The 61267-nt window shown below is 38.8% G+C and overlaps 5 protein-coding genes across 9 annotated transcripts; 2 read left to right on the plus strand and 3 right to left on the minus strand.

The window, feature by feature from the left end:
• Window positions 1-656: 656 nt before the first annotated feature.
• On the minus strand, window positions 657-6857 carry ube2na (ubiquitin-conjugating enzyme E2Na). Its single transcript, XM_029434403.1, has 4 exons — window positions 6719-6857; window positions 1704-1950; window positions 1169-1309; window positions 657-865 (listed from the first exon to the last, which is right to left on the minus strand). Exons 1-4 carry the CDS (start codon window positions 6746-6748, stop codon window positions 819-821), a joined length of 465 nt encoding a protein of 154 aa, XP_029290263.1. The 5' UTR covers window positions 6749-6857; the 3' UTR covers window positions 657-818.
• Window positions 6858-7982: 1125 nt separating this feature from the next.
• On the plus strand, window positions 7983-11476 carry c1qtnf13 (C1q and TNF related 13). The gene is made up of 2 exons (XM_029434333.1): window positions 7983-8113; window positions 9805-11476. Exons 1-2 carry the CDS (start codon window positions 8071-8073, stop codon window positions 10875-10877), a joined length of 1116 nt encoding a protein of 371 aa, XP_029290193.1. The 5' UTR covers window positions 7983-8070; the 3' UTR covers window positions 10878-11476.
• A 1281-nt stretch (window positions 11477-12757) lies between these two features.
• On the minus strand, window positions 12758-23782 carry nr1h4 (nuclear receptor subfamily 1, group H, member 4). 2 transcript variants are annotated; one of them, XM_029434355.1, is made up of 9 exons: window positions 23686-23782; window positions 20922-21296; window positions 17713-17853; window positions 16459-16601; window positions 16270-16368; window positions 15509-15608; window positions 15226-15372; window positions 13106-13219; window positions 12758-12996 (listed from the first exon to the last, which is right to left on the minus strand). In XM_029434355.1, exons 1-9 carry the CDS (start codon window positions 23780-23782, stop codon window positions 12758-12760), a joined length of 1455 nt encoding a protein of 484 aa, XP_029290215.1. The 2 variants fall into 2 exon arrangements, with proteins under 2 accessions (XP_029290215.1, XP_029290216.1); XM_029434356.1 differs by lacking the exon at window positions 23686-23782 and adding an exon at window positions 22329-22359.
• A 3930-nt stretch (window positions 23783-27712) lies between these two features.
• slc17a8 (solute carrier family 17 member 8) lies at window positions 27713-39667 on the minus strand. Of its 3 annotated transcripts, none has more exons than XM_029434156.1 (12): window positions 39552-39667; window positions 36843-37098; window positions 35443-35561; window positions 34146-34260; window positions 33817-33904; window positions 33024-33110; window positions 31865-31998; window positions 31012-31161; window positions 30758-30890; window positions 30020-30130; window positions 29492-29619; window positions 27713-29033 (listed from the first exon to the last, which is right to left on the minus strand). In XM_029434156.1, exons 1-12 carry the CDS (start codon window positions 39650-39652, stop codon window positions 28704-28706), a joined length of 1752 nt encoding a protein of 583 aa, XP_029290016.1. In that variant the 5' UTR covers window positions 39653-39667; the 3' UTR covers window positions 27713-28703. The 3 variants fall into 3 exon arrangements, with proteins under 3 accessions (XP_029290016.1, XP_029290015.1, XP_029290018.1); XM_029434155.1 differs by having other exon boundaries at window positions 31856-31998; XM_029434158.1 differs by lacking the exon at window positions 31012-31161.
• Window positions 39668-43854: 4187 nt separating this feature from the next.
• On the plus strand, window positions 43855-59284 carry bmal2 (basic helix-loop-helix ARNT like 2). Of its 2 annotated transcripts, none has more exons than XM_029434428.1 (17): window positions 43855-44205; window positions 49933-50059; window positions 50163-50222; window positions 50328-50369; window positions 50528-50685; window positions 51776-51855; window positions 52076-52168; window positions 53134-53251; window positions 53521-53670; window positions 54593-54836; window positions 55106-55212; window positions 56036-56186; window positions 56296-56366; window positions 56489-56600; window positions 56741-56831; window positions 57708-57807; window positions 57926-59284. In XM_029434428.1, exons 1-17 carry the CDS (start codon window positions 44148-44150, stop codon window positions 58081-58083), a joined length of 1920 nt encoding a protein of 639 aa, XP_029290288.1. In that variant the 5' UTR covers window positions 43855-44147; the 3' UTR covers window positions 58084-59284. The 2 variants fall into 2 exon arrangements, with proteins under 2 accessions (XP_029290288.1, XP_029290287.1); XM_029434427.1 differs by having other exon boundaries at window positions 44148-44205; window positions 49930-50059.
• Window positions 59285-61267: the final 1983 nt, after the last annotated feature.

Raw genomic sequence — 61267 nt, forward strand, 5'->3', positions numbered from 1 at the left:
TACGGAGGGAAAGCAGAATAGTTAGTATGGCAAAAGTAAGAAATATTCACATATAAAAAGACTAGATATGGTAATAAAACATGTTAAAACTAAGGAAAGATCCACAATGTCCTTCCTAACCCTCCACACTCTCCCACGCCATCCACAAGCCAACAGTTTACACTGAGAGCGGTTGAAAAGGTTAATGTGACAGTGGCAGGCTCAGTTAGTTTTTAGTCATTATTTTGTATATAGTGCAGCCAGATGTAACTTAAAGAAGAAGCAGGGCTACGATAGATTATGCGTCCTGCTGGGCCATCTGCACAGCACGAAGGTCTGGTCGGTGAGTGTTGTCTACATACAGTGGGGGCTAGTAGTAGTAGTTAGCTGCTTTTAAAAAAACAAAAATGCAACACGATGAAACAAAGTTAAAATAAAAGTAAAAATGATACAATATTGACCACATCTCGGCCCATTCCACTGCTCCAGGGGCCCCAACCCCCTCCCAAAAATGATTGTGTGACATAGGACACCCTTTCCCCCCCCTAAACGTGCTTGTCAAAGCAGCAGTTGGCAAAAGCTTGGCGAAAGCCAGGTGAGTAGATGGTAAACCTCTGCCCATGCATTCTAACAGTAGTAAGTAAGGACAAAGACGAGTAATTTCATTACTAGTGTTGTTCCTTTACAATATATTCACGTTTATTTTGCAATATATATATTTATATATATATATATATATATTTAAGACTGTGTCCTTTAAATGTAAATAAAGTAGGAAGAGGCAGAACATGAGGAGTTGTGTTCACACTTGATTTCCACTTGTTGGGCTGCTCTACACTTCATTTCATTTCATTTCTTCCAGCATAAAGTCTGGTCCATGACTTGGCTGCAAAGTGGAAAAAAACAAATATGAACATGAGTCACATACATTTGAACAATAAGGCTTTTTTAATTTATTCTTTTATAGACAGCCTGTGTTAAGACATGTTTATCGTAATGACCCTACCTACTACAATATCAAACACAAAAATCCACCTCAAAATGGAAGGTAAATCGTACATGTTTGTACCCGTGTATTTATGCAGGATATTCCTATGATCCGAATGAGGGGGAAAGGGAGCACTAAGCAAGAGCTACATGAAAAGTGTAATAAACCCTTCTTTGAACGCAGCCAGATCATAGATCTCACCTGTTTCTATGGCTTCAACTTCATTGGACTTCCACTTCTCTGCAACGTCATTTGCAAGAGGATCATCAGGGTTGGGTGCACTTAGTAATGCCTGGATTGATAGCAACACTGTGCGAATCTGCAGAGCTGGTGACCATTTATCTGAAAAAATTAAACACAGGGATTAATGAGAATAAAATTGAAACCAAGAAAAGCAGAGTGACAATAGAGTGTTTAAAGCTGCAGGAGCAATGAAGAGACGGTGCTGATATGCAGTAGACGTGGCACAAAGCTCCAGTTAGGGAGCACAAATGTAAGAGGCCCTTGATCCTTTGAGCAAGATGAAATTGCCAAATCCCTCACTTCATTCACAGGCCAAACATCAGAGGACAGAATACATACAGGCTTTTCCTACAGTAACAAGCCTGACACATACAGAACATGGAAAAAGAAACATTTTCTGTCAGTTGAAAACATGTCCTTTAAGGTAAAGCCCAACGTAAAGCACACACAGCTAGCCAAGCATAAACTGTGACATTACAGAGTATTGACTTACCTTTCAAAATGTCTAGACATATTCTCCCCAACTTGTCTACATTGGGATGATATATTTTGGTCATGAAGCGTACTTTAGGAGCCGCCATGGGATATTCTTCTGGTAAAAAGAGCTCCAGTTTAAATGTGCCGCCCTCAAAAGGTGAGTCCTGAGGTCCAGAAATGACCACATGAAAGTAGCGGGCGTTGCCTTCATCTGGCTCTGCCCTGATGCCTGGGACAGGCTCTGCAATCAAACGTTGAGTTTCCTGGTACAGAAAAAGTAAGAAAGAAATTAACTTAAATAATATTACACTACCATAATCATTTCATGCAGAGATGTGTGTGCAAGGAGGAATGCTTCTTAACTCTATATTTTAGTAGAGGGATGCAACTCCTAGTGTTAAAGTAGGACAGGGGCACGAAGACATGATTGCACAAGGTGAAACAACGTGAAAATAGTTTGAGGTTTAAAAGAGTTGCAACTTAGTTTCTCTGAAACGCTTTGCAGATAGTGTCCTACTCAATTTGCAGTGTAGGCAGTTGTAATGGAAATTGTCATATGTCCATGTTAAATTCTTATTGTTTAATAGTTAGTTCAATGAACTTCTGTCTCGCCCTGCATGTCTGTGACTTTATTTGCATTCCAACCCTATTCTCCCCGTGCCTCCTTTCAGATGGGCAAAGTCTTCTTTAGCTCCACGCGTCAAACTCGATCATTGTATCTTAGCTAGACTGAAGGTCATCGTAACAAACAGAATGTCTACAGTTGTATTCTTGTAGCTATCTAACACCTGCCACTGTCTGAATCCTCCACCCCCTCCCTTCTCTACTCACTGACTTTTTGGGTCAACTGTGTAAATCTTGCACCCCTCCTTCTCCTGACTGTCTGTAAAATACATGAACACAGTTTGATCGGGGTTCTTCCTCACCCAGACTGCTTGCACTCTGTACAAGTGTTGAACCTTCTTTGCGCAAATAAATATTCCAAAGAATATTTCAAGAATCTTCATTTCAGTATTCTAGACTTCACTGGTCATTTGTATAAAGACTTAATTCAAACTTTCCACCACACAGTTGTTACCGATACTGGATCAGCAACTTTTCCTGCAGGATATTCCGCCGTTGAATCAGGCTTTCACCGCCTGAAAGGTCGTGCGCGCATCTGCGTTTCTAGAACAGCCAATATAATCCTCTCCCTTTGAAATAACCCGTTATTGGCCAATGTTTTCAGTCATCGGCTAGATTTTTTAATTTCTGAAATCAGAGCCAAGAAGAGGTGCAGCAGTGTAGTTTCCTCTCAGGCTACTTGTGCTACAATATGCTGGAATGTTATTATCGCATTTGTGCCCAAACCTGCCAGATTTAGGTGAAACATCTTTAGGGTTTCTTATTTTATATTAGTAAAATATATAAACATATTTAATAAAGCCATTGCCTGCACCTGAGAGTTGCAAAACAAGTTGTGAGTCACTATTATTCTCACTCCAGAGATGGCTTGCTTGGCTTTTATCCATTAACACAGAAGGGAGGGTGGCTTTGACTGCAGTATTGGCTAAATGCTGAATCTCTGTGCACTATGCAACAGTTTTTTTGAGGTGACACTGACTCAGCAGACTATTACTTTCATTCTCATCAGCCACTGCAGCAAGGCTTCTCTCAACTCAGTGGCAGCCAAGTGACCTACAGAACACACCTTTACTGTGAAAGAGGAGCAGGTATCTGATATGTCTTGTGGTGTGCATGAAACAACACGAGTGACACACCTGATAGATGCGTTCAACAACAGCAGCGTGATACCGGAAGTACAATGGAATTAGACGTCATAGCAGTGGTATGTTGTTATACAACGGCTATGAACCATTTAGATTGCTTAATTTGAGCTAGTGTTTTATGATCTCCATTCTCCAAACTGTAATGATACTCCTTCTTATTTTCCCCAATCTAAAAACACAGTTTTGTGCCTGTTTGAAACGTAGCCGTGTGTAATAAATTCATCACGCCTGAAAACAACAGATGAACTATGGATGAAACAAAAACATCAAATAAAGCTGTTCCAACAACCGCCACTCTTGTTTTTGGCGTTCCTTTCCTGAATGCAACTGGGAGTGGGATTCCTGAAATGTTTCAGATAACCCACAGACAAAACCATGCAGTGAAAACACAGACGGGAGAGGGGCTCCCAGTCCCAGTCACACGCTCTGAGGGCTCAAGGGCTCCGTCCGCTAAGTACTGTTCCCAGCACTTCCACCTTTTCCCACCAACACTAGTCTGCGGTCTGCTGACTTACCCACCTGTGCATCCTTCTTTTAAACACCATCCATGTTCCTATTAGGGCTCGGCAATATAGCCAAAATATTCTAGCCAGATATAGGCCATTTCACATCTCCATAATGATATATATGACTATATAACATGTTTCCTGGTAATTCAATAAAAACATCGACTATATGAAATAACAACGTGGTGGCATCTAGTTTTGTATACTCCTGTGTGAATTAGATACTTGACAAATGAAAAGTATTTTGTCATTTAATTAAGAACTTTAGTGCAAAAAGACCAACAGTTTCAAGTGAAATGACAGAGATAACAAAATTATATTAATTCTAGCTATATACACTGACTATGTGTACATGCATACGAACAGAGAGTAATCTCATTAAGACAATAGTTGGATTTTTCTACACTGAGGTATTCCCATAAGCAGAATTATTGGATTTAGACTTTATAAAATAGGTGAAGGCACGCAGGAATTAAACAATAAAGATGACTGAATGAGTGAGTGAGTGAATGAATGAATTCCTGCATACTGCTGTTGAAAAACAATTAATATTAACCAACATTTGGGTTCAAGTTGACCTTTCCACATATTCTTCACCATTATTCTGCAGAGATACCCCGTCCTGAACTGTATGCACTATTGTATTCTGGGGTAATGGAGCTTAAAAAGGTTGAAGGTTGCAAGTTGGAGTCCAGTTTGTTTATCCCATTGAACTCAGTGGTAATGTAAAGTGTGCTGTCAAAAACAAACGCGCAATCTTCAAACAAATTTTCCTCAAAATATTTCACATCAGATTTTCTGAGAAATTTGAGTTAGTATGTGCTCGTCTTTAATAAATTTAGACGACCTGATTGTGTATCATGATATCTCAAAAAATGACAATCATGACAAAATGACTCCTTAAAAGACGACAAATTATTATATTGGATTATTACACGGCCCAGGTCCTATGTTTTCTTAATAAAACTCAATACAGGCTAAGCACTAACCCTTTACAAATTATAAGCTGTAGGCTAATTCCAGTGAATATGGTTAATATACACAGAATGAATGTACCGGTAATTGCAAATCCACAAAATTACAGTGAGGTTACTGCAAAGGTTCCCCAAAGAAAAAGTGGCTTCTGTAAGGCATGTCTATTAAGAAACTGTAAAAATGAGGAATCAACTAAATAGTCGGTTGTCAAAAAGAAGACTGGTGAGCTTTTCTGTGTTTCATAAGATTTTAAATGACATATTTGGGGATTTGTGGCTGCTGGTCAGTGGAAGCAGTTTCAACACTTCACCCTGGTCTCTGGGAACTTAAAGGACCAGTGTGTAGGATGTAGGAGGATCTATTGGCAGAAATAGAATAGAATATTCCAAAATGATGAATAATGGTTTTACAAGTGTTTAATTACCTGAACATTTGAATTGTTGTGTTTGCATTCCCAGAGAATGAGCCCTGCATATCTACATAGGGTGTGGGTAGTCTTCCACGCAGTCCGCCATGTTGCAAACCAAACACTGGCTCAAAAGAGGGCCTTTCGCATTATTACATTACTTGAAGGCCACCGTAGTTCTCCGACACACTTGAAAAAGGAGGGGCCACTAAATCCTACACACTGAACCTTTACAGTTCTTGTTTTTGTAATGTTATAGACCAAACGATTAACACACACAGACAAGCAGTTTGCCAAGTATTCAGAGCTCCTCTCAAAACGTAGTCTGTATCGAAATGTCATAGAGAACAAAATGCAGCTAAATTATTGTTTTGATCATTACTGTTGGAACCATACAGTTTCACTGAATACAATGGCTGTCATGATGAAATGTACTCCTGTAATTTGCCTTTAAGTAGTGTAATTATGGATTTGCATTTGGGAGGTGCAGGAAATAAAACTATTCTTTCAAGCAGGAAGTCTCCTGACAGATGTCAACCGACAGTGAACACTGCATCATATTGTTCAAGGCAGGGGATCATGTAACTAACTTAATAGCATCTTTAGTATCTTATGTTGAGCAAACCATCTTTGGTTATATGGCCAACATCACCGACTGATTATGCCCCATAGAGTCAGGGGCAAAAGTCTGCACTGGAGATGATTTCTGTTCAAAGTATCAAACGTTTCAGCCATACTACTTTGTTAGGTAAATACTAGCTAACGTTAGCTTACCACATTTATGTATAATATAATGGTACTAACGTTTAACTGCTAGCTAGCTAATGACAAACTTAAGAACTTCACTAAATCAAAAGGCCAAACTGTGTCAAAGCAAAAGACTACAAGAGAAAAACATCCCATCTGAGCTAAATGCATGTATGCTTAAATGAAACCAGGCGAGTTTAAACTTGTTCCTGTTTTTTTATTTTTTATAAATCATACACAAAAACAAAGCAAACCAGCTAGCCGGAGTTAGCATGGTTAGCTTGTTAGCCAGAAATTCAGTCAGCACCACCATCTGAACAGTAGCAATTTGAGAACACTGTTGTGCTTGAAAAGTACATTTATAAAATATAATCCCGGCACACAGCACATTTATCCGCCATTTTCACAAAGCGTTTATGTATTTTTAACCCGTAGTGTCTCGGTGTAGGCTATTTTGGCACAGGAATTAAACGGAAGTTACTTTAGCAAACTAACATTAGCGAGCTGGATGCTAACGTTAGCACACAAAACCGTTAACCAGGCATCGGGAGTTTAGACAGTGTACTGTACAGTTTCGACCATGACAGAACAGTAACATATGAGGATGTTTAAAGTGGGAAATGATTACCTTAAGGATCCTGCGGGGCAGTCCTGCCATCTTGTCTTAAATGCGGGGTTTTAGCTCTCTGTGCCTCCTCTGTCGTTGGCATTGACAGCAAACACACGTCTTCCGGGTTCACTGCGTCATGACAGTGGATGTGGCTGATAGAGCAAGGCAGTAATTCATGTGATGTACATATATTATAGAAACATTTATCAATAAAAAGGATAAATATATACCAACAGATACATCAGATTAATCATCAGATATTGATTGGAAATCAATTTGGGCTTTAAAAAACAAATATTTGTCACAAAGTCAGAGAAACAGATTTAAGATTATACATTTAATTTAGCCTACCTAACAAACCCATTTCTAAATAAATATATTAATGACACTTTTTTGTGATATTGGCAGAGAAAACAATACATTTATTTTATGAATTTATTTCTGTGAAAGGTTTTCAAACTAATGTGGAATATGTATTTAAAATGCTGTGCAGGACGAAGATTAATTTAGAGAAAATGATATTGGCAGAAGTCATTTGTTAATTTTACATCTTCTCATTTGGAATACAACACTCTTTATAAATAATCTACATGGACATGGACAACAAACCATTTTAAAGTGAATTCTTCTTATTTAGACTTCATGGTTTTGTCAGACTTTGTATGAACCAAAGAAAGCATGAGAGCAGACTGTAACCGCTCACAAATTACAATAATATATCTACAATCATATAACATTAAACTAATGTTACAATCATTTATTCTTATTTGAATAATCAAAAAATATATTTTACAGCTAATATTTATTTCTGCCCAAGTATACTTAGACTATTACTGTGATAAATTAAGAATTTGAAAGAAATTGAATTTGAGTTGTCACTTAACCCTCAATCATTTCATTATAGTGCAGTTTATGCATTTCAGCACCTGAGAAGCAGAACTCTAAAATTACCTTGGCCACTGACATTAATATGGCAGTGCATTGTTTGGCAACTTCATTCATTTTCAACATGAACTTCTTCAGGACCATTTTTAAATCTAAATTGTCTGCTTGGTTTGTAATCAAACTTTTCTCTGATGTTGAAAAACCAAACATTGTGTCCCACAGCTACTCCATCTTTCTTAGCCAAAACAAAGTGGGAATTAGACCCAACACTTCCACAAACCAATAAGGCTGTAGGTACAACTGCATTTTCACTTTTCTGCACTGCAGGCTGAATGGGAGCTATAGATTGGAGGGGACTCGGAGCTCCTCCTCCTGACATGCCTGTATGGACAGAGGCTTTGTCCCTTTGGGTGCCAGGCCTGTTACATGGGCATTAGCAGTGCAGCAAACTAAGAGGAACTTTATTTAAAAATCTGTCTAAGAAGATGAAGTCCAGCATGCATCTTCTGTCCCAACATGGCCCAACAGGTTTGTTTGATATTTCTGTTGTTTACTCTTTAGATCATGGAGTCTGTGTGTAGACGCATAAGTGGACTAAGAATGTATGTATGATCTGTTTTTCATTTGTTTTAACAGGATTATACTAAATTATATTTGTCTCCTTTTTGTCATAACTATAGGTGATTCTCGGTTCTAGTTCATTGTATTCACACTCTGTTTGAATTATTGCTGCACAAAAATGGCTTCTTTTTAAATAAGATTATATTTTGTAACACTGTAGATTCTTCTGAAATGTTAAAAGGTTAGTCTTTTGCCAGCTCACTCATTTCCTGACACTGATCTTGACTTTTCCACCACAGTTTACTACTGAATAGCTATCAATAGTGTTTTGTAAAATATATATATTACAAGCAACAGGGCAAACTGCCAGGTGTAAAATCTTAGCATAGTTACTTCTCATGTTTGTAGCCTTATAGGTGCAAGGTTTCTGTTCATTTAGAGTGATCATGGAAGCTTATCAGACCAATCGGAGCTTGTGGGATTTCAAATTCATCTATTTCTTTATGTGTGTGCAAACATTATAAAATATGATAGTAATAATCTTAACCTTTTTAAAGATAGATAATCATTTTATATCTAAATCTGAATCTGATTATGGCATGCTCTCCAATTTACCTTTATCTCTAATAAAGGTAAAATGGCAGGATTTCAGGAATGTAAACAAATGAAGTCGCTTAAAAAATATTCAAAAAGCTACAATTTTGATAATATTCACATAGTGATAACTGATTTTCTGCAACTTATCTAAGTAATATCTTTTAGCATTCTGCCATGCCCCACCTAACCGATCCTCCAAAGTTTCCATTGTTCAACACACACAGGAGCAGATGAACCAGCACCTAATCTAGTCCCTTCTCTCAGTGCACAGAGAGAACAGACAATATCAGCCACATTACAGGGGCTGCTGCTCCCACAGAGCGCCTGATTTGAGTCGCAAGATCTATCTTGACAGGGCGTAGCCAGACTACCTTATCAACTTGGAGTATTTTATATAGAGGCATTATTGACTTAAGTCTCAAAAGTGTTTTTTGTTTTTTTCACTTTGATATTGAAGCAACATTGTAAGCCCTCATCACAGGTTATGAGTTGTGAGCGGTTCAACTAAACAGATTTTTAGTTCTTTTCGATTTGTTTGATTTCTATAATTCTTTAGACCTGAAATATATACATGTATAGTATTTTGCAAGATATAAAATATAGAAAATCCAGAGAGAAGAAAACTACTTTACTAAAATACTTTTTTTCACCTTATACTTAAAGGAAAAAAGCTATCTGGCTCTGTCTAAGAGTGAAAACATCTGCCTATCAACACCTGGCGGAAAGATATAAGAGATAGACAAGATATAACGCGTTGATTGATTGTTCTGGCATGCTGACTTTGATACCATTGGACAGGGCAAGGCTAGCTGTTTCCCCTTTTTTTCCAGTCTTTGTGCTGAGCTAAGCTGCTGGCTGTAAATATTTATTTTAAGGACAATCTTGTGAATTATCTTGGGATCTTTAGGGTTCCTGACCACCGCATGTTACAAAACTGGACTTTGACTTTGTACAGTAAAAACATCTCCAACATCTAACTCACTAATGTTTTCTTAATTTTCTTCTAATTATGTTTGCAATATGTAATTTCTTTCTTCTTCTTTTTTAATTGTTTTTTTTAGCTCAGTGGAGCGCACACTGCTACCTGGTATGTATATTCATCATGATTGCCTGCTCTAGAACAGCTTCACCCCTTCACGCCCCTCCAGTGACGACAGGTCTCCGCTCTGCTTTCTCTGCCACACGAACCAACAGCGTTGTGGGAGGCAAGCAGAAGGCGGTGATCTTCAACAGGCTCATGGTCAACATTGGAGGGGATTTCAACCCAGACACTGGTCACTTCCGGTGCCGCGTACCTGGGGCTTACTACTTCTCCTTCTCTGTGGGGAAATTTCCAAAGAAAATGCTTTCTGTGATACTGGTGAAGAATGGAGAGGAGGTGCAGGCTATAGCGTATGATGACTACCGCAAGAAAGGGAGGAAAGTTCAAAGCCAAAGCCTAATGATCAGTTTGAAGGAAATGGACACAGTGTGGCTGCTTTTACAGCAGAGTCCTCAATATGCTTTGTACAGCAATGCTGGCCCTTACATCAGCTTCTCTGGTTACCTTGTCTATCCTAACATATCCCCAACTGGCTACGTCAGCAACCATCTGTCCACATCAGGGCTGTCTTACCCAAACTGCCCCCCTCAAGCTGACCCGTTGGCCAGAGGTCACACATCAGAGCAACAGCGGTCTGCCTTCTCTGTGGCACGGACCTCCACACTCATGGGTCAGAATATGAGGCAGCAGGACAAGACACCTCTGACCTTTGATGTGGAATACGTCAACATTGGGGGACATTTCAACAAAACCTCAGGCCTGTTCACATGCCACTTCCCAGGTGCTTACTTCTTTGCCTTCACTGTGGGAAAACACCCTCGTAAGGCTGTTTCCGTGAAGCTGATGACCGGGAAGGGCGAGGTGCAGGCGATGGTGTTTGATGAGGACACGTCAAAGAGAAGGGAGATGCAAAGTCAGAGCTTGCTGCTGTCTCTCCGCCGGGGCGACAGTGTGTGGCTGTACAGTCAGCAGGATGAGCGTTATGCTGTCTACAGTAACCAGGGGAGGTACACCACTTTTTCTGGCTTCTTGGTTTATCTTGAAGCAGAGACACTCACACCTCCCACCACACAGGACAGAACTCACCTCTAAATGTCTTTACCCTTCATAACACAATCTGTTGTTTTTGTAGAAAATCTGTAGATGATTTCTATGTGGATGGAGCAGAAAAAGAATGTGTGGTCAGTATAGTATAACTACTTTACTGCTTTGTTTGTTTGCTTTTTGTTTATCTTCTCTATAATGTAACTCCGGGGATAATATTTGTTGCCAAATGACTCCACAAGATGGTGCTGTGATACAACTATGGACATTAACCAGCATGCAACATGGGTATTTGTGTCCTTTAAGTGCAATTAGCTGTAAGGCATCACAAAAAGAATATTTGTGTTTATATAACAACTTGTTAATTCAGTAATACAATTGGGTTTGGTTCACAGACATATTTACTTTTATTGTATTCAAATGTTTTATAAAGCAGTTTTTTAAATGTAAAAAATAGTATTGTATGCTAAGGAGTAACGTGTAAATGATGTATAGTTTATCATAATCTACTCACTGTAAAAATGAGATTTAGAAATCATGGTCATGTGAGTGTGGATAGTCATGTTATGGAAGTTTTATATTGTAGATATATCTGTATCTCTTATGATATTTTTTGTGCATTTCAAGAAACTAAATAAATTCAATCACTGCAATGATTTCAAAAGGTCTTGTTTCTTCTAATGCTAATGACTCAATCCGTTGCATTGAGTCTGTTAGTTAAATGAATGTTGTCTTTACTGAAATGCAAAGTTAGCTGCTATAACTGATGACATCTTCATTACTTTAACATGTACACAGTGATCCATGATCCTCACTACAGCTATGACTACCACTGTTGCCTCTCCGTGTGATGGTGTTAATGCTGCAACTATTGAAACTCCTGCTTCATCATTGCTAACACAAAACAATAAGTACAGCAATAATAGCAGTATACCATAAAATAAATATAGATACAAGTCAGCAGCTGTGAACATTCTTTATGTGGAAACATAGTTATGGTCGTGTAATTGAGGTGCATTTGCTCTGATACCCCACTGTATTGAAATTTTTTAAAAGCAGTTCAGTGTAGGCATAAGAAGTCATTGTTTGTGTTAGCTGTTGCAGGTTATATAGTGGAAAAACAAATGTTATCAGTCTAAGGGTTCAGACATTAATATTACAATTTTCAACCCATATGTTTTGAAGAATTTCAACATATTTTAGTTTAGTTTATTGATATATTTTCATAAAGATTAAAGAGAAACAAGAATCATTATTTTTCAGATGAACCAGTTCTTATGTTGTTATTCCTGAATAGTAAAATAACAGGTATAAAAGAAATCTGATGAATGGTCCTATACAAACCCTTTTTCTGCTAATCTTGTTATTTATTCAGGCAGAAGTACTTTTGTGAACCGTATTTACAGCAAGTACATGTAGCAAGTACTAAACGTTTCACGAATACAAAACAAGTTTAGCCAGTAACAAACTCAATCTAAATTTAACACTTCCTACGAGCACCTTCGTTACATTGAATAAGTTTCAGTGTTTGTACTTGTCCGACTAACCACAACTTCAAGACGTTTTGATGCACACAGTAAAAATTAAATAGAAGTTTGCCAAATCCCAACCTTTGAACAGTTTCCTCTTAACACTGTAAACCATATCATAACATCTCAACAATGAGACATGTCTGAGTGAGCTGAATCACACTGTTAATAGACATGAAGACATTTTGAGCCATAAAATAATCCCAAAACATAGACAATAATCTAAATCATTCACAGAGTCATGACTAATTCCATCAACAGGTGATGCATGGATTTAGCGCCACACCCGCACATCATCCACTATGAATATGCACTCTAGTTGGACCATGGCTTTGTCTTGCAAGTTGAAATGTTCATGTTATCATTCCCTATGCAGCTTTCTCCACCTCTCCTTGTGTGTCACTGCACGTCCCAGATCTCACAGAGCAGCGGCGTAAATTTGTGGTCGTTCATCCTCCAGGACGTGAGCATCTCTGCATGGTAGTGGCTGAGTGTTCTCAACTCCGTCAGGCGGCCAAGGAGACGAGCAAAATACATCGGCTCGTGTGGGTGCTGCAGGACACACAGCTTCCTCAGCACGTCCAGCATGGTCTCCTGAAGTCTCTCCACAGCCTGATGACTCTTCACGTAAGGCCGATCTGAAGAGGATGAGACATTAGCCTTTCAGAATATAAAATACATAAAAGAAAAAAAAGAAACACCTTATGTTTATGTCATTATAACATACAGCTGTTGATGCCGGCTCACCTGGTGTCAGGATGGTTACGGCGGTGAGGAGAGCCTGTTCCTCTTGTGCCATGTGGAGTTCACCAACGCTTTTGTAAAAATTGAACATGGGTGTCATGAATTCCTCTGATATACCTGCAGACAGAAATATATTCATAAAAAACTTGTTTGGTGAATGTGCACAATTGAGCTCCTAACAACATCATGAGGGGTCTTTTACACAGTGGTTTAATTATTTACTGTAATTTCAGCACATGTACAGTACTACATTCACAATTTTAAATCTGCTGTTGCAATGTATTTATTTATATTTACCAAAACATCTTTCTAACACCAAAGTTTACACTTTGACATTGTAAATTGACTTTCTCAGATGTAAGAAGTGAAATGTATCGGTACGCAGATGATTATATTTTGTATAGTGCTCATTGTGAAGAACTAATCTGATGAATGATGAAGCAAATGCTGATGGGCTGACATTCAAACAGTCAAAACACAAGTAAGGTTGTATAGATGTGGTTAAATGCATGTACAAGGAAGCGCAGGGAAAGAGTTGAAAGAGCTTGTTTTACATAACAGTCTGCACTTTGAGCAAGAACATTTAATCAACAGTCTTAAGTCTTAATCTTCATTTATATGATCACAAGGAAAACAAACTCCATTTACACAGAAGGAGAGCAGCAAGTCTAGCTCTCCTAGTGAAGTAAGTATTCTGTTGTTTATACAGGGTATATTTACAAATGTAAGAGGAAGAGGATAAGGAGAGAGCTAAAAAAGAAAGAAAGAACATATTCTTGCCTATATTTATGAATATACTGTACAATATACTTATGAACCTGAGTGGTAACCAAATTATAGCTTATTTAGTAATACAAAGAGAAGAAAAGGAGATTAGATTAGATTATTCTACAATAACATTGCTACTGACTTTAACTGCATTTCCTCTTCACTCAGCTTTGATCATATATGTCCTGATCATTTGTACAAATGAAAACACAGTAGTTGCAATGCATTAGGATGAGGATCCACCTCATTCATCTCTAAACAGGGACACATTTTGGGGAGACCATAAACATATATAAAATATAAACTTCTCTGCTTTTCTTCTTTTCTTCTTTAGGTAATGATTCAACAATAATTAAGGATGATTCTTTTAAACGGCTCTCTATATGATTTCCAATGTTTGCATCCAGGTTGCCCGAGCACACTGGCAACAGTTTCTACTCTCGACGCTCCTCAAACTAGCAGAGGGTGTCTGTCTGCTCGGACACATCATCAAGCATTCAGAAATGCCAGCGGGGCTCAGAGGGAGAGAAGTGGACAATAGCACTCTTGATGTTTTGATAAGGAACAATAGTCTCTTCAGACAGCTTTGCTCCCTTATTCTCCCGGACTGGCCTTTAGTGTGAATGTCTCTTATCCCCACCATTCACACCAGAGCTGCGCTGAGGGACCGAGTGACTCACACACACTCCTGCCATCACTGTCTGTCTAACTGTCCAACCTGGTAGACGTGATGATACCTCACATACATATAAATGATTTCTTAAAACCACCAAGCTAGTAAAATATTTGATATGGGAGTTATGTGTAAACAGAGCGGCTGCAAAAAAGCTCATTTATATGAGTATTTAAAAAAATTAAACCCGGTGCCACCGAAAAGCTGGGTTTTCTTTGAATGACCTCCTTTACCTGTCAGCATGCCCACACACCGTGCCTTAAACTGAGTGAAACTGGACCCAGTGAGGGTGCATGTGTAACCTACACCTAGCCAGAGATCAACAGGTCAACACACGTCTCTGAGCTGCATCACACAGATCAGGTAGATCAATTAATAAAGGACTAGACCTGGATGCTTGACCGCAGGTGGAACTACAAATGTCATGATGCTGCATATGCAGCCTGCTGCTAGAGTAAAGGACTGAAGACTTTTGAAAGTCATGAATTAGGAGTAAAGATATTCTAGCTCCACACTTTGAAGTGACTTGGATTATTTTGTCTGATGAAAGTTTAGAAGGTCATCGTTTCTACTAAAACCACAAGAATTTGTGTGATTGCACCATCTGGACTTTGTGCAAAAAGTACAGTATGTTGTATCAGACAGTGCCTTACATTTTTATGGATCACTTCAGTTGACTCACCACTCTTGCGTACCCTCTCCTCCAAAACGTCTGTGTGTCCGTTGGGCATCTTTTTGCTCAAAACCTGAGCTGAGCGCAGAAACATGGCCTCCACAGCCGAACCCTTGAGCAGAGCGATCTGATCTTCACGATCCAGAGAGAGAAAGCCTGCCAGAGGCATCAAACCGCTCATTACATCCAGCTATTAGTGTTTTTCAATTATTACTGATATCATGTTATCATCCATGGTCTTAATATTATACAAGTCTATATTCTATAAGATTTGTGAACTAGGGAACAATACCTGGAATATTTTTTGTAAACTCCACCAGAACTTGAACTTGACTTGTTGCCATTTCTGTCAATAGCAGGAAGTTTTCCTCTGCACTGTACTGTTCCTGCAGCTGGAGGGGAAACAACAAGAGTAAACAACACAGAAAAAGATCAACAGAGAGAAGACAAACCAAGCTGCATAAACTCCACCAGCAGTCACACTAACCACGTTTAGTAGTTATAGCGGCATCAGAGGTTTAAGCATGTCATCATGTGAACTTCAGTGTCTGAAGTGCAGATAGATGTCAGGCGAATGGTCCGAGAGTGACATCTTTCTGTACTGGCTTTGTGCGCATGAGCTGCACTCTCTATTGCCAATTTTCAGGAACTCATTTATTGAATCTTTCACTTTTCAGTGCCTGTGCACATACATTTGTACCTCATGCAGGCTCATTAGAATACAAAGCCCCTATCTGAGTACCTCCTCCAACTGCTTGACAACTACCTTTGCAATGGTGCGCCAATCAGAGCAGACTGGGCTTTTTTTGGAAGGGGAATTAAAGAGACGGGCGGTAAAAACGAGCATTTCAGACAGAGATTACAGGTTTATTCAGACAGACAGTATGAGAACAATGATGTGTGTTTTTGAACATTAAAGCAATAAAAATGTTTCAGTGGACTCCCAAAATACAAGTATGAATCTGAAAATTAGCACAACATGTCCCCTTTAATGTCAATAATTTAAGTAATTAAAGAAAAGCAAAGATTGATTTGATATTTAGGGTAATATACCAGTTTTTTGGCCACGTCTTGAGGAATTTGATGTCTGTTGTAAGCATCTACGATGGCTTTCACGAGAGCCCGCTGCTCTTTGGTGATTTCGACTTTTTCCTGAACAGAAAACAGAAAACACAGTTTACATGACGGACTCAGTGAATTTGGACGGCACATTTCCAAGACACCGGCAGAGATAGTGATCACCTTTGAGAGCTTGGTGGTTGAGGTGATCTGTTTGTTGTCTGTGTTGTCCGCCGCCTCTGTCTCGTCTCCGGTGGACTGTCCCGGGGAGGCCTTGGTGTTCTTCCGTAGTCTTTTAGACTTACACTGGATCTCTGTCAGCAGGCCTGCCAGCGGTGATGAAGGCTTCACTATGTGTGTTAAATACCTCACAGCTCTCAGCATTTGTAAATGTTCATTTTCATTAATCATGAGGCCATATTAACAGAGTCAACTGAAAATCTCAACTAATTTTCTGACTAATATTTGAACACCATGTATTATATCCAATGTAATCCATACATGACAGTGATCCATAAGCTGGAGCTTACATTTAAGTCATTGCATGATTGTTTCTATTCCTCTTATTGATTTATTGTCTTGCTTCTTACAATCCAACCGTTCAAATGTAAGTTTTATAATCTAATGATGTGTTTATTTTCTGTTGGTGCCTTTTTCTTTTCTTTTCTTCTTTTTACACATTTTATATTAGTGGAAAATGTATTTTGACTTAAAAAAGTGAGGAGCAAAATCTTTCCAGTAAATTAGCATCTGTCTTTTCACACAATGACTAAAAAAGTCCAATTTGTTGAGCTCTTATTGCTCCAGCAGTTACAGTCATGAATGCCTGCCACGCTGCAATATTCATTACAACTTGTCTGCACTATTTATGAGCAACAGGAGTCCAGTCCGTCCTCCTCCTCTTTTGGACTGACAGCTCTTAATAGACCCAATAACTAATCATCCTCCAAAGACTCCCAACGTACACATGCATAGTAACAAGCTATGTCGTCACATTACTAAGCTTATAAAAATACAGAAGTCTACATTCCCAAATAAAGAAGTGTGAAGATGCAGAAGTCCATAGTAAATTCCTTTTAATGACAGCATCCACTTTGAAGGTGTTCATTTCTCTAAATGGGTCTTAAGGTGTCTGTTTAACCGCTTCTATTCCTGTAACAGTAACAAAAGATGGACCTTCTATTGTTTGATATGTGACGTCCAATCCTCCAGTAAAATTCAACAGGTCATGTCAGAATGGAAAATGAGGCTAGCCTTTGACTCGACTAAATAGACATTACTGTGTGTGCATGTGGACTGTGCCATTCAGTTTGAATTGATTCATGATCGTAAGTACAGATGTGTCTACAATTATTTCATTCCCCATCACATTGACGAGCGATTGTTTGCATCCTGTCAGCATGAACAGTAGTTCCCTAAACGATCAGTGATACTCACATTCAGCCAGCATGCCCATCTCTTTGCACTTTCTTAGCCGACACTCCTGGCATTTCCGGCGCATGTACATGTCCATCTCACAGTTTCCGCCACTCTTGCATTTGTACACAGCGTTCTTGGTTATGCTCCGTCTGAAGAAACCTGAACACGTTTGACAAAAAAAAGGTACAGAAGATACTGATACAAAGTCAAGATATTGTGTACCTTATGGACTACAAAAAAGTATTTGCTATAAGTCCGCACTTTAGCAAAGTAGTTTAAAGTACATTCACTTAAGTATTGTTTTGAAGTACATTCCTAAGTACTTGTACCTCATTTTTTATTCCTCTCCTCTACTACATTTCACATGGTACTTTTGCCAGCTAAAGGTACTACTTACCGTGTATTTATCTTAACATGCTAACAAGTTAACATGTTAACATGATCTATTATTTCCATTTCAACCAACAGCATAAGAAAATGTCTGCTAAGACAAAAATGTTTACTAATCAAGAAAACATTAAATATATATTCAAATACAACATTCAGAATACAAGCCCGTTCTGCATACTAAGTGCCGGTTTGATACTTAAATCTGTATTTACAGATTTGTTAGATTTCTTTGGCCACTTGGGGGCAGTAGAAACAAGCTGTAAACACAACTGACATATTATATCACCTTTTACGCAGATATAGCACGCTAGCAAACAATTGTTCGTGTACACATCCAGCAGACACATTATCATTCATCTGGAGTTGTTTTTCTGGCCACCTGGTGAATGTAAATCCAATATGTACTCTCCTTTTAGCTTCGTTTTGAATCTCCTCCAACTCCTGAAGGAAATATTTTTACCAATGTTTTCGTTATGTTGACCAGCTAGTTGCTAACTGCGTCTCTCGTTTGGTGTTGTGCAGGTAATGTGCTGTTGTTTTTCTAGAACTTTTAGGTGAAGACGGCCACTTGATGGAGCTCAAAACAACACAAGAAAACCAAAATAATAATGAGACACTAAAATGAGTTGGGGGGAACGGCACAGTCAAGTCATAATTCTCTCTGGGTTCATCCCTACGAGCGCCACCTTTCACATACACATACTCATTTAAGCGATTGTTAATATGAAAATATAGCTGCTGTAAGAACATTTAGTAGATAATCCTTCTGCACTTAAACTTGAGCAACATTTTGAATTCAGGACTTTCAGTAGTTTTGTTTGGATTGTGGTATTTCTACTTTTACATAACTAAAGAATCTGGTCTTCTTCCATCATTGCTCAATATTTATTCCATGCAGATTTCTGATAAGATTGTATTATTTAACCAGAATGGATCATTGACAAGGTGATATAAATATAATTAGTTACACATAGTTCTAATAATGTCACATGACCGCTGTGAACCCAGCTGGCAATGCCACACACACACACACACACACACACACACACACACACACACACACACACACACACACACACACACACACACAGAATAACTTTGGAACAGTTATTAGACATTCTGACACAGAACATTAAGCAGAATGGCATGCATTAGCGTAACTGAGCTCAGGTTGCTCCTGCATTGTACAACCGAAAGCTGAGAGGGAACCCAATCTGGCAGCAGTACCGGGTAGACCTGAGCCTATTCTCAGTCAAATGGCAGCACAGGCCAGCTGCTGGACTCCTGGCATTGTCCAACGTCACAGTGTGGAATTACAGTCATATCCATTCACCCGGTGGTTTGGCTGGAATCACAGCAAATTCACAGCATCATAAAAACACGGGGAGGAGCACCTAGAGGCCACGACTCCACTGTCACCAAGTGCATCATTTCTTTATGGAGAAGGTTGTAAAGTACTGTAATATTTCCTTATATATCTTTTGTTCTCTTGAAATCAGCCTCAAGCTTTTCTTCAGCTCAAGAAGTCAGAGTCAGAGTTAAACTTGATGTACTGTATGGATTTACTGGCATGTGATTACATTAAATTAAATATAATAAACAGTATTATGTCCAGGTGTACAGCAGTAGTAAAAATAGCTGTAAATAGGGGTGTCACGATATACCGGACAATAACGCGTTATTAAAAAAATTAGATATGGATATCATGTTAATAATATACATATGATAATATTGTTTAATAATCCAGCGCTTCACACACATATGAGTGTCATTTATTTGACAAAGAATAGACAGAAATGCAGATTAATCGAAGTTAAAGATTAATTTCTAATTTCTAGATTTCTATAGATATTGCGATAATTTCTTTATCATGAATTATTTTGACTACGATAATTGTGTAGTGAAAATCTGATAATGTGACAGCCCATAGTTATAAAGTACAAATAAACAAACCTGTTTTTATGAGCAGCACACAAACAGTAAATCATATGCAGCACCAAAGCATATTCCTGAACTGTCACTTCTCTGCCCCTCAGGCCTAATGAGCACAAACAGCATGTCTCTTGTATTAATTACTCTTCACCTGCTACTGTTTGGACTGTATATGAACATAATGGATGGCCCCTAACGCCAACCGACAAAAACACAATTTCTGCTTATATGGGACACATCTAACTTTACACTACCGCAGCCTTTGTCTGTGCCCGAATATTTAAATAGAGGTGGACAAAGTACTCAGATCATTTACTCAAATAAAAAGACTAATACCACAGTGTAGAAATACTTACAAAGTTTACTCAAGTAAAAATACAATAGTATTAGCAGCATCTAAATATACTTAAAGTACCAAAAGTAAAAGTACTCATTCTGCACAACAGCCCATTTCAGAATAATGTATATGTTATTATTGGATTATAATTATTCATGCATTAATGTGTTCATCACTTTATTGTTGCAGCTGGTAATGAAGGAGCTTTTATTTACCATATGTACTGCCAGGTAGCTTGTGAATTTCACCATGGCATCAATAAAGTTTGATCTTGACCTATAGGCTACATGATTGGAGTCAAAAGTACAATATTTGCCTGTGAATTGTAGAGGAGTAGAAGTACTAAGTAGCAGAAAATGGAAATACTCAAGTAAAATACCTCAAAATCTTGCTTAAGTATAGACCTTGTGTAAATGTACCTAGTTACGTTCCACCAATGACTTTAAATAGCACAAACCCAGACACAATGCAGGGAAATCTGCTCGAACAGAGGGGATTAAAAATCATGTAGAACTTTTCTGCATTTAAATCCAGCATACTTGTGTTACTACGGCGCAGCTTCCCTCACCTTTACATCCCTCACAGGTGAGAGCGTTATAGTGGTATCCAGAGGCTTTGTCTCCACACACCACACACAGTTCCTCCCCTTTGACCCTTCCAGCCTGCGACATGTGCCGTGTCCTCTTGCACACAGCAGGCACCACAGCGGACACCTCCTCCATCTCAGCATCATAGCCAACCTCCAGGGGTCCTTTCCTCAGTTCATATATCCCTGTGTGTGTGTACCATTCGTCTCCATTGTACTGAGGGTAGAAGTTCTGATTGGAGTAGTATGGTGTGGAAGACATGGTAGGCTCCATGGACTGATACTGCATGCTGGGATAGGTGAAGGGTAAAATGTCTGGATCCTGCAGGAGAGGACTTCCTTGATCTGCCAGAATATCTGAGAGAGACGTAGGAGAGGGATTATAAAAGTGCTTAAAAACAGCATGTACAGAATCAAGATCCACTTCTTTCTTTTTTCTTAGATTTTCACACGGTATGAGATCTATTGCGAGCATCAAAGCTAGTTTACGCACGTTCACAATTCAGAACAGGGCGCAAAGTGGGTGGGTTGATATGTACAGCCATCTGACAAATGTAAAATATTCACTTTCTTTTAGCTGTTTTTGATCTACCGACATATATTGCTCTTTAGCTGCTAAATGCTCCACAACGTGCACCAGCTAGTTGCTAACTTTGTCTGCTGTCATGTGCTGGACATAGTTTTCTTTGCTGAAAACAGCTGGCTGCTGCATCTGAGAATATCACAAATAAGCGTGAAGAGACTGAAACAGTGAAGTTATGGGCCAGAAAACCAAAACAATGGATAATATAAAAGTATTGATTAGTGCTGCTTTAATAATATGAACTGGTTCCTTGAAACAGAATGTTGAAGCTCAAGTGTGAGACGCAGTCAAATACCAAAGGAAATATTTCTATGCCCCAAAATCACATATTTGTCTCAGGCGGCTTTACGATATGTGCAACTTGATACTTTCTATAATTAAACCCTAAACTTTGATAAGGAAACCCTCCACAAGACAGTGTTATTGAGCAGAAGGTTGTTAGAATAGTAACTGGCTCAGCAGTAGTTGTAACCCTCACAACACATAATATAAACCCATAAATGATTAACAACTTGCTTGCACAGAGCACACTGTGTCTTTTAGAATGACATGTAACCTCCACTCCAAACAAGTTGGCACTTTTGAAGCGGATACAAGAATAGTTAGCAGGGTTGCATCGTTGTTTCTGTTGCAGTGTTGCATCTTCACATCATCAACCCTCGACAGTTTTCAAACTTTGAAAACTGTCGAGGGTTGATGATTTTAAAGACCGTGTGTAGTTTACGAGAATATTCCCTCAAATCAAATCTGTCAAACTGAAATACCCAACACTAATGCAACACTTGTAATGTATATGCATCACTGACCTCTTGAAGGCTCGGACTGGACCATGGCCATCCCTCTGTGACCGAACTCACAAACTATTCAGGGGCTTTATTCTCTGATCCCAACAGTCCAGCTGTGTTGAATAGATTGATCCTTCCGCCTCTAACTAACAAACCATCTTCCATTTATTTCAGCAGATCTAGTACTGAACTTCTTGACACTTGCTTGAGAAATCATAGGGGAGCAAAGGTTGCCAGGGCTACTCATTAACCACACAGTCACATTTCTTACATCACTACAAGTAGCTGGCTGATGTGGGAAGTCATTTCCAGATTTGGGTAATGGTACCATCTGACTGCTACTGTGTGGTGCTGCTTGAGTTTGAGAGCGGCCAGACAGACATAGATGTAAACTGGTTCATGCAATAATCATTAGAAACATGTGTTTCCATACATTCAGGTGCTGGGTTATTATGTTTTGCCTACATGTTTGTATTATATAAGATCTGATTGGATTTTTGCCCTTTTAGACAAACTCTGTACTGTACCGCTCCATCATAAAAGACAAACAGTGACAGTGGAATATTTTGGTCTCCTTCAGTCGAGTTTGCATTTGTACTACAACAACTTGAAGAGACACAAGATGATTTCAATAATGTTTCTGTTATTCTTTGTATTTCACTTCTCTGCTTATTTGCTAACTAGTTTTCAGTCACTCAAGGGCGGAAGGGGTTCCCCCCACTCACTTTACGCCCCTGTCTGGATACCGAACGCGAGTAAGCTAGCTTTGATGTTCAGTAAGCCTACTACCGTGTGCATTTTTTTTGTGTGCAATCTAAATGTTTACATATTACGTCATTGGTATAAAAGAGTTGCGTAATGTGTACATTTTGTTATTTTTTTGTTATTTTGCCTTTAATTGATAGAACAGCATTCGAGAGAAAGGGGGAGCGAGAGGAGACGACATGCAGCAAAGTGCCGCACGTCAGATTTGAATGTAACAAGGACCAAGTCTTAGTTCATGGGCAGGCCATACCACCAGATGAGCTACCGGGCGCCAGAAAGGTGTCACTTGTTATTAAATGTCTCCCTACAGTGTCACACACGCACAAACTTTGTGGCCCACCCTTTTCTGAAATGGATCCGACGCGTCAGTTCATACGCTGGTCCAGACTGAATCATCTCAACAGCTATTGGACAGATTGCCATGATATTTGGGTGATTGGCATATATTGTAATAACTTTTGTGCTCTCCTGACTCTTTATCAATCAGGAGAAATTTTAAATTTCTGAAATTTAACAAATACCAGAAGAATAATGACCACCCTTCAACATTCAACATTACACCTGCTAAACTTCAGCATTTAGCTTAAAGAACCACTGTGCTGTGTCGACTTACCAAACAAGTGGGAGCTCTCTGAGATGGAGAATTCATCGCTGGGTGGGATTTGCACCGGTCCCACCACATTGATGTCGGGGCCCACCCACTCATTCATTCAGGATGGTCGTCGAGCACCAACTCAGAAAACACAGTTTGGACACGGAGAGGTAGTGAGCCTCTGTTTACTTCTGTAACAAGAATACAAATAGTCTGATTTGTGAACCTTGGTGAAGATCTCCTGAACACTCGTATAGGTCTGCAGGATCTTCTGAAACCTGCACTAACATATACACATCAGCCTGGGAGTCTCTACATCACCACACCTGACAGTTCTTCTCTCCCACTCAGAGATGAGATGTTCAGTAGCTGCCTGCAGTGAGGTGGGGGATGAAGGTCAGGCCATAACATGGCCCCCCTAAGAGCGAGTCATGGAAAGTATTTTCTTTCTTCATCCTGTCAGAGCAGTTATTATATTTTCTATATCACACAGGTACACATCTGTTAGAGGCTCATTTGACAGGAAGTATAACTAGATACTGTATGTGTTATCTTTCTTAATTCTTAATTTCACTAAACATAATGTATGCAAGCCTTTAGTCTCAGTTAGCAGCTCATCTATTAAAATGGCAAAACCTGAATTGTAGCTTGAAGGTATCTCTTGAAAAACAGAGTTTTTAAACTTGTCCGTGGCCTTTCTGGTGTCAAGGCCACAACACGGTCACATGTGAAACATTACCTTCATAGACTTCATCTGCCACAATTGAATTAACTCAGCGTAATTTCCCCTGAGATCCAAGAGCAGCCCACAAGGATTCAGAAACCCCTAGTCCACTTTAACAACCCACAAAACAACCAAACATACCTCACACACAGTGGCACGCCGCAGACTCATAAAGAGTCACCTGCTCACCAGTGAACTTGAAATATGTTCAGACTCGATTTAATAGTTTTAATAGATTTAATAGTTCTTACCTTATCCCGGTCAGTTGGTGTTGAATTTTTTCTTTTCCTCTTTACTTTCCTCTTCTTCTGCCTTGTTACTGATTTCCGCGCCGTGAGCTACAGCTCAATCAATATTTGCTAATGAACATTACGCTGCTTGTGTCTGGACTCCAGTGATAGCATGTGTGACTAGTTGAGGTCAGGGAGAAATGGTTATTAATTAAACTGTCCATTCCTGTACATGTCACCCCCACCCCTCTCCTCCAAACACACTCCCCCCGCCAAAGAAAAAATCCCTCTTTATCTCACTAAGACAAGAGGCTGCCTCGTGAATTCTCCAGAAGAGCAGAAATCCCACCCACACACAAACATCACATGCATTACATGTCATTTAGCAGACGCTCTTGTCCAGAGTGAACCAACAACAGGGGCAGTCTCCCTGGAGCAAGTCAGGGTTAAGTACCTTGCTCAGGGGCACAATGGTGGCAGCCCTGGCATTGAACTCACAACCTTCTGATGTTATATTTGGAAGAGACCACAAGGCCATCACCACCCCAGGCTGACATCCAGTCATTAGCAAACAACTGGTGTTAGTGCGAGCAAGCCGAGTACAAGTGCTGCTATCTGTCCAAATATGTTTATCTTTGAGAAAAGACAGAGCATCACGCTGTGTCTTCTTTTAACAGTTAGACGACACTGAATGCTTTATAATATTTTTGAGAAGCACGGAAATATATTGAGGTTATTGTAGAAAAAACACTGAAAGCAGACTGTAGCAATCATTGCCATTCGTCCTTGAACTGATCACAGTTATTATATTATGTCACTGCAATGTGAAATACCAGTCTGCACCAGAATTGTATATATTGACACTTTCATACCTCAACATACCTGCCTGTCTTTGTGTACTCTAAGAATGACACATCACATTCTTAATTTCTTTGTAATCTTTAATTTGTCCAAAAGGAAAAAGTTTAATCATTGATGGGTTGTTGCTCCATCCAAAGAGGGCCTTCTGAGTCAACAGAGACTCTCTTTGAAATAAACAGAACCTTTGCTATTGGCTACCAGCTGTTTGTGGACTATCTTGTCTGTGTTTGACAATATGTAGGGAATAATCTCGCAGCGTTGGCAAAGGACAGACGCAACTTCATTGAACATATTTAAAAGTTAGATGTTGTTGTGGTCCAATGAACCTGCAGCTGGGCCCGTAGTCTTCAGGTTCTCCTCCGTTTTGGAATGTTTTCAAATATTCACATAACGCACTGATTCAGGTAGAGTTCAATAATAATAATATGTTTACTGATCATAAAACTCAATACAGTACAACCCAGGGCCTGCTCATGGAAGAGCTCCATTATCACTTCAAAGGTGTTTGTTCTTATACTCAATTCAGCTCCTACTTTTTTGTAATTTATTGATATCTTCATTTCTTTGATCCTTCCTTGTATCTCAATTTCTGAGAATTTGACATCATTAGTTATTACGTTTTTCAGAAATAGGTTTTTCTATACTCCTGTAGATATTATTGTGTACTTATACAGAAGTCAAAGCTCTCACAAGTATCGATGATGTTCATTTAAACTTATTATGCCTCTCGTCATGTGGTATGATGAGGACGAGAACAGGTATTGGGTGTTGCCTTTCACTTTGGTGTTTTGTTACTCATTACAGACAGACCCTATTGTGAGTGACGTACACATGAAAGAACAACCAGGAAATTGACAGGATCGCCAACATGTTCTGCGAGGACGGCCAGCAACAACGTCTATCTAATATAATCTTTATCTTTAATCCATACATTTTTCATCAACGTGTGAGAGGGAACAATCATTATACTCCTCATAGATCAACAAATGCACACAAAGCATCCATTTTAAGTGTAAAATCCTTTTACATGTGTATATATATATATATATATATATATATATATATATATATACTCCCTCTAACTGTCATCTTTTAAAGCAGCAGTCATTTTGTAGAAGCAAGTATAAAAACTGGTGAGAGATATCCTGTACCGTAATTATCTTCAGTGGTGAAAATGAAGCAGGCAAGAGAGATAAGACAGAGGATGTTTACCACAGCGTGACGGGAAACAGAGCAGTCTTAGGAATATTTAAAATTGTCTAATTTTAGCCTACTAACATAAACAGGCAGCATTAAGGACAGCATATTCTGTCAAGTTGTAACAGAAGATAACAACAATCTTTGTTGTATAAAGCGCACATTGTGTGTTTATAAGGCTTTATGGTAATGATTTCAAACTAAACTAGATGGGCACTCGTAGAGCGCATACCTCCGCCCCGTGATTCAGAACCTCTCCAAGATGTAATGGGTTCTTCCTTGGCCCATGCTACACTCTTTCACCACGTTTTATGAAACTCACGGCTGTACTTTTTCCATAACCTTGCTGACAAACAGACAGAAAAACCAAACCGAGAACATAACGTCCTTGATGAGATAAAAATAAGCTGGAGAGGTGGAAACAGGTTTAAAAAGCTGAACTATGTTCTTCTACTTTCTCTCACTTTTAAACCAGCCCTTTTCTTCTATTCTCTTAAAAATAATTTGTGTGGTTCGTCCACCACAGGATCCAGACTGAATTATCTCAGCAATCCTTTTTGAGATCCTCTAATCTTTTATCTTGCAGCATCATCACTTAACAATGGAAATGTGTCCAATACTTTGTTTATGATCAAATACCTGCAAAACTACATTGTAATTACTTTCCTATCATCCTCAGCTGTTGGCTGTTTAGTGCTAATGTTAACATGCTAACACCCTAAACTAAGATGGTAGACATGGTGAACATAATACCTGCTGAACAGGAACACGTTAGCACGTTAGTCAACGCACAGCTGTACCACAGTACAGCCCTGTAGAGCTGTGACTGCAGACTCTCAGTCTTGTTTTCCATTACACACAATTTGCAATTTGATAATTATTTAATTTCTTTGAATACACAAAGTAACATGAATGTTGAATAACCTCATAAAAAGGTACTCAATAACCTTCACACAATGTAATGTCTCTAAACAATCTTAATACAGAATAAAAATGTAGTTTATTACATCTCCATTGCGTTCAAGTAAAGTGCAAATCAAATCAATGCTCTCTCAAACAACAAGATAATAATTGACTGTACAAAATTGATTCTCTTATTTATCAGTAATGATAAACAGTCCAATACACTTTTCTGATTAAACATTACAGTACATTATTTTTAGAAACAAACTGGTTCTCTCTGTATCAAACATTGAGAAATTGCAAAAAACACCAGGAGAATAAATAGAGTTACACTAAATGCGTCATGGAGTAACGTCAGCACTGAACTCGTCATCCTTTACGTCCCAGTATGAGCTCAGAGCACTTTAAATCATGACCCTGACATAATGCTGGAAGAAGTGCATTACAAACAGATGGTGAACTAAGACCTGCTCAGACGAGGAGAGCGAGCTAAGGGACGACAAAGTGCAATCATTCAGCAACAGCAAATACTTACAAGCAAAAGAAAAAACCCAATAAGGCCCATAACATGAACACTGCTGTCACGCCATTATTACAATCCAGAAGCATGTCTCTTTTCACGTTGCATAGCTGACACAAAACATTTAAAAAACAGGTCACGTGTTTTAAATTAAGCTACATAAAGTTCAGTCTAGTGTGCTTGCACAGACGGAGTACGGTCAACGCAGGTCGCATGAAAAGGGAAGTCAGGTTTGAAAGTTGATATATGTTTCTGATGTTCACTAGTGGTTTACTTATATTGTACTAAGCATACTAGTCTCCAGCACATGTCAGTGTAGATTTAATGTATTGTTCCATTTCTGGTTATATCAAGTATTTGTTGTTTTCTTTGCTTTCTAATAAAAATAATGCTTTATTTTAGCATTTTTTACTTTTTTATGTTGCGTATGTTTTGTGAGTTTTGACATTAGATTACATCACAGTAAAACTGGAGTATTGACCAAAAAGGATTAACGTCTTGAGGTACATATGAAGCTGCTACTGTCACTTCTCCAATGTAAAATCAAACTTTCCGCCTCGACCAGACTCAAGTGTTTTGGAAGTCCTTCGCCCCACAGGGCGTCTCACTGGTACCGGTCTTGGAAGTCGCCATTCCCATAATGTTCCTCCTCCTCTTGCATGGTCACCCCTCTCTTCTTTTTCCAGCCCTGTTTTCCACCAGATGAATTGTCTGTGGTTCCGTAACTCTTTTTGACAGCCATCACGTCCTCCATGTTGAGCTCCGATTCTTCAGCCAGCTCGTCCTCATCAATAATGCCACATTTATCCTCGCTGGTGCTCTCGGGGTTGGCCCAGTCCTGCTGCTCTCCCGAAGCAAAGATAGCGTAGAAAATGACCCCTGAGTAATGCACCATGGACGCAATAACAAAGATATTCTGCCACTCCAGACGAGTCTGTGGGGGGATGAATAGAGTCAATGAATTTCCTGTCCAAGACACACTTACTGATCTTTTGATAATGTACCACTGAGGTAACGCTGTAAATCCACTGCCTTACTCATGGCCCGGCATCAGAAAAGCTACAACTGCAATGGGTATAATACATTTTACAGGGCTATACATTATTAACAACAGCCACTGATAAATGCAAGATTACATACAGTGGTTCTGTGTTTGACCAAAAAGCAAAGCTGATATGATTTCTACATGCCTGGAATGAAAACCTCAGGACACTGTTTCTGGTTTTCCTGTTTTATACTCTTATAATTAAAAATAAAACAATTTCAACAAAATATGAGATTGAAAAGTATTATTCTTACCGTTACCGTTAAGATAAGAGCAAAATATCTCAGATGAACTGCAACCAATCAATGTACGTCTGTTAGTTAGTGTTACAAATCAACTTGTTATACCTTGTGTTTCGTCAGGGCTCCAACAATCAGAGGACACACCATTCCAGACAGCGTTCCCACCCCGTTGGAAATGCCCATCAGGATGCTGGCATAGCGTGGAGCAATATCCAAATGGTTGACATTAAAACCTGAAGACACAGCACACACAAGAACATTCAATTAAGAAAAGAGTGACACAATTACATCATAAATTCTCCAAAAATCAACGTGATTTACTGAAGATCCATACACACAAGATGTTTTGGTTGTCTTGACAACAATCTATAAAATATTCATGGGAAGTGCCTGTGTGAACGCTTGGCAGGCTGATATATATGTATGTATGACACCCAAAGGCATTTCAAGTCTTTTGTAATCCAAAAGACAAAGAACAAAGAGAGAAAATGTACAAAAGAATAAAAGTCAACCTCATGTTTTCCTGACTCAAGATTGAAAACAAAACGTTTGAGGCTTGAGTATATTGCCAAACTAAAAGTCTTGCATTTCAGGTGAAACACAAATGTTTCTTTGGTGCAGATGTTGTAATACCTGAGATGGCGAAGCCACTGAACCCTACAGCTAGAACTAGGAAGGAGATGGCGACCCCGCGTGTGTGAGAAAACCCCACCACTAACAGCAGAGTGGCCTCCATACCGAATCCTGTGGAAATACAGGACCAGAGAACGTGAGTCATTAGCTCATGTAAGAGACAATACCATACACATTTAGTAAGAACACAATACCTGCAGCTTTCCCACAGTACTCCTTTACAACTGAGCAAAAGACATCTTAAAAATCTGTTCTGTTTTTCTGAATGAACAAGATTATTATCTCAAGATTATAAGAAAAGTTTTCAAAAAAGACACGAGTATCTCCCAATGTCTCAAACCCAAACCAAATTTAAACTAAATTAAACATGTTTACTTACTCGAGCAGTCAAGTAAATGAGATCTTCTCCTGAGATTTTGAAGTATCTCGTTAATTCAGAAAAAACTGAGCAGTTTTCTTTCCCAATGAAAACTTTTCTCGGGATAATAATCTTGTTAATTCAGAAAAACTGTGCAAAAAAATAATTCTCAAGTCGATGCATTGTTCGCTTCCTTTTAGTAGTTGAAACTGACAGAGCTCGAGGGCAACGGCTGATAGGGATATGGCGCTTATTTAAAAAATGACATGATATAAAGTCACTAATTGTTAACCAGTGTTGGGCACAATGACATAGAAACTCTTACTTTCCAATATGAAGATAAAGAATGACGTATTGCATCTAGTTTTACCACGACGTACCTCCACAGTTCATGAGTTTCCTCACATTTGTAGTAGACATGATCTTGTTAATTCGTAAGAAGTCAGCCAGCTGTCCTCCAATAGGAACTACAATAGTCATCACCATGTGCGGGACAGCGGACACGAACCCCGCCTGTTGGGAGATCATACATTCAGGAAGACATCATATAAAATCAGTCCTATGATTATTTATCTGTCTTTACAGATATTTGTCATTGTCAGTAGAATAGCTATAGTGAAACTGCGAGGTCAACCTTGCTGATGGGGAAACCAAAGACTTCCTCAAAATATGCCGGCTGGCTGATGAGGAGTAGGTAAAAGGTCCAGCTGCGGCAGAAGTTGGCCACGATGATGGCATAGACGGGCATGGAGGTAAAGAAACGACGCCACGGAGTCTTGAATTTCTGTGATTGGGAGACAGAAGTCAGTGTTTGTCGCAGAGGTGGGACCAAGTCATTGTTTTGCAAGGCACAAGTAAGTCTCACGTCTTTGTCCGGGTCAAGTCCCAAGTCCAAAACAAGTCATGAAGCATCTCCTTCTGTAACTTTCGACCTGCACGTTTTGCATATTGTAATTTGTTTTTTTGTTGATCAACACATAGTTTTTGTGCGCTGGAAAAATGAATGAATATCATATTTCCACCTGCCGCTCTCAGTAACGTAACGCTAGTTCTTCATGGTTCTCTCCTGCAGCTTGATTGCACGCTGTTGGATTGGTTCAAACTAAATTGACCTGGGGACGACTGGCTGGGAATAAATAGCTTATTTTACGTTAGTTGATTTAGGAAATGAAGGTAAACTAAATGATTCTTGGCATGTTTTTTAATAACATATATTTTAATCTAAGGTATCAAGTATTTTCAAGTCTAAAGGCTCAAATACAAATGAGGTCACGAGTCATTGAAGTCTAAGTCGAGTTGGATTTCTTTTTGATTTTGTCAAGTCAAGTCTAAAATCAGAACATTTCATGTGTCCAAGTCATGTGACTTGAGTCAGCACCTCTGGGATGCAGTGTAGACTGTGTGTGTCAGGGTTTGAGTGAAATTATGTTAAAACTGCACTGACTCCCTGAAACTTGCAGCATATTAGGCATACACACCTCGGTCACACTCAGTTGACGCATTGTTTCACCGATGGTGGTCTCGATGTACGTCCTCTCCTCGTTTGTGATTGTGGGATGTTCAGCAGGACTTCCATATGCCAGCAGGAGCCAAAAGATATACCATATGATCCCAAAAACACCTTTTAATGGAATGACAATAACAGACATGAATGCATTCCTTTGTACATATTGACTTAAAGATGTTACATTTGTAGTGAAGGCTTGGGCAGGACAGACTAATTAAAAAAAACCTTGACCTTCTCTGGACCACAAGAAATTTCATTATTTAAATGAAATGAACAAGGTATGAGTCACAGAGGCCTGAGGGAAAAGCTAATTTACATCAATAAATCATGAGATCATATCACAGTCGAACCAGAGTAGATTTTTATTAAAACACATTTGACAAAGTATGAATTTTATGTCAGTGTTAATCATTTTAATCAAACTCTAAAGCAATTCAGATAACGATTATTGTGCGAAGCATACAAAATACAACTGACACAGAGCAGCGTGCCCGTATGAAAACCACTTTGCATGTCACACATAGTGTCACACATAGTGTATATAATGACTCAACACCTGATGAACAGCATATATATATATATATATATATACATACATTCATACACATATGTCTGTATGATCAACTTGAAGCTACTGCCAGCAGCCACTTCGCTGATCTTAACTGAGCACAAAAACTGACAGCATTTCCACTGACAGGGTAAAACAGCTAGCATGGCTCTGTCCAAAGTAAATAAATGACCCTATGACCCCCTCTGAAGCTCACTAATGAACATGTTATATCTAGATTGTATAATCCGTACAGAAGTCTAAAAGCGGTGCGTTGTTGATTTACATGGGGTTATGTGCCTTTCTATTTCTAAGCCGGGAACAGTCATCTGGAGCCTCTGCTGTTTGCCCGGCAAATTCTCCCGGCTAGCAGTTTCCCCTTGTTTCCAGTCTTTATGCTAAGCTAGGCTAACCGGCCGCTGGCTGCAGCTACATATTTATCAGGCGTGAAAGAGGTATTCCCATCAAACTCTCTGCAATATCTTCATCATTACATGAACATATTTTGCCCTTTTGCATTGTTTTATAAGAGTGATTTACTGATATGTTTGTTGTGTTTTAATGTTTGGGATCATTCAAACATCAGTCTTACCGTAGACATAGAAGACCGAAGACCACCCGACGTACTGAACAAGCACTCCAGCTAAAGGCATGGCGATCACTGCTCCTGCGTAGGATCCTGAGAACAATTGTTGTCAGATTTCAATGTCATGGTGTGATTATACCAGCAGTAACATCAGATCTCAGTGATTATGATAAATAACTACAAATATCAAATAAAAATATACTAGGAAAATATGTTTTCTCGGTTTTCACAAATTGGAATATTATATTATAATACTTCATTTGATGTAGATACAGTACAACAGCCTTCAATTAAAAAAAGCTGACACTGTCTAGGGAAAATGTGTCTTAATAAAAAACCAACACATCAAAGAAACACATTAGTTTCATTGAATAAATGCTGAGTCGTTGGTACAGCCCAGACAGAGAGGGTGTTTTAATGTGTTTTTTATTATCAGACAGAATCATGAACACTGTATTTATGAATAGAGCATGAGAGTGCTTGTGGACAGTAAGCAATGTGATGCTGGATTTAGGTGAATAGAGGGAGAAGCTCTTTCTGAGTACGCAGGTGAGCCCTGTTCATTAACAGACAATGTTAAAGAGGGTTTTGATGTGTAGGTTGTCATGGTACCAGTTTATTTCAATTCAGGAGAGACAGCAGTGGACTATATCTGTAAAACAAAATGACCTCTCTCATGTCCATTTACTGACCAGCCCCACTATGACTCATAAGGTTGTCTAAACTGGTTTGTATTTTTGTGTGGTGGTCATTTTGGGAGCGTTCACTGAGACTAGAGAACACGAGAGGCATCGCTCACCACAGAATGAAGTTGTGGCCAGACGACTCCGTTCAAGAGGTGGCGCCCATTTGGACCACATCCCATGACATGCTGGGTAGGTGACACCCTAGCAGGGACACGGTGTGGGAGAGATCAAAGGTCAAAGATTGATTTGAGAGGAAACTTGTGATTCATCGGACAAAGTGAAAATGCTTTCAAATAATAGTTTACACTAAGTGCATGTGAGTGGTATTGACCTTCCATCTAACTCTCAACAAGAAATCAAGTAAGAATATTCCCTAACATGTGGAAGTATTGCTTTAAATGAATCGTTTCCACTATTTTACCGACAACATGCTTTTTCTTACCTCCACTAAGCCCTGCAGGATGCGAACAAACATGACACAACCGTAGTGCACCCTCGCTGCTGATGGGATGAACATGTTGAGCACTGACGTCAGGAAAATGGCAGCCCCAAACACCCTGTAAGTAAAGGGACGGGAACATCAACACCTGAATCACTTGTATTACAGACTCAAAGCCATTTCTTGGAAGAAAAAGGGAGATTATTGGGGAAATACAAACAATGTTAAAATACTAAACTTTCAATGAGTTGCTAATGTACAACAGTACTTTAGTCAGTGCACAGCTTTATCCTCCAGTCAGCATGAAAGTAAAAGAAGGGTTCTTTTACTTGTTATGTGATATTTGTCAGATCTGTCTGTGACATTAAAAACACAACAAACAAACACCCGTTTCCAAGTGTCTGAAAGCTATTGTAGATGTCTAATATTGGCAGACAGTATATCTCCAAATATCTCACGGTCAAAGCATCTGGTCAGCATTATAATGAGACAGATCTCACGCCTTCGCCATTCATGTGCTGAGATAAAACATCCCATTCAATCCGCAAGTTTCTGCTTCATCACCACGGTGCCGCTTAGCTTCCATCTCCTTTCTCCTTCACCTCATCCCCCCTTCCTTCTGTTTTTCCAAAACAGTGTTGTAAGTGACACTTGTAATATTTCAGTGGCTGGTGTTTCAGAAAGAAATCAGAGGCAGGATCTTTCATTATTAACTCTGTCAGTGGCGTGTCCTCTTTTCCTGTGAAGCTTTTATTACAGGACTGCTATCTGCTCCATCAGCACCGCTCACCACACCGTACTGCTTTAACCCTTTAAACCACGCAGGCTCAGAAAGCATTCTCCCCAAAACATCTTTCTTTTTTTTAGGATACTTTCTTAACATATGTAGTCGTGGCTGCAGCGAACATGGTCTCACCCTCTACTCGTGGAAAAACATCAACAAAAAGACCAAAAACATAACATGTCTATACACACATGTAACAGCATCCGTTGTCTAAGCACTGTGTGTGTGTGTGTGTGTGTGTGTGTGTGTGTGTGTGTGTGTGTGTGTGTGTGTGTGTGTGTGTGTGTGTGTGTGTGTGTGTGTGTGTGTGTGTGTTTAGGGCTGCAACTAATGATTATTGTACTTATCGATTAATCCTTTGGTTTTTTTAAATATCAGACCACGCTAAAAAAGTGGCTCTCACAAATCACCATCCTCAAATTGCTTTCCTAACCAACAGTCTAAAATAGATATTGCATTCATAATGACATAAATCAGAGATTACAGTTCTATTGTTAGTCATGAAGTGCATGTCACCTGTTGGCAAACAGCTTGTTGGAGATGAAACCACCAGGGATTTGAGTGACAATGTAGCCCCAGAAGAAGGAGCCATGGATCAGCCCCACTGTCTCTGGGTCCCAGTTAAACTGAGCTATCTGGAGAGGGAGAAAGAAAACAGATGCAGCTAAAATCTGGAAATAACCCTCATTTAACACTGAACTACTTTGGTATAATCTATCTGGTTGCATCACAGATATATCCCTAAAAGAGTTGATTAAATGGTTTCAACTCCAATTGAGTTTTCTTCTGTGTGACACTTCATAATAGTTGCAAGTAAGCTTCTGCACACTTCAAAAAATCCCACGTGCAATAGAAATGCATAATTAGCAAACATCAATTTCCATTATGACGGTCATCCACAAATACAGAAGATGGCTACTTATTGTAACAAACCTATTGCCTGATGGATGTCTACGAACGAAACGTTGCAAATACTTTTCTTTTTTTTAGCAAGTTAGACTGTGTGCGGGATTCTCATTAGCAACCTTTGATCTCCTCGTCCATCTCCTACGCACCTGTCTCATGAAATAGACGTGCAAAGTGTTTTTCTCCTCTAGACATCTTATAATAACCATCATTAATATATGGTAAATTGATATTTGATTACACTTTCGTTAGTAATAGTTATTTTACTGTTTACAATCAATGAAATGATCATTTGTAATGCTTACTAATTGTGAGTAATGCTATAATTTATATTATTTTAACAGTGTATTGTTGCACACAGTATAACATTTTATAAACTATATTAAGTTTTTGGTTATGATTACTAGATGATTTGTAAACCTTTGAGCTATTGTTTGTAAAAGTAACATACACAGATATTTGTAACACTCAACGGTTAATAATTGTTTTTTAAACTGTCTATAAACATTATTTGGATGTTATTATAAGGTGCAACTGATGATTATAATACCTTGTTAAATGGTTAATAATACTTTATGACACAACATTATTTAGATAGATAGTTAATACTTTGTCAACAGGTAAACATTGGTTCCTGGTCCATCCACTAAAAGTCATTAGCAAATAATTATTATAATATAAAATGTTATAATGTGTGCAGCAATAAACTGTTCAAATAGTTTACTGTTGTAATCAGAATGTCATTGTTATCATCTCAAACATACTAATAATAATATAACATAATTATAGCCTTACTAATACGTCCTAAACATTATTAATCCTCATTTCATTGTTTGTAAACATTATAATAACTATTACCTAAAGTTTTATCAACCATCAATTCCCCATTTATTAGTGATGGTTATTATAAAGTGTTACCGCTTCAGACTATCTTGTGAGCGACAAGAATAAAGGCACAAAGTCCTAAAGCTTCAATAACCCAGCGGTCGTGTGTGATGTGATGTAGCTACCTGAAGCACAGGAGTCCCGTTGATATAGACGGTGTTGTTGTTCACCATCTCCACAATGGCCACACCGAGGTTGCAACGGATGCCAAAGGAGATGCAGAAGCCCAGGCCGCTGAGGATGGCGATGATGTAGCGCTTGGGCAGCCCGCCGCAGCTGCAGTCCAGCAAAGGGGCAGAACGTGGTGCTGATGCCACCGGACGCCCATCCTCTGTCAGTTCAATGTGGTCCTCTTCTTCTATATTACTACCATCTATTTTCCTGAAACGCAAACAGCAGGAAGATAAATCACAGTGCATGTGATCGTCAGCGCTGTGTTATCTGCTCAGATTGAAATTAATATTAATTTAAATATGTGGTAACATTTTCTATGACTCCCATGTCTAAAATGCATTATAAACATACTTATAATGTGTTATAATCTTCTTATAGCACTTTATAATTATAGTTAGAAGCACTCATAAATATTCATAATGCTTTACAACAATAACCCATTATAAGTATCATAATACTTCACAACTCACTGACTTATAGTCTCATAGTGTATTATAATTCCCATGGTTGTGATACATTTTAACCACTGTTAATACGTGTTGTAATGGGATTTTAAGTTACTCTAATTGGTCATTGTTTTCTTTAAATAAAGCAAAAATGTGTTTTACAACGTTTTGTGTTGATGATATTTATTTCACAATTACATCTGACAGTAACGTATATAATTACATTATAACATTATTATAATATATTACATACTATGGGGATTATAATGCACTATGATCCTTGCAACATAAAAAAAGTCAGTAAGTGAGCAGCAATTATGAAGTAATATACTTGACGTTCTAAGTCATTATAAAATGCTTTATAATGTGATCATTTTATAGAGCATTACGAATATTTACGAGTGCTTATAACTATAATTATTGCTATAAGTAGGTTATAACGCATCATAAGTATGTTTATAATGCATTATAGACATGGGCGTCATAGAAAGTGTTAAAGAATCCATGATCTCCCTCTTCTGTATTCCTTTAATATCTCAAAATGTACCTTAAATGTGTTATTTTTTAAAGATGGATTTGGCTGCAACTCATACAAGAATATACAGAAAGTAAAATGTGCATCATTTCACAGTCCAACACTTTTGTCTGTAATTTTGTAAAAATGTGGCAATGAAAATAGCACAGTAACACGAGTCTCTCTGCTCTCTTACAGAGGGCAGGACGGGAAGCCAAGACACACGACTAAAAAGATCACAGCCCTGCTGTTATCAGGTTGCCTTCAGGTGCATCACTCTCCACACCTGTTCCACTACCCAGAATCCATCTCTGTCTCTCTGTCTCCCTGCTACTGCAGTTCTCTTCCAGCAAGGCACAAATTAATCAGAAACTGAGATCATCTTTTGATATCAAGGACTCGAATCTTAACTCAGTGTTAGAAAAATCACTAGCGTTTTTACAGTTGTAACAACTGGTGTGTCCTGTTATCTTATCTGTTACAACATATTACACTGCTATGGAAGACTTACTGGAGACGTGATTATTTGAAAGAATACTTAATGTGGTCGATAGGCGTCTCTCACAGCATATAAACTACGGCATCAAAAATGATGAACTGCATTTTTGCAACATTTCATTTCCTTTCAGTGTTAATGTACTGCAACCAGTCCCAAAGGTCACTTACGTCATGTGCTCACTTTTCCATTGGTGCATTTACCAAAGAAAGGCCACCACAAAGGAACTTTCCAAGTCCTAAATAGTGCAGCACTTTATGGAAGTTTAGTTTTCAAGTATTTTGTTTGTTTGGCCTTTTTATATATATATATATATATATATATATATATATATATATATATCAAATGAGTGTGTTTGATGTTGCAGGAAGACCTGACCCAAGAAACTAAATGATTAACTGAGTTTTCCAGATGAGATCGTTGACAGATTAATTTGACATTCTTTCAAAACTGTTTTAAAATTAATCTGGAAATGTTGTCATGGCAACAAGTTTTTATGCCCAAACCTGCAAGAGTCCAGGTTTTTGAAAGTCAGCAGGATCATGACGAAGATGTTTAATGTCAACTTCATACTTGAACTCATTTTCAGATACAAATAGTTTAACATTGTTGAAAATTATTTTTAAAATCTAAAATATTTGATATATACATTTACTGTATATGACAAAGAATATTGTCATTTTCAACTCGTTGGTAATGTGAGTCCATGCATTCCTACTATACATAACAAAAGTACATGCACAGTAACGATACACACACAAAATTAATTTTTCAGGAAATTGCCTACTTGGTGGTTTAACTCTTAAAATGACAACAATCTTCCCTACAGAATGGGGGCTCCCCCACCACACACACATCCCTCTGTGAAATATGTATCAGATATGAAATATGTATTAATGTCTTAAAATAAAATCTGCGATTACATCATTGGCATTGGCTGGCAAGCACAAGAATCAAATATTTATTTATCGTCAGGATCTCTCTGAGAACACGCTGGGCTTAATGTGTTCGCTTCCAGGCTCCCCACATCTCTCCGACATCAGATGTTTCCCTCTTAGTTACAGAGTTATTATAAAAACTGAATCTCCCACTGTGAAGATAACACATGGATAGTGAGCAATATGCTTATTCCATGCAGTCCAAACAGCCTGCATACACAGTCTTCGTGCCTCCTTCCCACCTCTCTCCATACAAACCTTCTCACCTTTGCAGTTTTCCTAGAGAGTCTCCCACTGTGTTCTTCGCATCCTCCTTCCCAGGCTTGAGCACCTGTTCCTTCAAACCTGCTAACCCACCAAAAGGCATTTTTATCTGCGTCTTTGTTTTCTCTTCCCCGTTTTCTGAAGAGCAGTGTCTTGATACCTCACTAAAACACTCTGTTCTGACAAAGAGGGGGGAAAATCCACTAGAAGCTGTTCATCATCCTTCCTGAGTTTGAGGCACTGGGGGTTGGCTCCACCTTTCAGCGGTGCAACGGATCCCTCAGAGGTAGGACAGACTTTTCCTCTCCACTTTTCTTTTCTCTGGTGGGAGGATTCAGTGGAGAAGTGGAGGGGAGGCTGATGTTGAAGTATTCCTCAATGTCCAAAGTGCCACATAGCCAGAGTCTGTGGAACTTGTTTCTCCTTCTAAAGATCCAGTTTAGAGAAAGACTGAGGAACAAGGAGGAGAGTGAAGTGCAGAATCCAGGTTTTAGTCTCTAGTCCATGTGAGCTCCCTTTTGCCTGCAGCTGAACTCAATGAACCGCTTAGATCTCCTTCCCATCTCATAACGTATCCATTCCTGGTGAGGAGGGGCAGGTGTAGCTGGTTTTCTAAAACCCAGCCCCCTCATTTTACACATCACCATCTTCATCATCTCCGTAGCACCACCCCTTTGGCTAGTTAGGTTCATCTGATAGCAGTTCCAACAGTTAAATATGCATGAGCTTGACATGTTGCATTGAGGAGAGACAGGAGAAGCTGGACTGCTGTGGTGTAAAAAGGGAGCAGGTGAAATCTAAGACAGCCATCAAGTCAAAGATTTACGCTCCCACTTTTCCATGACTGCTATTTACAATTTCTGCATTTCTGAGGGAGTGACAGAAATCATAAATGCTGCCATGAAGCGGTTTAGCAGCAATAATACCAATCTCTTACCATCTGACACTGATGGGCATTTCCCTGAAATGCTTGTTTTGCCAGCAGGGAGGGAAACTCATCATTTACCAGAGTGAGTTTCCTTCTTTCAAGATAATCAAATATGCAGCATTTCAGGGAGATTTTAAAATGTAAACAGCAAATGGGATGTTGTGGGACTGAGCCATAAGACCCTCTTTAAGCATTGTGCTGTTGATGCTGTTACTCCAGCTGTTTATGTATAAACTGAGAGCCCGATCCCCAGTGGACACTCTCAATAAATAAAGTTCTTTGTACCAGAAATATCACAGCTCCATCACAGGAAACATGAATGGAACTGTCTTTTTTTCTATAGGTACTGTATGGCATGGAAATCTTCAGAAAGCTGTCTTTAGAACACATATTGTTAGATTTAATCTATAAATACAATTTTGAGATTAAAACAAATTATTAGATTTGACCAGCAAGACCTATAATGCTTCAATGATAAGACATTTATTAATAAGCTGATGAATAACAATGGAGTGACTATAATTACTTGGCAGTGTGGTAAAAAGGGACATGCACACATTACAATGGCACACTTTCAGACAGACAGTCTTCTTATTTCTGTTTGACTCTTAACTTCTGCTTCCCATAAAAGTTATCTTAATCACAGTTGTGCAATTACTGACTTTATCAAAAAAGCATATTTAAATAAATCTATAATCAGCTAGATAAACAGACTCGTAATGCAACATTATTACTGAATGTAATGTCTGAGTATGAAGCAAAAGGCACTTTTGAACAAACATAGTCCCTAAATCTTTCAGAGTAACTTGTGCCTACCACCTAGTGGTTGGAGGAGGAAGTGACACATGTGATCATCACGTGATTCTGCAGAGACAATCAATACACTGTGAATAATGATGTCCTCTACCCACTGTGGAACTAGAACTAACTTGAGAAATGATTAGGCTGTGGCAGGTTGGGGTGGAGGATAAGGTTTTTTTCTCCCAGAGAACTAAAAGCAATTGGACAGTTACTGCACCTGCACATCTGTGTTGTGTCAGGGGAGACTGGCAGGGCTCACTTGACCTTACATGAGATTGACACAGGGGATGCCAATCTTAAAGTTAAACCATGCAAGTGTATCTTGTTTTTCAAGCCAAGTCCATTACCTCGGGCATGTCATCTTTGCTTACACGGTGTTGGCAGTTAGGGAATGTGCTGTCTGTAACAATCAGGCTGAGCTTCAGAGGGTTGGACACAAAATGATTATAGGCGTTTTGTAAAACGTCTTGCAGACATTACTCTGTTTTTGATAGTGAAATTATTTCCAAGGTTTGAAAGTTTAAAGATTGATTTGTTAATCCTGGATTAATCTAACAGTTTGCTTTTATGTTGAAATATAGACAAACTGAGTAGAGAGTGTACATCATGTGATTGCAGTTCCATGTGTTGGGGACCCTCCCATCATGCACTGGGGCAATAGATTAATGGACATAAATCTCATTTTATGTTTTCCTTCATTTTTAATCTTAATACATTGTATTCAATTTCTCCACTGTTTCCACTAAAATGACTTGCTACCACTTACTTTGTTGTGTTTGATTTATTCATGATCAGATACAGATGTCCATCCTGTCTGTATTCAGAAGCAGCTGCTCGTCTCTGCAGCGTTTGTTTTTATATAATCAGATCCACAACATAAAATGTATTGTCTGTTACGTGCAGAGTTTAAATATGACAATAGTAGATCAAATATGCTGTGAAGAGCAGATAATGACTCTTTTTAGTTGAATTCACTCTTGTGGACTGGTTGAATATCTGATGATCACCATGTTTTTTTGTGCGTAATAGAGCGCAATTTAATTTGTCATCACAACGATCCATACAGTAACCACCTGCAGTTAAATAGGTTACCACCCGAGTGCGTTAAATAAAATGAAAGTAGAATTTGAACGAGGGCTGGTCTTTTGCATTTTTGTTTCTTAAATCTTTTTTCACAATCTGGTTTTCGTGTTTCCTGTTTTATTTTGAAATGTTGACTTCCCCTTGTGTCTTGTCTTGCTTTACTTCCTGTTGTGTTTTTTCCCTTTACTCTGTGATTGTTAATTTGATCCTCCTGTGTCCACTCATCATGCCCCTGTGTTTTTGCCTTTCTCCCCAGCTGTGTCTTGTTTCCTCGTTTGGTGTCTATGTGTATATATCCTGGTCTGTCTCATTGTTCCTTGTCAGTTTGTCAGTATGTTACCTGGTGTCTTCCTCGTGGTCTACCCGTGCCAACTCAGTTTGGTTTGTGTTATTTTGTATTTGGCTATCTTTTGTTAATAAAGCCCTTTTTTTTCTTAAAATATCGTCTGCTGAACTGCTTTTGGGTCCTCTCCTACACCACAACGTGACATCTTCATGACACCAACATTTAATTCAGTGTAGAAATATGCTATTTTATTTTCTGCACCATTGTTTTGTTTGGCCAGTTATATTGGGCAACTTAAAGCTGAGGTGAAAGCAAACATGTCAGAATAGTTAAGTAGAAAACCATGAAAACCAACCAGGCTGCTGTATATGTTTATCCTTAAATGTACCATATTTTTTATACTTGCATACAACAACAACAACAACAACAACAACAGTATAATGCATCCACAAGACTCCAAACTGCTAAAGAGATGACAAAAGGATCAAAAACATTGTCAGATCAGCTGAGAAGTATCTTCATGCACAGGGAAATGGTTAAAGACATTCATAATGAAGACATACAATCCTCTCAGACATGCATGGGCTGGATTCTCTTAGTAATAACTAATTAACACAAGAAGCTTAATGGCAAATGGCCAAGAATTTAAGGATTATATTGATATTTTGGGAGAGAAACCTAATGTAATTTGTATATAGAAGACTATATATAGATTTTTTATTTCAAAGGGGTGTACTGCAGTTAGAGACAGGGGATCTGGCAAAGGTGGAGGAGTTGCAACATTTGTACAGAATGTAATTAGTTATAAGGTGATTTAAAATAAACTGATTTAGTTAAAAGAATGAAGAGGGGGTTTCCCCCTGCATAATCGCTTGTTCCACACTCCAGTCCAGTTGGTGGCGGCAATGGACCACTAAACAGGTGTGCAACAGCCAAAAACTCTAAGAAAAAAGAGGAAGAAGAATATTTATTTTTTATTTTAGCTTTCTCTCCCTTGACGCATTTTTCTGTCTACTATACAAACTGTTTTTCTTTGATTTCTAACTATTTCGCTATAATTTACCACATTACTTAAAGACTTATGTTATAATTACATAATGGGATTTTTTTGAGAAAAAAAGAAGAGAATTAGTCTGGGGAGCACATAGACTGTATGTTTAGATATAGATATACATGTAGATATAGTCTATGTGGGAGCACTGCAGGGGTGCGATGAAACTGTAGCGGTGACTCCGGTGCGCCGGTAGGAGGAGACGGAGAATCGTTTCCCTCCGGTTCTCTACTCTGTCCAGATTGCACCGCTCACAGCCACCTCGGTGCACGATCGCGCGCCCTGTCCTTCTGTTTTTCTTCATATAGGGGATATATAGCAATTGTAGAGGATTGTGCCCCCGTCTCGGCTCGCCCACAATCTGTCCCATTACCACAGCAACTTCCCGGAGTAGTCGACCGCCTCATCCATGCATTGGAGTCCCCAGCGCACCGGCTCCGGCTCCAGCCATGTCGGACAGGAATGCAGCGGCTGGCGTCGGTGACAGAGTGGGAGGCGAACCGGCAGGTAATTGAACTACTACCAAACCTATTCACCAGTTTGTACACTGTGTGACCCAACATATGCGCTGCATGGAGATTAAGCAGAAGATTAAGAGAGGAGCGCAGTGTTGTTTTTTGTCGTTGTCTCACCAGCTGACCGTAACTTTGCGCTATTCCAAAACTAGGTCAGTAGATCAGTAGAGCAAACTCGCCCTCTAACGTTACGCCATTTATGTAACATAACACTGCACGACGTTGTTTGTCATATCGCCAGAGTATTGTGCAGAATAGGATTAACGTTACATCTCGGCTTGTCATGAATGACAACGTTAATTACATCGACGTCGTATGTGCTAACGTTAACCCTGGCGACTGAGCCAAACCAAATGTTAGCTTAGCAATGTTAGCACGGCCTGTTTACCGGAGCAACGGTGTCAAATCAACCGGGGGGGGGGGTTTACAGCCCATGACAATTTGTCACTCGATATTTTTGACACCTTGACAGCCCGTGCTTTCCGACAGAACCGGTGTCACTGTGTGTCACCAGCATTGCTGCTCGGTGCTGTTAAGGCCTGAGCGTCTGAAGTAAGCCAGGACGAAGCACTGCTGGAAGCTGAGCCGTCTTCATGGTGTCTGTTCAAAGTGTAAGGTTACTCTACATGTCCAAAATCCGCTCAGCCGCCCTTTAATTCTAATAAGTGAAATCAACAAGTCAAAGACCAACTTCAATTCATCTGTCGAAATAAACAAAAGTTGTACTGCAACTATTAATTCATTTTATTATCGATTAATCGATCGATTTGGTTTATAAAATGTCAGAAAATAGTCCAAGGTAGTGTCTTTAAATGTCTTGGTCAGTCCAAACCCCCGGGATGTTAGTTTAATATGATATTAAACAGAGAAAAGCAGCACATCTGAAAACAGCCATTTTTGCGTGAAAAATTACCTTGTTTAAACATAAATCCATTGTAAACTGCTGAAGAACCATCTTTTTACCTTTTTTATTTTAATTGTATTTATGACATTTATTAGATTTAAGGAAACATTCGATACAAGCTACAACATATCTGAGACAAATGATGGGCTTCAGGTTATCAAGAGATCAGTTTAAAAATGTTTGTCCTCACATAAGAATCAGCAACCGTAGACATTTTTAAGATATCCAATGTCAAGATATTTTTCCTGCATCAAAAGGTCAAGTTGCTGTAATTTGCATTGTTAAGACGATGCCTTTTGTCACTTGTGTAAGCTCAGTGGTGTTGCATGGTAGTTATATACAACTAACAACATGGTCATTAACTTTAACTTTGTTATTGCTCAAATGGTCACTTAAGATATATACAACTTTCGGGGACTGTCTAATAAAGCTAGAATAAATAAAAGAGGAGCTTTTTTGAATATCAAGGTGCTTGAATTGATTTTAGTTTAGCTAAACAATGCATGTTTGCAAATAACACACCGTCAACTTAATGTTCTGTCACAGGTAAAGGCTCCGTTATACTGTGAAACTGTTCACTAAATATATAATGCTGGTTAAGGCCCGTCACACATCCGTATGGCAGAAACGTATGCTGGCGTATATGAAAATTTGTCAGAGTCCAAATACGTCCAACTTTTCATCGGATCCGATCGTAAAAGTGAACGTATACAGATACGCATGTCTAACCTATTGATATCGTATCACTTACTTATACAAAATGTATCAGACGAATGCATAACGTATACAAAATATCGGCAATATGCTGGTTTATGTTGATATAAGGTAAGGTATAAGTAGTATTCGTTTAGAGCTCACTGTGTTACGCTGGGGTGTGTTGTTGAACGCTGATGTTACCGAACGCACCCAATATGTGCTTCATAAGTTATGCAGATGTTACATATAATTTACTTTACGTTAGACATACATGAATACGGAATACGTACGTGAATACTTACCTACGTAAATACAGTACGTGAATACCTACGTGACTACGTTAGAGGAATGTTAGATATAGGCTACGTCGGCTGACGGTGAATCCTACAGCCAATGTATTGATAACGAGTGGATACCCTATTCCTACCCTATGTTAAGATTATGCCTGACGATGGAGTAACTTATTAAACGTGTTTCTACAGTACAGCTAGCGTTCAGCTAGCGTTTTGGGAGCTTATTGGGGTTTGAATATAGTATATTAGTATATAGGGTCCCTGTGAGTCCTCAGTTCTTCACAGCGCGTCTTGATGAATACATCAACCCAGCATCAGAGAGCATGGAGGATGCTGAGAGGCTGCAACAAGAGTATATTCTAGCCGTTCTCCATCGTGTGTGTGTGTGTGTGTGTGTGTCTCCGTGTGTCCGTGTGTCCTTTTTTAACTGCGCAGTTTACCAATAAATTAAATTTTCATATGATAATCCGATCAACATTTGTCTTGTGATGCTGTTACTGTGTGACTATGAGAGGGACATACAGTGCAGCTCTTGAGGTTATGTAGGTGAAGCAGATGCTCAGTCATAGATTGAGTGAATGAGCGAGTTAATGAACACGTGGGAACAGGAGAGAGGGATTATGGGAGTTGGAAGAGGAATGTCTCTATGGCCTGATGTCCAGTCATCTGGTTGCCTTTACTGTAATCCTGTAATCCAACCAATCTTGACAGGGGGAGCAGGTTTAAAAATTTTGTTTGTTGCTGATCGGTTAATGGCTATTTGGGTCACAGGGTCTGTGGAGCAAAGTTCAAAATATGTGCCATGGGTACCAGCTGCATTTGGTCTCTTTCGAGCCGTTCTCTTGAGTTTCTCTTCCACACACTCCGCTAACTACATATTAAAACACTTGCATACTTCTGAGGCAATGACTAAATCAATGTCATGGCAGCTCCATATTTCCCAGAATAGAAAAATAGGCTGCAGAGACACTGAGAGGGAGACGGGTTGGGCTGAACTAAAGAGTCCAATGTCTATTCATTCTGTTTAAACCCCATATTTCTGCCCAGTTGCAGATAAATTATTATATTCATATAAGAACGTTTTTTGTTTTTTGTTTTTTTTTAAACATAATCCCTTGACAAATATCTCTTGTGCTATTTCAAACTCTTACTTAGATTGTTACATATTAATTTGTTGATCCATTCATAGGCGCCTGAGCAAGTGGAGCAGCTGCACCACACCTATTACACTTGGGGAAGCAAAAGTGTGTTTTTGTATCTCCACTTTTTGATGATACAATGTTGCTATTTTTAAACATTTGAGCCAGTTTGGATCAAAACATTTTTCCTGGGTGAGCACGCCGGATCCCTCTAGAAGGGCTGAGGTCCACCCACCACAGGCTCACAAAATCATGTGGGAAACACTGCAATATATAGTGCAATATAAACTGAGCCCCATCGTGAGAGACTGCTTTATTGGGCATCGTTGAAGGCTTTATATTCCACAAATGGCACATTCAAGGGGTTAATTATTGACAATATTCCTGGCATACCTCCACTTGCTTGTCACTAATCTTGCACGCACACTTTTAACTATAACTAGGCGCCCATTGATGCATTGTTAATGTTTCCACTCTGGAGCGGAGTATGCTGTGTAGGTAATCAGCCATTCTGGGTTTGTGATGGGGTTTCCTGAGGATTGTATTTGTATAATGAGGGAGGCTGGAGCGTTCTTCTGTGCATAATGTCTTGCTGCTGCTGCAGTAAATTATCTATAAATAGTTGTTATGCTTTGAATGTAAAAAACTTGACATTAAATACAGCATTCAAATAAAGACACCTGTGTGCAATCGGCAATGTTCAGTCAGGTATTGACAGCGTTCAGGTTTCTGTAGCACTGATGGATTGTTTTTAGCTGGGTTGAGATGTAGGGCTGAAAGTGTTATGTTTATTAATGTCCATGTCCTCACTATTCATGTCTACAGTATACTACCAATATCTTTATGATTAAATTGTTTACTAGAGCACCATCTTGTTTATGTATTCTCTTTATTTTGCTCTCAAAGTGCACCAGATTGATGCCTTTTAACTTTTAAAATGTACCCTACAAAATTTAGGGTCAGTTTTATCCAACATTGAACATTAGCAGGAATGTGGCACAGCATGGGAATGAAAGCAGTGCTCTGTTTATTTCAGAAAATGCAATTAAAAATATTTCGACGCTAAAATCAATGAATAATAATGAAAAGATGTCAATATTGACCAAAATAATCAGGATTATCATTCTGGCCATAATCGTGCAGCCCAAGTAGATGCTCTGCAGATTTCAGCTGTTGACCTTTTTTATCAGCAAATTGTAACTTTTAAGGTGACCCTACTTTGAACATTTATGGCACCATTGAATTAAGAGAATATCAAATTCTTAACACCTCGACGAACTTTGGACAAACTTTTGAAGAATATGAGATAAATATTTAAAAAATAATTCTATACAGTATTTTGTTTGTTTTTGGTACAGTATGGCATTAATCAATGACCTTACATGCTGATGAATAATGGTCTTAATTTGCATACCCTTCCTGCACTTTCATAATCATGACGTTGTCTCTCGCGCCCCACCAGCCTCCTCCTCCTCTATAACAGCTAAGTGGATTGTTTCGAAAAGTTCTGCGGCGCTACGTACACGCACATCACGCGCCGTGCGTAGGTCATCAAGTGCCGACAGGGCACCAATGATAATGATCATCATGCACTTGCATGAATGCGACCACGTGAAATTTTAACACGCGCACACCACACAATAAATCACCACTTTATTAACACTATGTTGGCGGATATGGGCCATTTTTAAAAGGGTGGTAACAGATGCAGTCTGTGAGTCACTGCTCACCAAGGCTGTATGTGAGCTCCTAATAAGAACATTGTGATCATGATTGGGCGAGCTCTGGATTTGTCAATGCATGTATTTGAATCTTTATCCCTTCAAGAAAGACCTGATCAAATGGCAACAGCACCATACAAGTTACAGACCTACAGGACACTAGACACAGAGGCAACAGTCAAATAAAACATCATAGAAGTGCATTTTCAATGACAAGATCAAACACAGACAGGTGATTTCTCTAGAATTTTTTTAATGAGTTTAAAATGTCCCAGGGGTATCAAGCTGGACAGCGTAAGTTCCTGCTGAAGCGTGTTCCAGCGTGTTGAGGGGGCCGAGTACGATGAGGCCTTTTTTCCAAGTTCCGTGCGAATTGAGGGGACGAACAGAGTGATGTAGTTCTGAGATCGTAGCCCATAGCTGTACTGTGTGTGTGATATGTAAGTGGATATGTAGATGGGCAGCAGTCCAACCTTAGATGTGTAGATGAATTTGTACCAGTGAAGAGATCTGCACATTGATAATGATGTCGAGTTGACTAGAGAGTACAGTGTGCAATGGTGTGTGAGGGGTTTACAGTTGGTTATGAACCTCAGAGCTCCATGATACACAGCGTCCAGCAGATGAAGGCAGTGAGCTGAGGCGTTCATGTAAACAACATCCCCATAGTCCAAGAGCGGCAAAAATGTGGCAGCTACAAGCCGTATTCTAGCACTGGTGGAGAAGCAGGCCTTGTTTCCAAAAAAGAAGCCCAGTTTTAATTTCAGTTTCCTTAAAAGATCGTCAATATGGTGTTTAAAGCAGAGGTTGTCGTCAATAGTGATGCCTATGTATTTGTAGGTGTTGACAATTTCAATGGTACCCTGTGCAGACATGAAATGCAATAGTGCAACAGAATGTGTTGCCACCATTACAGTTACATCTTATTGTCAGATGGAGCTCATTGTGCCTTGTTTGTTTCAGCAGATGTGCTGGTTGAGGAAAAACAAAGTGGTTCTGTGTCTTTGCCCAGCCCGATGACCCCGTCCTCAGCTGCTGGCATGTCCTTGAGCATGGAGATGCCCCGGAAGCGTAAGGGCAGCATAGACAACCAGTAAGTAGTAGGATTGCTTTAATTTGGCTTACAGAAAATCTCTTAAATCCGGTGACCTAAATTGTTGCCAGTTGCTATTGATACTCATGAATTTTCTTCCTAGGGATACAAAATCTGCTTCCATGGATATGGACATGGAAGATATGGAAGAGGACCAAAACGGGTACTGTTTGCTAATTACGGACTTTCATAGCTGACCTGTTTACTTTGTGCTATTCTGCATTTGTGAATTGCTTGGCATTAAAACATGTGTTTTTCTGCTCTACAGGTCAGATGGAGAGGACCAACATGTCAAAATGAAATGCTTCAGGTAGGTTATATTTGACATCAACACATTTATACAATTCCTGTGCTCTATATTATCATCACTCTTAACGATGCTCATCGTCACATTTAAGAACATGCTTCAGTTAAAGGACAAAACTCCTTTTGAATCTTCTTGATTTTTCTTATGTAATGTCTCTCCAGGGAACCGCACAGCCAAATTGAGAAGAGGAGGCGGGATAAAATGAACAATCTCATTGACAAACTGTCAGCCATGATCCCTACCTGTAACCCCATGTCCCGTAAACTGGACAAACTCACTGTGCTCAGAATGGCCGTGCAACACCTCAAATCTCTCAGAGGTACCAATGTTCAAAATAATCTACCCTGACTTTGTCATCACTGATTAAGCATTCACTTAAGGGATAATTCCAGTTTATTCCAATTTGGGCTCTAATTTTGTAGCTTTGGTCATCATTGTTAGCGGACTTTTAGATTATTACCTTGTCTCTCCAGTGCAATGTTAATGCAGCAACTGCTGAGTTTGGTAACAGCAATACATCCCATCAATCTGGCAAGAAATAATGTAATGGTCTCATACTTTGTCTTATTTTCTATATGCTCGTCCAGTCTTTGTCCCACTTACAGAGACAGAGACGAAAGTACACTCTGGTCACCTTGACATTCTTGTATCTCTGGTATCAGCTGTGTGGGCGTAGTTGCCGATTGTCAGTAAACAGAGACACCCACCAGGGTGTTTATATAATCTAACTGTATTCTCTGATACTTTGAACTTCACGATAGACCGTTTGAAACTCTGTTTTGTTGTCCTATTCTTACAAGAATAAAGAGCTCACTTCTTTAACCAAGTATCTTTATTTCAGTATAATAGATTTACTTCTCACCACCCTTTGGTTTAGTTTGCATCGGCTGAATTCCACCACAATAACCAGTCAGACGAACAGTTTAGTCTGTAAAGCACTTTATTTGAAGGGAAAATTGTAAGTGAGCACACTGAACACTTTCTATACAATAGTTTCTCATTAAACAGGAAATGTAGCAGGTTCAAGTTGAATGAGGAAGTCTGTATACAGTTTGGGTAATCATTTTACTATTTGCCTTCATACGTTCTTCGATCTGTATGTACGTCCCCTTCTCATGAACGCTTTAAGGGAATTTCTTAAATCAGTTCAGATTTAAGGATGAACTGATTAGATTGGTGTTCAAAGTCACTGTGACTTCACAAAACATGTTTTAATATGCTAATTGTGACAATTTCACACATATCTAATAGAAAGAAATGATGACGGAGGCATACAACTACGAGGCAGTTATTCTAGTTAGCAATTTTGTTATGTTCGCAGATCTCAACGGTCCGCTTAGTGAGAACGATGTTGTTAGCGATACAGCTGATGGCCTAAATCTGTGTAACATTTATGTCCTGATTTTCAGGTTCAGCAAATTCTTTTTCTGAAGCCAACTACAAACCCTCATTCCTTCCCAACGAGGAGCTCAAGCACCTTGTACTTAAGGTAAACATACCATTAACACAATTCATGTGAGAAACTGAACTGCAATAGAGTACCTTTTAAAGAAATGTACTTCATTACCTGTCAATCATTTGAGGATGTCTTCAACTTTGTATTTAGAAGCCACCACCAGGTGTTATATATAAATAGAAGAGAAACATCTTACTTTTGTTTTGACAATGTCATCACATTGGATTTCACCCTTTGTTTCTTTGTTGTCCAGGCTGCAGATGGGTTCCTGTTTGTAGTGGGCTGTGATCGCGGGAAAATCGTTTTTGTCTCGGAGTCCGTCACGAAGATATTAAATTATAGTCGGGTAACGCTTTTTGATTTCTTACTGTATCTGCAGCATCTTTGTAAAAAATCATGTAAACCCCGGACACACCAGATGGGTTGCGTTGCCTTGGCACCACATTTGGCATCGTGTGGACAGATCTAGTGTTCAGCACATTAGTATTAGTCTTTACTCTGTTAATATAAATAGGTTAAAAAATAGTTATCTTTGTGTATAATAATACAATTGTGCTAATAATGTTATATTTTAATCCTGATAGATCTTTTACATTTTTCCAAAAAATTGATTGAGACTGATTTGATAATAAAAAGCAAAAATGTTGCTGCATACAAATTCTCATTGGGTGATGGAGCACAGTGTAATGTAAATATATCATTTAGTGCCGTCACAATATCTGATTTTCACTACACAATATTGTGGCCAAAATAATTCACGTTAACAATATGATCATATCTGAAAAAATATATAATAATAATAATAATTATTATTATTATTATTATTTCACTAAAGACACGAGTGTCGGGAGGTGGCGAGAGAGTCTGTATAACTGTACAAAAGCGTATGAAAAGAAAGAAACAGAAATGATTTTAAGAGGCACTGGATTATGTACTTAATAATATGTGTATTATTTATATGATATCAATGTTTCATCTTTTTAAATGTCACAGTTCTCGTCAATACCGGTGTATATCACGATGCCCCTCATTTTCATATTTTTGGTTACTAGACTAAATTCATTCATATGCTGTCCTTCACGAAGAATTTACGACATGAGATGTTGCTTTTCTCCCTCATTGTTACTAAAATCTAAACATATTCTCTCTCTGCTCCACACAATATGTGGTGTGCTCCGGGGTTAATGTGCGCCGTTCAATTTGTTTGTCAGCAAGAATTGTGTTAGATGAAAAATAGTTTTGACATTTATTATTCATCAGTATGGGCACCGTGTTTAGGTCAGTTTGAGAAACTGTTTGTTCTTTCTGCAGGCGGAGCTGATTGGACAGAGCCTGTTTGATTACATACACCCAAAGGACATGGGAAAAGTGAAGGAGCAGCTGTCAGCTTCTGAATTATACCCTCGTGAACGCCTAATAGATGCTAAAAGTAAAGTGTGTGTGAGAGAGAGTGTGTGAGAGAGAGAGTGTGTGAGAGAGAGTGTGTGAGAGAGTGTGTGAGAGAGAGTGTGTGAGAGAGAGTGTGTGAGAGAGTGTGTGAGAGAGAGTGAGTGTGAGAGAGAGAGAGAGAGTGTGTGAGAGTGTGTGAGAGAGTGTGTGAGAGAGAGTGTGAGAGAGTGTGAGAGTGAGAGAGAGAGAGAGAGAGAGAGTGAGAGAGAGAGAGATCTATCACATTTAACACTCCTGTAATTTCTCCAGCCGGTCTGCAGGTCCAGGCTGACCTCCCAGTCGGTGCAGCCCGGCTGTGTTCAGGCGCACGCCGCTCATTCTTTTGCCGCATGAAGATAAACAAAATTTGTGTCAAAGTGGAGGAGAAGGAATTCCAAGCCTGCACCTCCAAAAAGAAAGGTTGGGAAATGATCCAGTGTTTATTTAGCAGATCACTTTTCTACATTCAGGGTTTGAATTTCTTTGGTTTCATGTATAACGGCTAATATGATCTTTATCAGGTACGCTTCCATTCACGAGAAGAATTGATGTAAAGTGTAGTTTCTCAAACTGTGAGTTAGAGTTGGAGTTGAGGCCCAGAGGTGGAGACGTAAGGACGTAAGAGAGATGTTGTTGTTTGTATCCATGGAGCCTTCATCCTTCTGTAGCCTACAGCCCAGGGCATTTTAAAATCCTTCTTACTGTACGCATATTTATCACAATATTATACACTCTGCTCGATAACTGCAGAATCTCGCCATGTCTCAACCGAAGCATGAAGATGAACTTAATCAAATTGTGTAAATGAGCCATATTCTTCAATCAGTTCAACGCACACTGTTACTGCATTCTAACATTAGTTTCAAAAACTTTACGTTATAACAATATAATGATCACGTTATAACAAGAAACTTTTCTTGTTGTGATATATGATATTATAATGTGATACTGATGCTGTAGGTCAAAGGTCAATTTGCCAAAATGTAAACCAATACAGTAAGTCCCTGAATTCATGGAAACATTGTACTTCCTGTTTACATCTCCAAAAGCATTATGGGAACAGTAGTTCCTACACCTAGAGTTTAGGGGTTAGATTATCCCCCAAATAGAAGTAAGACAAAGAAAAAAACTACTGACCGAATTTGTTAATAATAATTATGCAACACGAATAAAAAACAAAAACATTTTGACATTACTAAAGATCAGTATGTCCCAGGTGTCTGGATTTTGTCTGAAGGGGGGCCCACAGTGTCGGACTTTTATAAAACCCTGGTGTAAAGGAATACATGCATTTAGTTTCTGCTTTGTGTATATTGTGATTCGTGTCTGCATTTGCCTACAGAGTCGCAGAAGTACTGCACGGTCCACTGTACAGGCTACATGCGCAGCTGGCCTACCAGTCAGGTGGGAGCAGAGGGTGAGGGCGAGGCAGACAAGGAAGATGGCTCCCACTTCAGCTGCCTGGTGGCGGTGGGACGCGTCCACTCCCACTCATCTCCCCAGGTTAATGGAGAAGTCCGTGTTAAACCCACAGAGTTCATCACACGCTATGCCATGGATGGAAAATTCACATTTGTCGACCAAAGGTAGAATTGAATTTCAATAAGGGCGTGGTAGAGGGTTGTAGCTTCTTGATGCATGGCTTTGTTAACACAATGTTCACTCATTTAGACAATTTAAATATCTTCTATTGACATTTCTAACATCTTTGACACTGATCAACAAAAAACTAATTGTTACAATTTGAGAGCATACAGTATTCTAAATAATACAGTGGATGTTTAAAAGTAATTCATACACTGATCCTCTTAACATCATCTTAATGCTCTTAACACTTTTCCTCTTTCTTCTGCAGAGCGACAACCATTCTTGGTTATCTTCCTCAAGAATTGCTCGGGACATCATGCTATGAGTACTTCCATCAAGACGACTTACCGCATTTAGCCGACAGACATCGAAAAGGCAAATTACTCATACGTTTCTCTTTCTTCTAATTGTCTTGGATGCTTTATACGTATTGTTAAATGTCTGCTTAGATGATACCTACGTTCTTCAATCATGTATGCCTAAAGAGTGTTACAGGAATCAGTCCTAAAACCCGCAAAATGAGTTAGCATTGTTTCACTTCCGGTTCCTTGGTCTAGAAGTCAATTGGTTTTTGGTTAGATGCCTGAAACACAAGCTTAAGATATTTTAACGTTTTGTTCTACAGCATAAATTACGTCAGTTAATAACCCACTTGTGAATTTGAAGCTGCGGCTAAATGAGACCACAGTCAACCTCTAGCTTAGTGGTGGTGACGTTAAGTCATGCGACCGTGGTGTAGTTAATTTATAGCCTAACGTAAGCTTTTTTTGACATCTGGCAATTGCATTTACTCTTCAAAAATCATATTTGATTTAATTTCAATTATCTTGCTTAACAAAACGTGTAAGTATCATAAACCTTTTGTTTGCTACAGAGGTCATTTCATACGATAATCCAAAATCCAATGTAAAAATCTTTTTGTCTTTTTTTGTCTAAGGAACCAGGGCAATGCTACCTTTTTAAAAAATGCGTCATCCTGCAGCACTCTATTTAGATCACATTTTAATTTACGATACAGCTGCAGTGTTGAAGCGGAGGTAAATCACTTATTGAATTTCTGTACATCTGATGTTTATTCAAGTTGGTCAGTATGTTTCAATATCTGCTGCTCATGTGGGGTTCGCTTAAGCAGATCATACTGATGCTCAATTTTCTGTTTAGTCCGCTTACTTGTCCTCACACTTGTTTTCTTTCACAGTGCTGCGGAGTAAAGACAAAATAGAGACAAACTGCTATAAGTTCAAAACTAAATATGGCTCTTTCGTCACTCTGCAAAGTCAGTGGTTTAGTTTTGTAAACCCCTGGACCAAAGAAGTAGAATACTTAGTGTCAACTAACACAGTTATATCGTGAGTATATGCTTCAGTCCCTTCGTGCATTAACTAGATATCTTTGTACCTGAGATGGATACGCAGTATATTAATCACAGCTTCATCTGTGTTCTCCTCCCGTGACAAGGTTTGATAACAGTCGAGCCACTCGGTCGGGAAACAAGTCCGAACATTCAAGCAATTCCAAGACTTCGGAAGGTCAGTTAAAATCTATAAAGATATGATCTCATTGATATCCCCTTTTCAGATTGTGTAGCCATAGCACACCGAAAAGCATACGTCTGTTCATTTCACTTGTAACCATTTTTTTCTGTTACAAGATGTCAAGAAGTCCCTTCCAGTTATACCCGGCATCTCCACCACACCTGGAGCTATGATTTATGCTGGAAGCATAGGGACCCAGATCGCCAATGAGCTTCTGGATTTCAACAGGTGTGGCCTTACTTTTTGCAACAGTGACATGAGATGTGTAACTCTGATTCAGCAAGTCTTTTTTTAATCTAAAATTGCAAATTGTGTGGTCGATGTTTCTTTGTGCAGTTTTAAGTTGATCTGTGTCTGTGTTGCTTTAGGATGAACTCATCACCTTCCAGTGGCAGCGTCAGCCCGTTCACTCTATCACAGGATAAATGTCCACAAATGCACAATCAAATCAGCAACAGTGTAAGTCATTGAACCTTCATATCTTTGATTATTGGTGCATCTGTCGCAGTCACAAAACTGCATAAAGCTTTTCAGACCCAGTCCAATGCCGTCTTCAATTAATCTACGATTATTTTTTCTAGATTCATCGAATAGGGAAATAGGGAAAAATGTCCAATCTATTTTCTCAAAGTCCAAGGGGATGTCTTTAAATGTCTGGTTTTGTCAGTTCAAATCCCAAAGATATTCAGTTAAATAGATATGAAACAGAAAAGCAGGAAGTCTCTGTACTTGAGAGGCTGAACGCAGCATTTTGGCATGAAAAATCATTTTAACAAATTATCGATATCAAAACAGTTGTTGTTTTATTGTTCGCCAATATATCGGTCAACTCTAGTCCGAAATGGCTGAATGCAATTGATGATAAGAAACTGTCCCAAGTGTAATTAATATATATGCTTACAGGTGTGTAGTGCACACATTAGAGTATTATTTTTACTACACGCATAAAGTTCAGACATTCAGTGAAACAACTTATTTAATTACTGAAATACCTTCTATGTTGTTTTTTAGTTTTGATAAAACCTTGCAGAAGATGTTTGCAAATATGGGAGCAGAGAAACATGTTTCAAACATTTGGACACTAGAAGCTCAGTCTGGTTGTGTGGTTTGGCTGCCTCCTTTGTTTAAATGTCTCACAGTAAGGGAAGGATGTTCCTTTTATAATGTGATGCATTCACTGCTGTATGTGTAAATGATGGTGAATTTCCTCCAATGATTGAAAAGCATAATTTAGCCTGCACAGATTTGATTATTTCCTTTTGTGTCCTCATGACTTAACTCCTGCCATGTTGCTGCTACAGTAGAGTTATAATTTGTTCCTCTTTTGGTCTCTAGGTGCCAAATGGAGAAGCAACAGACATGGAGATTCCAGGAAAGTCCAGTTCAGAGGATGATCCCCAAGGAGCTGCATTCTCAGGAGCAGAATCACTCATGGGTACCGTTTCTGTTTCTGTTGATGCGCTTATTTATAAATTATATATAGAACCATATTTAATCCTCTTCTCTTATTAATCCAATACCTCCTATTTTTCTTTCACCCCATTTTACCTCAGGGGAGAGTTCCCAGCTGGATTTGGACAACGTGGTTGGACCGGGCCTTAGTAGTCTTAGCAGTGATGAAGCAGCCATGGCAGTGATCATGAGCCTCCTGGAGACAGACACAAACTTGGGTGAGGCTGTGGACTTTGAAGAGATGCACTGGTCTTTATAGAATCTGCACACAGAAAATCACTTGGACCATCATATTTGTGATGAGAACAGCTTGAAAGCTCACTCTAAGACTCGGCATTCCTTTTTGTTAAAGGACTTTTTTTATTTATTTGTTCAGTTTTGCCACATAAGCTGTGTAGTCTTTGTGTGGCTACTCTAACGGGGAGCGGGATCGACGACAATAAGGGACACATGCTTTCCCTCGTCAGGAGGATGTACCTCTAAAGCCTTACAGCGGTCTGCCTGCCCTAAAACGCTGTTCCTCACATCTACTGTCATCCTCTCACAAGGTTGAAGAAGCCATGAACACAATTGACAGTGACATGATATACATCGGGATATTTTTTTTTTTTAAGGTTGTAATTTCATTAGGTACTGTATATTTAATGAAAATGCGAGGACGACACCTTGACAACCTGGCCCATCTCTGCGACCCCTCAGGATCCAAGCCGTAGGTAGCCAGTATACCACGGCAGACCACACTTCCATAACCTCGAACTTTGAGAGTCACCTAATGGTGTGCCGCTCAGAGATTTTCTCTTGTCAGTATCTGAACATTTTCCACGGAAACAGTCCTGCAGCCTGCTCACCTGAACACTGACTTGAACATACTGTATATGTGTGGATTTGGTATGAGATCGCAAACACCATGTCTTCAAGCCATAGCTGTCTTAAACATTTAAATTTCTTGCCAGAAATCAGAGCAGCCCGTTTTTGATAGTTGACCATTCATGAACTGCTATGGATTTCTGAACACTACAGTACCACTCCATGCAAAGTGAAACGCCACTTTAGACGCGCTGGTGGCCGCGGTCAGCATCAAACCCATTTTACATCTATGACATTTTATTAATATGTTTGATCTCAGAGTCCGATGGCAGAAGTGAAAACTAACTGATGTGATGGAAACAGAGCCGTCCCATTTAAACATAGACGGACAGTTCTTAGTAATTACCAGTATTTTGTCCTCCAGTCTAAGGTTTTAAATACTGCCCTACATACTTTTCTCGTAACTAGTCTGTAGTGGTTCACCTGTGCGTTTGTGTTCTTATACTTAGTCAGCTTTATAATCTTCCAGGTAAACCTTAGCTGTTTTTCTTTTTACCTGTACAATTATACAGTTGGATAGTCTTTCAAAAGGCATGTTCATGTGTTTATGTGCTTGTAAGAAGCACACAACGTTGTCATGCATACATTATATATATATATATATATATATATATATATATATATATATATATATATATATATATATATATATATATATATATATATATATATCACGACACAAGGAAGATATGTGATAACTTTATTGAATATCACCATAGCTATATTGCTTGCGTTAAATAAACGCATATAAAAGTTTATGCAGTTCTGCCTTTCTGCTGCTTTTACTAAAATACAACAAATAGCATGTGGAATTAAAAAAGATGACAGGAAATTATTATACAAAATTCTTTTTTACACATTGAACTGAAACACAAAAAGGCACCAATATTAATAAAATAAAATAAAAAGAATAGTTACTAGAATAAAATAATAGATTTTTTTTCTACTGATACTGTTTCAACTATCTCAAGAAATCTCTGAGTGCAATATCGCAGTCTTTCGCGATGGGTTTATCGCCCAAGTTGACAAAAAAACAATATATTGTACAGCCCTAGTATACATTTATTAAGGGATTATTCTATGCAGAGCTTTATTCCATACATTTTATGTAGGTTACTTTCACTCTGTGTTATTTTCACTCCCAACTCGTGCATGACTCCAAGTTTTTAGGAGGCGTTAGACTGTACTGCTGACTTATAATATCACCTTTGGTGAGAACTTGAATGGGTCACTGAGTTGTGTGGACCCGTGTTGCAATTTTACCTCATGTAGAGTTTTTTGTTTTTACCATTTTGGATTTTACTAAGAACATTGACAGCCATCATGTGATGATTTATATGTTGGTGACCCACTGCTCAGTCATGTAGCAGCCAGATGGCATTATAAGTTGATTTAAGGTTAAAAAATATATATATATATATATATATATATATATATATATATATATATATATATATATATATATATATATATATATATATATATATATATATATATATATATATATACTCCCAATTATTGTCACATAATTGTATTTAAAATCTTGGCAGAAGAAAAATTGCTGATGCCAAATAACACAGACATAATGTTGATGTTTTTTAATGATTTTATTGGCTTATTTAAAAAAATCTAAGCACTTTGGTTGTTATGCACCCTGTTGTGAAAAGAACTAGAACACATACAAATCCAGTGACATTATTAGTCGGCACTTACACATTGATTTTGTGCTTATTTGATACCTTTTTGATTGTATGTCGCATTTATCAAATGAATAATTTAGGTTGTTGTACATTGATGGAGTCTCCGTAGGGAGTGAAATGAAAAGAGCAAAGTCAGTATATGTTAACATAATTTTAAACATTTGTCCAAAGTTTTTGGACTGTATATCTGTTAGGGCTGCTACTAACGATTATTTTCATTATCAATTAATCTGCAGATTATTTTCTAGATTATTTTCTAGATTAATCTGTTGGTCTGTAAAATATCAGAAAATAGTGAAAAACTGTACATTCCAGTTTCTCAAAGTCCAAGGTGATGTCTTTAAATGTCTTTTTTTCAGTCCAAAACCCAGAGATATAAATATATAAATATAAAATAACAGAAAAGCAGGACGTCTCCACATTTCAGAGGCTGGAAACAGCATTTTCTGTCATTTTAGCATGAAAAATTACTTAATCAATCTTCAAAATAGTTGGGGATTAGTTTCTGCTGATCGACTAATCGTTGCAGCTCTAATGTGTGTCTTACCCTCTGTCATAGAACCCAAACCAGTCAGCAGTTGTGTTGCTGCCCAAATATACAATATATGGAACTGTGTCGCTTTTAGGCCATGCCATTTCTCATGTTGGTGTCTCAGGCCACGATTTATAGTCTTCTCGTGAGGACGACTGTTAATAAGAAATCTTGAAAAGTTGTTGTGAATCATGAAGAACACTCTTTTATCTCTGATGCTTGAATAACGAGGAGCCAGTGGACAGAGCAGCTGAACTCTGTGTCCGAAGTGCCTTTGGACATGTCTGCTCGGACACTTGGCGGCCTCCACAGACTGAGAGGAGCGCGAAAATGTATCATTGGAT

The sequence above is a fragment of the Cottoperca gobio genome, chromosome 6 (assembly GCF_900634415.1).
Source record: "Cottoperca gobio chromosome 6, fCotGob3.1, whole genome shotgun sequence".
Lineage (NCBI taxonomy): Eukaryota > Metazoa > Chordata > Actinopteri > Perciformes > Bovichtidae > Cottoperca > Cottoperca gobio.

Bases quoted from the DNA above. Each gene is read 5' to 3' on its own strand.
- c1qtnf13 (XM_029434333.1), top strand. From the start codon at position 8,071: ATGAAGTCCAGCATGCATCTTCTGTCCCAACATGGCCCAACAG. The intron at 8,114-9,804 runs GTTTGTTTGATA...TGTTTTTTTTAG, and splicing joins GTCCCAACATGGCCCAACAG to CTCAGTGGAGCGCACACTGC.
- nr1h4 (XM_029434355.1), bottom strand. From the start codon at position 23,782: ATGAATGAGTGGGTGGGCCCCGACATCAATGTGGTGGGACCGGTGCAA. The intron at 15,373-15,508 runs GTATTGTTCCCT...TGCCTCTGGCAG, and splicing joins GTTTACAAAAAATATTCCAG to GCTTTCTCTCTCTGGATCGT. The intron at 12,997-13,105 runs GTGAGCCGGCAT...CATCCTCTTCAG, and splicing joins CGTAACCATCCTGACACCAG to ATCGGCCTTACGTGAAGAGT.
- ube2na (XM_029434403.1), bottom strand. From the start codon at position 6,748: ATGGCAGGACTGCCCCGCAGGATCCTTAAG. The intron at 1,310-1,703 runs GTAAGTCAATAC...TAATTTTTTCAG, and splicing joins ATGTCTAGACATTTTGAAAG to ATAAATGGTCACCAGCTCTG. The intron at 866-1,168 runs GTGAGATCTATG...TCCACTTTGCAG, and splicing joins AGTTGAAGCCATAGAAACAG to CCAAGTCATGGACCAGACTT.
- slc17a8 (XM_029434155.1), bottom strand. From the start codon at position 39,652: ATGCCTTTTGGTGGGTTAGCAGGTTTGAAGGAACAGGTGCTCAAGCCT. The intron at 30,891-31,011 runs GTTGACCTCGCA...ATCTCCCAACAG, and splicing joins TTGGTTTCCCCATCAGCAAG to GCGGGGTTCGTGTCCGCTGT. The intron at 29,620-30,019 runs GTATTACAACAT...CTGTGTCTTCAG, and splicing joins CAGTGGCTTCGCCATCTCAG to GTTTTAATGTCAACCATTTG.
- bmal2 (XM_029434427.1), top strand. From the start codon at position 44,148: ATGTCGGACAGGAATGCAGCGGCTGGCGTCGGTGACAGAGTGGGAGGC. The intron at 53,252-53,520 runs GTAAAGTGTGTG...TAATTTCTCCAG, and splicing joins ACGCCTAATAGATGCTAAAA to CCGGTCTGCAGGTCCAGGCT. The intron at 56,367-56,488 runs GTCAGTTAAAAT...TTCTGTTACAAG, and splicing joins CAATTCCAAGACTTCGGAAG to ATGTCAAGAAGTCCCTTCCA.